General features: G+C 41.2%; 3 protein-coding genes and 1 pseudogene across 3 annotated transcripts; all 4 read left to right on the top strand.

Moving 5' to 3' along the window:
- The first annotated feature begins 18,221 nt into the window (after positions 1-18,221).
- On the top strand, positions 18,222-18,779 carry LOC145976347 (uncharacterized). Its single transcript, XM_083107410.1, has one exon. It carries the CDS (start codon positions 18,222-18,224, stop codon positions 18,777-18,779), a length of 558 nt encoding a protein of 185 aa, XP_082963536.1.
- Positions 18,780-18,802: 23 nt separating this feature from the next.
- LOC145976346 (uncharacterized) lies at positions 18,803-23,310 on the top strand (annotated as a pseudogene).
- A 33,107-nt stretch (positions 23,311-56,417) lies between these two features.
- On the top strand, positions 56,418-60,913 carry LOC145976345 (uncharacterized). The gene is made up of 2 exons (XM_083107409.1): positions 56,418-58,324; positions 60,442-60,913. Exons 1-2 carry the CDS (start codon positions 56,418-56,420, stop codon positions 60,911-60,913), a joined length of 2,379 nt encoding a protein of 792 aa, XP_082963535.1.
- A 2,870-nt stretch (positions 60,914-63,783) lies between these two features.
- Positions 63,784-65,043, top strand: LOC145976344 (uncharacterized). Its single transcript, XM_083107408.1, has one exon. It carries the CDS (start codon positions 63,784-63,786, stop codon positions 65,041-65,043), a length of 1,260 nt encoding a protein of 419 aa, XP_082963534.1.
- Positions 65,044-67,275: the final 2,232 nt, after the last annotated feature.

Genomic DNA, 67,275 nt, shown 5'->3' with positions numbered 1-67,275 from the left:
GGCACCACGCAATATCAACAATTAGAAGCAAAAAGAGATAGTCGATCTTTTATTAAATATATTGGACAATAACAATAATCATAGTAATTGTTTTTATATTGATGGTCCGGGTGGATCAAGTAAAACATTTATATACACAACTATTTATCATTTAGCTAGAATTAGAAATAAACGCGTGTGCACAATGGCTTTTACGGGTATTGCAGCGACATTATTACCTACTGGAAAAACAGTTCATAAGACATTTAGATTACCGGTACCATTATTTGCTGATTCATCATCTACTATTAAAATACAAACTAAAGAAGCTCAATATTTGAAAGAAACTGATATTTATATTTGGGATGAAGCACCAATGGCACCACGATATGCTTTAGAGATTATGGATAGAACGTTGCGTGATATTATGAATAATGATTTTCCTTTTGGCGGAAAAAATTATTTTATTATGGTGATTTTAGACAGCTTTTGCCTATTAAAGTACATGCTACTCGAAGTGAAATTGTGAATCTTTCTATTAAATTTAGTTCTATTTGGAAACATTTCATAAAAATTTCTTTAACACAAAATATGCGAGTTCTACCAGATGAAATTGAATTTGCAAAGTTTTTATTAGATATGGGAGATGGTATATTAAACGATTTTAATGATAACATGCAGATTCCTGAATGTTGTGTGGCACCTATTAATGCTGATATTGTGGAAGATATATATGGTGAGTTAATACGAAAAAAGGAGTTTGCTAATGTGCAATACTTTCTGCAAGAAATGTAGACGAAATCAATAAGAAAGTTGTTGAATTATTAGATAAACCTAATGAACGAATTTATACAAGTGATAGCGCTGTAAATAATGACAATGGTGATATTAGTGAAGCTTTGTTAGAATATTTAAATAGTTTATCTCCATCATCTCTTCCTCCGTATGAATTATGTTTAAGACCAAATTGTATCATTATGTTGATTCGAAATCTTAGTATCAATGAAGGTCTTTGTAATGGTACTAGATTAATGGTTATAGAACTTGCAAATCATTTTTAAAGTGCAAAGTTTTAACAGGTGATAAAGCAGGAGATATAATTTTTTTAAATCGAATAACATTATATTGTGAAAATGTATATCCTTTTACTTTTTCCAGAAGACAATTTCCAATAAAATTAGCTTTTGCTATGACAATTAACAAATCACAAGGACAAACATTTGATAGAATTGGTTTAGATCTTCATAAACATGTTCTTAATCATGGTCATCTTTATGTTGCTTTTTCGCGAGTTCGTTCTTGGCAATCATTAAAAGTTTATCTTGGTAATCAACGAAATAACAGATACGTAAAAAATTATGTATATAAAGAAATATACATTTAACTTTTGTGTTTTTTGTATCTAATGATAAAAAAATGATTTACATTAAAATAATAATAACAATAAAAATAATAATTTAAATTGGGCTCTAAATGATTTTTAAATATATATGCCACTAAGAAACAATTCTAGATCACAATAAATCTAAATCCTACAACTTTAATTTGAAATATTTTTCTCTAGAAACAATATGTTTGGAAATAAAAATTCATAATGTATTTTGTCCAACTTTTGTGTATATAAGTATACATAAAATAAATGGCGCGCGCGTAGCGCGCGCTTTGTAATGATCTGGTAAATTTAAAACATTTATAATTATTATGTTTAATTTCAGAGTTTGCGAGAGTATATGAATGGCCGACGAGAGGATAAACAGATATGCGAATCCAAACTTGCGTAAAATTATAAATTGAGCGTATTGCTCAATATAAAGATGAGCCATGGATAATATTGTAAGTATCTTTCAATTTGTAATATATCAAAAAGTATCTTAAAATAAATTATTAAATAATTTAAAAATAATGAAATGTATTTCTGTTCCAGGAACGGCCTCTCCCTTATAGCCCAACGCACCGTCCGCATCGACACCTATATATTTTTAAAATTTTTATGATGTAACGATGCACCCCCGAATGCATCGTTTCCCGGCGAACACCGGCCGGAAGCTGCCGCCCGACGAACATCGGTCGGGCAATGGCAGAGGCGCAGTGCGCCCATTTTTTAACGTTTAGAGAACAACCGGGCAGGGACTCTCAACTATTGAGAGACTACCGTTGGGAGCCGTTACCGGCGGCTGAGAACCCACGTTCGGCACCCCGAACTCCCCCGGGCGGACCCAAACCGCTCCGATTTTTACCGCCGCTCGGTGGGGGTAATTACCGAATACGCCGGCGCGGGTAATTAGCCGAGTATAAAACGGGCTCTCGACGGCACAACCAGACAGATCCTTGCGATCCTCTCAAGCGCCAAGCTAGTCAGAAGGCAAGCAAAGCAGCTCAGAGAAATCCTTGCGAGAATAACAAGGCCAGAAGGTAGTGAGAACGCTGCCTCCGCCGATCGATATCGGCGCCTGTGAAATCGCCTCCGAACCAAGATCCTTATCAGGCATCGCGCCTTCACGAGGTGGAACGAGAGCTCGCTAGCGTCGCGACGCCTTCCAAAAACCCGCAATCCATCTGGGAATTATTAAGAGACGATCCGAATATCAAATAAGATTAAAGCCGACCGAATTAAAGCCGAACAGCTGAGCGCTACGAACCGTGCATAAAAACCGCGACAAAAACACGCCCGACGAGTCGCAAGAAAGCGATAACGCGCCGATACTGGGAAACGGGCGAGTGCATCGCGCCCGGAAATAATTGATACATTTATACACACACACACTCGACACATCTGTACATATACATTTATACACGCACATATATACGCGCATACACAACACATTTGTACATTCACACAGGAAACAATAAAGACTTATTGCACACACATTTCCGCGTTACCGAATTATTGATTCCGCCACCTGGATCCGACGGCTATCCATATAATTGCGTTTCCGCGGTACACAAAAAACCGCCCGTTACATTGGCGCCCGAACAGGGACCGTTTAAATAGAAAACCGTGCAGGTGTGTGTGTGCGTAGGGAGACGCGTGAGAATGAAGGGGTGGATTTACGCCCTGCCGAAGGCCCAGCTGGCGGCCATGCTACGATCATACGACCTCGATGACTCCGGACTGCTGGACGAGCTCCGTCGCCGAATGAGTACGTTTGTCGATGATAATCCGGACGAGTTCGAATGGGGGAGGCAAGCGCGGGGCCGGCTCCGTGCATTACGGTGACCACTCCCAACCAACATGAGCATGCCATGGAAGCTCCGGCCACGGACGCGAAGATAATCAATCAGATCCGGAAGTGGAGTTGCCATTTCGATGGTCGAGACCCTGCCGCGTTCCTAGAGCGACTCCGCGAACTCAGGGACGGATATGGGATCTCGGGGCCCCAGATGCTAAAGGGGTTGCCCGAGGTGTTAAAGGGCGATACGCTGTTGTGGTACCGGAACCACCGCGAGGATTGGCGGACGTGGAACGACTTTGAGCGCGCATTTCATCTGCAATTTTTTCCACGGCGATACGCGGCCTCGTTGCGCCGAGAAATCATGGGTCGCCATCAGACGAGCGGCGAGGAATTTACACGCTACTCCACGGTGATGATGACACTGATGCGTCGGGTCGGAGGGTTTTCGCGCGAAGAGCAGCTCGAATTAATATACGAGAATATGCATCCCGATTACAAGACGTATGTTCGCGTGGACGATATCCGGAGTATCGCCGAGTTGCAGGCCCTGGCAAAAGAATTCGAAGACATAGAGCGGGAGAAACGAGAGATGAAGAAGCGCGAGAAACCGACCCCGACCGTCGCCGCCGCGTATAACAAGCGCGAATGCTGCTGGCGCTGCAAGCAGCGGGGGCACACGCGGGCCCAGTGCCGGCGCCCGGCTTTAAAGTTCTGCTCCCAGTGCGGCAAGGACGGCGTGTTGACCTCCGAATGTCATCCGCGTCCGGGAAACGCATCAGGGGCGGGGGATCTTACGGTCGCGACCCCCGCCCAAAATTCCGCGTAAGGTTTCTTCCCCGACCGCATATATACGTGACCATCAAGGGACGGCGGTTCGACGCCCTGATCGACTCCGGGTCGGAAGTCTCCCTAATAAACCGCCACACCGTGGACGTACTCCGACGGGAAGGAGTAACCGAACAAACAGGGGAAGGGGGACAAGTCCTGCTGGTGGACGGGACGCCGGCGGACGCCCCCGGGACCATTCCCCTTTGCGTACGAGGCAAGAAGGTCACGCACACCTTCACGATTCTGCCCAAGATGGAGAGTGATCTCCTCCTCGGGATCGACGCTCAGGCCAAATTAAGGCTGAGGGTTCCGACACCGCCCCTTTTTTTTTTTTTTTTGACGCAGGGGAAATCTCCAAGGAGATACCCAATGCCCGCGGGGACGAAACATTGGGTTATGTGGGTTTTAGGGGCGCTTAAGACACGCCCCCGACCCACTAAAACCCCTGCGGTGACCTGGCCCGGGCCTGTCTGGGGCCCTCCGGGAACGAGCACCTGCAATACTTCCGGAGGGCCCCTGCCTAGCCTTGCCCGAGAGCCGCCATCTTTTTATTGGACGGCGGCCCTTGTCCCTCTCCCTTGTATATTTGGGAGAGGGGGCCTTCCCTTTGTTGCGGCACAGGAGGGTCACACTCCCATGCCGCTCCTCCGGGGGAGCAAATTTCTTCTCCCCGGGGAAGGACGAGGGCTTGGGTCTCCCGCTCAAGCCCCCGTCCTGTTTCGCCTTCCCCCCCTCTTTGTGTAGGAGGGGAGGCGAGAACTACCTATATGTATAGGTAGGGTGATCTGTTTCAGTGATCACCCCACCCCCGTACCGGTGGTGTTATTAGGGGGGGGAAAGACTGTAGTGTTTTCCCCCCAGGTTTATCATCCCCCGTCCTGTCGGACAGGGGAGAGATCACTGCCTCCAATGAGGCGGCGACGGGGGGGGGGTCTCCGGCGTGTTCGCCTTCTTCCTGTTCTTCTACCTCTTCCCCCGTCGCTTTCCGTATCCTCTTCTTCGCTGCTGATTGCGGCAGCAGCCCTTTCTCTCTCGCGCTCCGCGGCTTCCTTCTGTGTCATCGTTCTGACACAGAAGGTTGCCACAGCCCTCCATGCTTCTTCGCTCCCGACCATTTCTTTAACAACGGCCGGGAGCGATAAATCCTCCCCTATAATTTCGGAAAGGACACGGCGCTCCTCTACCCATGCTGGGCAAATCTCGAGTGTATGTTGCGCCGTGTCCCTTTCCGCCTCACAGTGGTGGCATTGTGTCGTGCCTTCCTTCCCAATCTTATGCAGGTACTCGCCGAAACAGCCGTGTCCGGCGAGTACCTGCGTCAGGTGGTATGACATACTGCCGTGGGGCCTCTCTGTCCATTCGTCTAGGACAGGCCCCACGGCCCCGACGACTCTGCTCCCTGAATCTGTTGGGGGAATGGAGGTTAAGTACTCCCCCCACTCCTCCATCATCTGTTGTCGGGTTTGGAGTTTGACGACGTCCCGAATCCTAGCGGTGATCGGTACTTCCAACCCACGGAGCTCCTTCAACCTCTCGTAGGCGCGGGATTGTGCTCGCGCCACAAGCTCCATGGGCGGGAGACCCGCCAGGACCGAGGCCGCCGCGTGCGACACCGTCCGATATCCTCGAACGAGGCGGATGGCCACCCTGCGCTGTATCCTGCGCAGGGTGTCCCTTATATGTTTCCTGCCAACCGCCTCGTCCGCCCACGCTGGTGCCCCATATAGGGCCACCGAATTGACGGTGTGCGCTTAAATGCGGCGCACCCGATCGTCTGGCCCCCCAAGGTTTGGTAGCAGCCTACTGAGTGCTGCTACCACCTTATTTACCTTCCCAGCCAGACGATTGAAGTGGTCGTCAAAGCTCCATCTTCCGTCCAGCTGTAGGCCTAAATATTTTAAGTTTTTCCCCAGCTGGACAGGGGTGTCATCCACCTGGATATGGGCCCCGGGCGGCCTCCCACGGAGACCATTGTGAAAAAAGATGGCCTCCGTTTTCTGGGGGGCCACCCTCAGACCCATATCTTTAATTGCACGTACGACACATGCCACCGCGAGGTTCGCCGTCCTAATCGCCTCCCCCCAGTCTATACCCCCGGCCAGCAGCAGTGTGTCATCGGCATAACACACCACTCTGCAGCCGGGGGGGAGGGCAGTACGTAACACGCGGTCATATGCGATGTCTCAGAGTAGGGGTCCTAGAACTGACCCCTGTGGAACACCGCAATGCATCGCCCTTCGGCATTGAGTACCGCTTTTGTTGCGGTACTCTAGGTCCCTGCTCCTGAAGTACGACTTGGCCACCTCCACGAGATATTGAGGGATACCGTGATGCAACAAGGCATCCCTCACCTTGCCCCAGGGCAGGGAGTTGAATGCGTTCTTAATGTCTAACGAAACCGCAACAACTACCCTGCCCTCCATTGTGTCAGACTCCACGAGGGAACGGACTCGGATTATTGCATCCGTTGTTGAGCGTCCCTCGCGGAATCCGAACTGATCCTCGTGGAGGTCCGGACCGTCGCTCCTCAGGTGCCGGACGAGTCGGTTTGAAATGATGCGCTCCAGCAACTTACCAACTTCGTCCAGCAAACAAATGGGCCTGTATGCCGAAAGGCAGCCCGCTGCTCTGCCCTCCTTTGGGATGAGGACCAATTTGGCCCTCTCCCAGACTGGGGGGAAGTATCCCTCCCGGAGGCATGAGCTGAAAAGCCTAGCCACTGTGCCGGACAGGTGGGCCAAGGCGTGGACCCAGACCCGGCCGGGTACACCATCAGGACCCGGGGCTTTATTACCTCGGGCCCGTAATCTCTTGATGGCCCTGGCCATCTCGTCGTCGGATACCTCGAAACCCTCGTCCCACTCCACCGGTTCCCGCTGGTGGATTTCGGGAATTCTTCCCGCCACCGGGAAGAGGGTAGAGAGGGTGTCTTCGAGGACCTCGGGTTCCATCGACTCCGTTACAGGGGGCGCCCAATGTCTTAGCTTATTCATAACGAGCCTATATGGACGCCCCCATGGGTCCGAATCTAGCGTGAACAATTGTTCGTCCCACGTCTTTGCCTTGGCCTTTCTGATGGCCGCACTGAGGGATTTTCTAGCTCCTCTGTATCCCTCAAGTGCTTCTTCCATACTCTCGGAGGGACCGCGCCTCCTTTCTCTGATGAAGCGGCGTCTGGCATTGACCGAGGTTCTGCGTAGATTCGCTATTTCCTCGGTCCACCAGTACGCCGCTCTGCGCGGTCTCGGCCTGGCCCGGGGCATGGCAAAGTCGCATGCTCTCGTTATAATTGCCCCGAGCCATTCCACCTGGTCTTCTGTACCTAGTGGAATTTCCACACCAGGCCAGGTCTCCGAGAGTATAATGGCCGTCAACCTGTCCGTATCCAGTTTTTTAAGGGCCCACCTTTTGGGTGTTGGGTCCTCTCTATCTCGGCGGCGATTCAGCACCCCTCGGCGCGTGACGTCGACCCTCATCCGAATATATAGATGATCGGATAGGGTCTCTTGCGGCATCACGCGCCAGTTGTCGATTCTGTCAGCCGCAGAGGGAGACGCCCATGTCAGATCGACTATGGATTCCCCCCGCGGTCTGACTAGGGTGCTGCTCGACCCTTGGTTCATCAGGACCAGGCCGAGTACCGCCGCCCAGTCCTCCATGACTCTGCCTTTGCGGTTTGTTTGCCGAGAACCCCATAGCCTATTTTTGGCATTGAAGTCCCCGGCCACCACAATTGGTTCGGGGAGTCTTCTCTGAATGATGAGTGAGATCTCATCGAGGACGTCCCCGAACTGAGCAGGGTCTCTTATGCTGGGGGGGGATATAACACCCAACTACCCACAATGGACCCCATTCAACAGCCACATGGCACCTCCCTGCTCCAATTTTGGAGCATGGGGGGGAGCCTAGCTCCTGCCTCCAGGTGATTGCGACCGAGCCGTTGTCGTCTGCCGCCCAACAAGGGTGGTTGGGTGGGACTTTATATGGCTCGGCCGCAATCCCAATCCCACATTTTTCTTCAGCCAAGGCATGGGTGAATAAGTCCTGCGCCCTGGCACAATGATTCAAATTGGTCTGGAGGAGGCCTATCTTAACCATTAGCAGTTTAAGTTTAGACCTCCTCCATGATCACCTCCTCCAGCTGTATCAGATCAGCGACCGGCACCTCATTGGTGCCCTTTTCCTTCTTTCCCCGGGGAGCTTCCTTACTCCTTGGCTTCCTTTGGGGTTTAGGGAGTTCCCCTTCCTTCCTATCTGAGGCGGTATCCGACCTCGATTTCGAGGGTGGGCCGTCTACCTCCTCTTCTGCCGCTGCCACCTTTTGGGAAGGGTTTGTGGATTTTCCCCCATTTTTGGGTTTCCCTTTCCTTTTCGGGTGGCAGTCGGTTCCCCCTACCCTGTGATTGGCTGGGAGACCAGCTTCAGCACAGAGGGGGCATCTGGTTTTAGCGGTGCACTCATTCGCCTTATGACCTGGCGCACCGCAGTTATAACAGGATCCCTTCCTATCAATGGCGCTTGTGCATTTCTCGCGCACGTGCCCCCTCTCCAGGCATTTGTAGCACTGCAAGGGTCTTGGCTTTAAGGCCTCCACCCTTGCAGTAACCCAACCTACCGTGATCCTCCCTGCAGTAGCGACTTTACTTGCCGCCTGCAGGGGGCATCGCACCCACAATGTCCCCATCATCTTGGGTAGGGTGCGTATCTCGCCAGTCTTTATCTCTGAGGCATAACAGCCCCCGATTCTAGCGACCTCCGCCACCACTTCTTCCTTCGTGGCTGACTCGTCCAACCCTCGAACTCTCAGTTCGCCCTTTTTGGATGGTCGAGCCACACGCACTCCCTTCTTTTCTTTCAGGACCTCCATGAGTTTGTTGGCAAAGAGGTCCGCCTTCTCCTTCTTCCCTTCGCCAGGGATCTCGTAGACGAGGGCCCCCGTAGCGGCTTTCCTCGCCCTCACGTTTGTAATGCCCAGCTCCGACAGGTTTATCTTCTGCCGGGCTAGACTGATGGTCTCCGCATATTGCCCTTCTGGGCGTGTGATTGTTTCCGACACCGCCCCTGTCCATTATCGGGGAGGGAGGTCAATGCTGGGCCGTCAAGGGGCTGGCCAGCCAGACACCAGAGGAGCACCGAGCGCTCCAGAAATTTTTAGAGGGGGAACTCCGGAAGTTCGGAGAGATCGGCGGACCCACCGGGAGAATCCAGCATAGAATCCGCTTGAAAGACGCGACACCCATCAAGCAGCGGTACCGGCCGCGGAATCCGGCCATGCAGGCCATAATCGACCGCGAAATGGAAGAAATGCTGGAGCAAGGCGTTATTGAACCCTCCGATAGTCCGTGGAGTTCACCGATAGTGGTGGTCCGGAAGAAAGACGGCAAATCCCGTTTTTGTATCGACTTCCGCCGCGTAAACGAGGTGACCCACCGCGACGCGTACCCGCTACCCCAGGTGACCGCCACCTTAGATAAGTTAAGGGGGGCCCGCTATCTGTCGACTCTCGACCTTAAGAACGGGTATTGGCAGGTACCACTCACGCCGGAGAGCCGACCAATTACCGCCTTTACGGTGCCCGGAAAAGGGCTTTTCCACTTCCGGGTCATGCCGTTCGGGCTGCACTCGGCGCCCGCCACTTTTCAACGGCTATTAGATACCGTCCTCGGACCTGACCTCGAACCGCACGTCTTCGTGTACTTGGACGACATAATCGTCGTTAGCCGCACGTTCTCGGAACATCTCGAGCTGCTCGACGAAAGGTTTCGGGAAGCGCGTCTTCGACTGAACCCGGAAAAGTGTAAATTCTGCGTCGAACAATTAAAATATCTGGGGCACGTAGTGGGACGAGACGGGATCAGGACGGACCCGGAGAAAGTTAGTGCCGTGGCCGGTTGGCCAGAGCCAACAACGATAAAACAAATCCGCCAATTTCTCGGGATGGCGTCATGGTACCGACGGTTTATCGAGAACTTCTCAACCATAGTCGCTCCGCTGACACAACTAACGCGTAAAAACGCCCGATGGAAATGGGGGGACGAGGAGGCAAACGCGTTCCGCGCTCTCAAGGAGCGATTAATTTCCGCGCCCGTTCTCGCTTGCCCGGATTTCACGCGACGTTTTTGTTTGCAAACGGATGCCAGCAGTACCGGACTCGGGGCCGTATTGACGCAGCGCTACGAAGAAGGCGACCGATATATTATTGCCTACGCGAGTCGCACACTCAACGCGGCCGAGAGAAATTATAGCGCAACAGAACTTGAGTGTCTCGCCGTCGTATGGGGCATCCGCCGGATGCGCAACTATCTGGAAGGATACGACTTCACGGTCGTAACAGACCACCAGGCCCTGAAGTGGCTGCGAAAAATCGACTCGCCCACGGGACGTCTCGGGCGATGGGCATTGGGACTGCAGCAATATAACATGGAAATCCAATACCGCCGCGGGACTCTGAATCGCGTCGCGGACGCACTATCGCGCCAACTCGAGAGCTGTGCCGCCCGCACTACACGCTGTCGCTGGTATCAGCGTATCCTCCAGGAGGTAAAAGACGATCCCGCCGCAAGACCGGAATACAGAATCGAGCAAGGGAGGCTCTACAAACATGTGCTGCACAGCCTCGATTTCAAGGAGACACCGGAGGCACAGCAGTGGAAGGTCTGCGTTCCACAACCGCTCCGGAAAAGGGTGTTCGAGAAGGCCCATGATGCCCCGACCGCCGGGCACTTGGGAATCGCCAAGACCATAGCCAGACTGGCCGAACATTACTACTGGCCGGGAATGTTCCGCGAGGCGGCAAATTATGTCAAGGCTTGCCAAAATTGTCAGAAACACAAGGCGAACCAACACCGACCAGCGGGGAAAATGCACGCGACCAACATCACGCGACCATGGGAACAAGTGACAGTCGACCTGGTAGGACCATTACCACGGTCTCGCAGAGGGCATACGTGGCTATTGTCCATGCAGGACAGATTTTCGAAGTGGGCCGAGTTCGTGCCTCTTCGTCGTGCCACCGCCGATGCCGTAACACAGGCGATCACCAACCACGTCATCCTGAAACACGGCCGTCCAGGATCGATTCTCACGGATAATGGCACGCAACTCCGCTCAAAACAATTGGAGGAACGCTTGGCGGAGAGCGGGATCAAACATGTAACCACCCCGGCGTACGCACCACATTGCAACCCGGTAGAACGCACGAATCGAACGATAAAAACAATGATCAGCCAGTACGTGGACAAGGACCACCGCACCTGGGACGAACATCTGCCAGAATTACAATTCGCGTACAATACGGCCGTGCATGACGCAACCGGGTACACGCCTGCATATTTAAATCACGGGAGAGAGCTCGCCTCGCCGGCCGAAACCGAGGAGCAAAATACGACGCAAGAAACACCAGACGCGATGCACCAGAAATTACAAGAGGCGTACGAGCTCGTGCGCATCAACCTGGCCCAGGCATTTCAAAGACAGCGGAAATATTACGACCTGCGGCGTCGGGCCTGGAAACCGCAGCTAGGGGAGTGGGTGTTAAAAAAAGAGCACCCCCTGTCAAAGAAAGCCGACGCTTTCAATGCTAAACTAGCGCCGAAATACGGTGGACCATTCGAGGTGAAGAAATACGTGTCCCCCGTAATTGTCGACCTGAGGAGCAAGCGGGGAAAATGGGTTCGACACGTACATATTCAAGACCTCAAGGCAACGACTCAAAACAAAAATAATCCGGGAGAAGACGACCTCATCCCCACCGACAGCGATGACGAGGCCGAATAATCGCTAAACAACCGAGATCATGCTCACAAAGCAACGAAATGTCGAGCGAATCGGACGACATCGTAGCCGCAATCGACGCCTACTTGGCCGAGGAAGAAACCGTACCAACGAAACCAACGGGGCAGCCCGCGGAGAAGCCCCGGCCGCCACGGGTCGGGACCGTGATCCAGCGGTCCGACCGAGAGAATGCCAGGAAGGCCGCTATCCTGGCGACACCGCTTGCGCCGCCGCCGAGACACCGTCAACCGAGGCCCTACGAGCGCCGACCGCCGCCACCGGCCCGAGAGAATCGGCCGGCAGCAACACCAGCAGAACCAGAGCCAGAGCTGCTGATGCCGATGGGCCCGATTCCCGCACCGCCGATTCGCGTCCAGATCGAACCGGGCCTGGTGTTCGAGGTCCCGCACTTCGCGGTCCACGTATCGCGTCGATACCGCCCACGCACCGCAGACGGGCAGTGGATCCTGCGGTTTAGCCGCGACGGCAAACTGCGCTACCACCGGCGCATTAGATAGGCCCCAAGATCCGGCTACGCCTCAAATTCAGGCGTTATTTAGCGGGGGGGGGGTGATGTAACGATGCACCCCCGAATGCATCGTTTCCCGGCGAACACCGGCCGGAAGCTGCCGCCCGACGAACATCGGTCGGGCAATGGCAGAGGCGCAGTGCGCCCATTTTTTAACGTTTAGAGAACAACCGGGCAGGGACTCTCAACTATTGAGAGACTACCGTCGGGAGCCGTTACCGGCGGCTGAGAACCCGCGTTCGGCACCCCGAACTCCCCCGGGCGGACCCGAACCGCTCCGATTTTTACCGCCGCTCGGTGGGTGTAATTACCGAATACGCCGGCGCGGGTAATTAGCCGAGTATAAAACGGACTCTCGACGGCACAACCAGACAGATCCTTGCGATCCTCTCAAGCGCCAAGCTAGACAGAAGGCAAGCAAAGCAGCTCAGAGAAATCCTTGCGAGAATAACAAGGCCAGAAGGTAGTGAGAACGCTGCCTCCGCCGATCGATATCGGCGCCTGTGAAATCGCCTCCGAACCAAGATCCTTATCAGGCGTCGCGCCTTCACGAGGTGGAACGAGAGCCGCCTCCGACGCTCGCTAGCGTCGCGACGCCTTCCAAAAACCCGCAAACCATCTGGGAATTATTAAGAGACGATCCGAATATCAAATAAGATTAAAGCCGACCGAATTAAAGCCGAACAGCTGAGCGCTACGAACCGTGCATAAATACCGCGACAAAAACACGCCCGACGAGTCGCAAGAAAGCGATAACGCGCCGATACCGGGAAACGGGCGAGTGCATCGCGCCCGGAAATAATTGATACATTTATACACACACACACTCGACACATCTGTACATATACATTTATACACGCGCATACACATTCACACACACAACGCATCTGTACATATACATTTATACACGCACATATACACGCGCATACACAACACATTTGTACATTCACACAGGAAACAATAAAGACTTATTGCACACATATTTCCGCGTTACCGAATTATTGATTCTGCCACCTGGACCCGACGGCTATCCATATAATTGCGTTTCCGCGGTACACGAAAAACCGCCCGTTACAATATTTTATATTTTTATATTGACTTTTATATTTAAAAATTTTTTTAATTTTATATTTTATTATTATTAAGTATTTTATTATTATTTTATTAAACACACACACACACAAATGTGTTATAACACAGACACATTTTAATAAATTTTATGTATTTTAATTGAAAAAAGAAAAAATTGCAGTTATTTACACGCCTTTCCCTTGCGCTCCCATCTCTTGCGCTATCTCTCTCGCGCTAGTTATAAGTCTCGCGTTATCTTCGTTGCGCTCTCTCTCTCGCGTGTAACGATGCACCCCCTGCACGTTACTGTATTCCCGGCATGCGATCCGCCGGAAGCTGCCGCCCGGCAGAACACCCGCCGGGCAGAGGCAGGGGCGCGGTGCGCCCACATTTTTTAAACGTTCAACGTACCGCTTAAACGGCTTTAAGCCGTTCGGCTAAATTAGCCGTAAACGACCGAGCGTCACCGATGCGGCCCGAACCGCCGACCGGCGAAAGCCCGCGTTCGGCGAACTCCCGAACCCCTCCGAACGGGCCCGACCGTACCGTTTTTCCGAAACCCGTTCGGAAGGGGTAATACCGCCGCGCGCCGACGCGGGTAATTAGCCGGTATAAAAAGGCCGCATTCGGCAAATTAGCGACTTTAGCTATTTTTCCTATCCGCTCACGCAAGTGAAACGATCCGAAACCTAGACCGCTCCAAAGAATTAGCCAGCTATCAAGATCAGGAGGTAGAGAGCACTCTTCCTCCATCGAGCACTCTCGATTCTTGACACAGGCTCCTTCCATCTGAGCATTATCCGACCGAGCGAAACCGAATCAGAGTGCACTCCGGTTCGATCGAGAGATCTCGATATCGGTCTACCATCCGACCGCCTAAACGCCGGTGCATACACCTCGAGGTAGAGAGGAGAGCTACCTCGGACGAGGCATTCTCGTCGGCACGGCGCTCCCGGAATTTCCGAACTCCGTCAAGGAAATACTCGCGAATTTCCAAGAACCGTACGCTTATCACCGGCGTAAAAACGGGGCTAGACCGAAAGCTCAGACGCGCGACAAAAACGCGAGCCACCCTACGTCAAACGGTCGTTGACCTCGTCGTTTGTAAACACACGCGGTATACGCGCATTCCAGCGTATGAACCCGCGAAAGATAATAACGCACGGGTTACTTGTGCATCGCGACCGCATACCCGCTGCATCGTACCGTCGTACCGTACACACTCAACGTGAATAAAGTATCGCTTTTATTTCTGACGAAAATTCCGAGCGTAATCTTTAAGCTTGCCTAACCGACAACCGAATCCTGATCCCGGCTGCGGTTATCCACCGGCACGCGCGGAGATCGTCCGTGACATTGGCTCCCGAACAGAATTATTAGAGGCAAGACAGGGATTAGCGGAAATGAAAGCGTGGGTATATAAGTTAAGCAAGGAGCAACTTGTTGCAATGGCAAGGTCATTTCAATTAGACGACACGGGGTCGTTGGAGGAATTACGAAAGCGAATGAACCGATTCTCGGAAGACCATCCCGATGAGTTCGAAGCACGTACGGAACAGACAAACGCGGCACTGTATTTAACCGTCCCGTCACCCGGAAACACGGGATTCCACACGCCCACGGCACCCGGATTAAGTACTAACGAGGACAAAGCGATTAACCAGATTCGCAAGTGGGGGTGTCACTTCGATGGACGAGACCCCGCCGCATTTTTAGAGAGGGTGGGGGAACTACGGGAGGCGTATGGATTTACGCGGGGGCAACTGTTGCAAGGGCTCCCGGAATTGCTGAAAGGGGATACTCTCTTATGGTATAGGAATTACCGCGACTCGTGGGGATCGTGGGAGGAATTCGAGGCGGATTTCCGGCGGCAATATCTGCCGCGCCGATACGCGGCTACTCTTCGCCGAGAAATCATGGGCCGGCACCAAAAGTCAACGGAAAAATTTGCGCAATACGTCACGGTAATGATGACATTGATGCGCCGGGCCGGAGGGTACTCACGGGAAGAGCAACTCGACCTCATTTATGAGAATATGAATCCCGCGTACAAACACTACATCCGGATAGATGACATTAGAAATATTAGCGAATTACAGACACGAGCCGCGGAATACGAAGTCATAGAGCAGGAACAGAAAGAAGCGCTGAAAAGAGAAAAGACCGTCACGCCCGCCGTGGCGTCCGTATATAACAAAAGAGAGTGCTGCTGGCGCTGTAAACAGAGGGGGCACACGCGAGCACAATGCCGAAGACCGGCAAAGACATTCTGCTCGCAGTGTGGCCGCGATGGGGTGCTAACGAAGGACTGCCATCCGCGACAGGGAAACGCTTCCGGGGTCGAGGTAAACGCGGCCGCGAACAACACCTCGACCCCTGCGTAAGATTTACGCCGCGACCGCATATATTGATCCAGATTCATAACCAGAGATACGAGGCTTTATTAGACGGCGGATCGGAAGTATCACTCATAAATAGGGGCACGGCACAAAAACTGATCGAGGAAGGATTTAGAATCTACGAAAAAGGGGGGCAGGTGCAGCTAGCCGATGAGTCACAAGGGGAGACTTTAGGAGCAATGAGGTTGCCAGTACGCTTGCACGGTCAAACCATATCACATAACTTCATCATCCTCCCACACATGGAGGATGAAGTGATACTGGGCATAGATCTGCAGGCGAGACTGCAGTTAGGAATCCCGCCGCCACCACGACATATCATGCGAGGAGGGCCTAGATGCAGCGCGACCAAAGGACTAGCCGTTCAAACCCCGGGCGAAAAGCAAAAGCTGGGAGAGTTCCTACAAACAGAACTGCGTCAATTCGAAGACGTCCACAGACAAAACTCAGCATGAGATCCGTTTACGGGTGGCAACGCCAATAAAACAAAGGTACCGGCCTCGAAACCCGGCTATGCAGGCTATCATTAACGAGGAGGTGGAAAAAATGTTGGCAGACGACGTGATCGAGCCGTCTCACAGCCCGTGGAGCTCCCCGATTGTGTTGGTAAAGAAGAAGGACGGGAAGCATCGATTTTGTATCGATTTCCGGCGGGTCAACGAAGCGGCACACAAAGACGCATATCCGCTGCCTCAGATCACCGCAACACTAGATAAACTAAGGGGGGCACGATACTTGTCCACACTAGACTTAAAAAACGGGTATTAGCAAGTCCCGTTGACACCAGAAAGCAGGCCGATAACGGCGTTTACAGTTCCCGGGAAAGGCCTATTTCATTTCAAAGTGATGCCATTCGGGCTGCACTCGGCACCGGCCACATTCCAGCGGTTGCTGGATACTGTTCTCGGGGCGGATTTAGAGCCTCATGTCTTCGTGTATCTGGATAATATTATCGTTATTAGTAGAACCTTTAACCAACACCTCGAGTTGCTCACCGAAACCTTCCGCCGCCTTCGAAATGCGCACCTCCGACTGAACCCAGACAAGTGCAGATTTTGCGTCGACCAGTTACGGTATCTGGGGCATATTATCGACCGCGAAGGAATAAGAACCGACCCGGAAAAAATTAGCGCCGTAGCCGATTGGCCGGAACCGCGAACGGTCAAACAAATACGCCAATTCATCGGGATGGCTTCGTGGTACAGACGGTTCATCGCGAATTTCTCCACGATCACCGCCCCGCTCACGAACCTGACAAGAAAAAATGCGCGGTGGGTCTGGGGCCCCGATCAGAACGAAGCGTTCCTTACGATTAAGGAAAAATTGACTTCCGCACCGGTCTTGGCATGCCCGGATTTTGCGCGGCGATTCTACCTGCAGACCGATGCCAGCACGTCGGGACTCGGCGCAGTGCTGACTCAGCAGTACGACGACGGCGAGCGAGTCGTGGCTTATGCAAGCCGTACGCTGAATTCAGCCGAGAAAAACTATAGCGCGACGGAGCTCGAATGCCTGGCAGTCGTTTGGGGAATTCGGAGAATGAAGAATTACCTGGAGGGGTACGCGTTCACAGTGGTTACGGACCACCAAGCCTTGAAATGGCTACAAAAACTAGAGTCACCGACCGGACGACTGGGGCGCTGGGTGTTCGAGCTCCAGCAATACGACTTTGATATCAAGTACCGCCGGGGGGTTCTAAACAAGGTAGCCGATGCGCTCTCGCGCTGCCCGGAAGTCAGCGCCGCGAAAAAGATAAAGCGCTGCCGATGGTACGATCGCGTCCGGAAAGAAACACAGCGAGAACCAGAAAAACGACCGGAGTTCCGAATCAAGGAGGGGCGACTTTATAAGCACATACTTCACTCCCTGGACTTCAAGGAAAGGAGCAGCGAGGAGCAGTGGAAGTTGTGCGTCCCCGCACCGCTGCGCCAGCAGGTGATAAAAAGCTACCACGACGAGCCAACAGCAGGGCACTTAGGAATCGCGAAGACAATCGCACGAATAGCCGAAGGTTATTACTGGCCAGGCATGTTCCGGGACATTGCGAGATACGTACGGAACTGCGGGAACTGCCAAAGTTATAAGGCAGCACAACAGAGACCGGCAGGGAAGCTGCACGCCACAGATGTCAAACGTCCCTGGGAGCAAGTCAGCATTGACCTGATCGGGCCATTACCACGATCAAAAAAGGGCCACACTTGGCTACTGGTAATGCTGGACCGATTTTCGAAGTGGGTAGAGCTGGTGCCGCTACGAAAGGCAACCGCCGACGCGGTCACACAAGCAATGACAAACAACGTCATCCTCATGCACGGAAAGCCAGACAGTCTACTTTCCGATAACGGCACCCAGCTGAGATCAAAACAGCTGGAACAGAGATTAAGAGAGTGCGGAATAAAACACATGACGACACCGGCATACGCTCCGCATTGTAATCCGGTAGAGTGAGCAAACAGGACGATAAAAACAATGATCGCCCAATTCACCGGCAGGGATCAGAAGACATGGGACGAGAAACTAACATCTCTGCAATTCGCGTACAACACCGCAGCACATGACGCTACCGGATATACACCGGCCTATCTTAATTGCGGCCGCGAGCTTGTATCTCCGATGTCCGAGGGGCCATCAGACGAAGGAACACCTGCACCAGAAATCGTTAGAAAACAGCTTGAAGAAGCGTACGAGTTAGTCCGCATCCACCTCGCCAGAGCCTTCGGAAAGCAGAAGCTTTATTACGATCTAAGAAGACGAGCGTGGAAACCAAAAATCGGTGAATGGGTATGGAGGAAAGAACATCTCCTGTCGAAAAAGGCAGAAAGCTTTAACGCGAAATTGGCGCCAAAATACAGCGGGCCGTACGAGGTCCGTCGGCTAATTTCGCCGGTAATCGTGGATCTCCGAAATAACCGAGGAAAGTGGTTGCGACAGATACACATACAGGATTTAAAACCGGCGAAAACCGACAGTGAGGACGAGGACAAAAACAATAACAACGATGACGATAACGAAGATGAAAGCGAGTGACTCGAGCGTCACTTGGAATCAAGATGTCAAGCGAACAAGACATACTGAGAGCAATCGAGGAATACCTCGGCGAACCCGCCGACACAGAGGCGCAATCCGCGCCTCCGGCTCCGACACCTGAGCCGCAGCAGCCGCCGCAGGCGCGGCCGCCACGGGTCGGAACAATGATTCAACGTTCCGACCAGCAGAACGCCAGGAAGCGGGAGATCTTCCTGGCACAACCGCCGCCACCACCAGCCAGGCGGCCAACGAGGCCTTACGAGAGGCCACCGCCATCACCAGCGAAGGCGACAACCGGGCCGAGGGAGGAAATTCTACGACCTATGGGGACCTTAACAGCTCCTTCCGTTAAGGTCGAAATCGAGCCCGGCCTAATTGTTGAGGTACCGCACTTCGCGGTACACGTCAGCCGGCGGTACAAACCACGAACGCCGCAGGGACGGTGGATCCTCCGCTTCTCCTGGGACGGAAAACTCCGATACAAGCGGAAAATAAACTGAGATTCCGGCCGTCCTCTTGTCCGTCCGTCCGTCCACGGATCCATTCGTCCGACCGACCGACCGACCATCCGGTCACTCCGACCGCCGCTCCGAACATCGAGCCGATAGGTGTGCCTCAAATTCAGGCACATGATAAGGGGGGGGTGATGTAACGATGCACCCCCTGCACGTTACTGTATTCCCGGCATGTGATCCGTCGGAAGCTGCCGCCCGGCAGAACACCCGCCGGGCAGAGGCAGGGGCGCGGTGCGCCCACATTTTTTAAACGTTCAACGTACCGCTTAAACGGCTTTAAGCCGTTCGGCTAAATTAGCCGTAAACGACCGAGCGTCACCGATGCGGCCCGAACCGCCGACCGGCGAAAGCCCGCGTTCGGCGAACTCCCGAACCCCTCCGCACGGGCCCGACCGTACCGTTTTTCCGAAACCCGTTCGGAAGGGGTAATACCGCCGCGCGCCGACGCGGGTAATTAGCCGGTATAAAAAGGCCGCATTCGGCAAATTAGCGACCTATTTTTCCTATCCGCTCACGCAAGTGAAACGATCCGAAACCTAGACCGCTCCAAAGAATTAGCCAGCTATCAAGATCAGGAGGTAGAGAGCACTCTTCCTCCATCGAGCACTCTCGATTCTTGACACAGGCTCCTTCCATCTGAGCATTATCCGACCGAGCGAAACCGAATCAGAGTGCATTCCGGTTCGATCGAGAGATCTCGATATCGGTCTACCATCCGACCGCCTAAACGCCGGTGCATACACCTCGAGGTAGAGAGGAGAGCTACCTCGGACGAGGCATTCTCGTCGGCACGGCGCTCCCGGAATTTCCGAACTCCGTCAAGGAAATACTCGCGAATTTCCAAGAACCGTACGCTTATCACCGGCGTAAAAACGGGGCTAGTCCGAAAGCTCAGACGCGCGACAAAAACGCGAGCCACGCTACGTCAAACGGTCGTTGACCTCGTCGTTTGTAAACACACGCGGTATACGCGCATTCCAGCGTACGAACCCGCGAAAGATAATAACGCACGGGTTACTTGTGCATCGCGACCGCATACCCGCTGCATCGTACCGTCGTACCGTACACACTCAACGTGAATAAAGTATCGCTTTTATTTCTGACGAAAATTCCGAGCGTAATCTTTAAGCTTGCCTAACCGACAACCGAATCCTGATCCCGGCTGCGATTATCCACCGGCACGCACAGAGATCGTCCGTGACACGCGTATTAATTATAAGTCTCTCTATCTTCGGCACGCGTCACCTAGAAATTTTATAAAGACATACGGTGCACATAGTGCAAAAATTAAACATGAGACGCCAAATACAAAATAAATAAAATTGTTCTTTCGCGCTATCTCTTTCTCTCGCGTTAAGTATCGCGTATCAACATATGTAATTGTCCTCTCGCGCTTAAGAATAAGTATAGTAATCTCTCTCGCACACACAAATGTATAATACACTTTAATAAATTTTATATTTTTAATTGTAAAAAATTTCAGTTATTTACACGCCTTTCCCTTGCGCTCCCATCCTTTGCGCTATCTCTCGCGCTAGTTATAAGTCTTTATCATTGTCTCTCTCTCACACTCGTCATTATTCTCGCGATATTATCGTTCTCTCTCTCGCACGCGTTGTCTTGCGCTATTATCGTTCTCTCTCGCGCGCGTTGTTCTCGCGATATTATCGTTCTCTCGCGCACGCGTTGTCTCGCGCTATTATCGTTCTCTCTTTCGTACGCGGTACCTTCGCGCTATCGTTTTCTCTCTCGCACGCGTTATCTTGCGCTATCATTCTCTCTCGCACGCGCTATTATCATTCTCTCTTTCATATGCTCGTCGCTATCACTCACTCACTTAAGCTACAATTTCACGATGTCGTTTGTCGCAGCGATAAGTGGTCACGTGACCGAATTCTACCTCATTTTGTCCGTTTTCTTGTCGCCAGCGACACTGTGAAAAAGTTGGATTGAACCCAACATTTAGCGACGTCGCTCTTGTGCAATAAATGCGAAAAATAAATTTAAATATGGAACAAGATGTAAGTACAATAAATAAATTAATACAGGTTTCTTATATTTATTAGATTAAAATATCTGGATTAAAAAATCAAATAAATGATTAGTCGAATGGTCCAACTTCTCTAATTTTGAGGTTAACTGTGATCATGTACAGCAGAATAAAAATTGTTAAAATTGCGGTAATTTTATGAAATTTTCAGATAGCTGTTGTATATACTTGTGGAATATGTGAAATAATTATTGATGTAAAGAGTATTCCGACTCATGATTGTGTGGAAGCATGTAATCGATGTTTTATTGATAAAAATTATTACTTCTATCCTGTAACAGGTAATATACACATATATATATATTTTTTTTTGTTTTATTATTGAAAAGAATAGTATTCTACTGAAATTTATACTATTATTTGTAGACGATAATCGTATTATTCAACGAAGCCTTGTTAACAATGAAGAAATCGTCTTGCCGGTTCATGAAAATATTCTAGGTAAATAGTAGTCTGCATCTTCGAAGGTCTGTTCTTTTTAGATGAATTGGCTGAGGTTACCTTTTTTACTTCACATTGAAAGAAAAAAGGTAAACTGCAGCCAGTTCAGCTAAAAAGAACAAATCTTTAATATAATACATAAATTAATTTTAAAATGAAAATGCTTTCGGCATTCAACAAAGAAGCATCATCGGGGGAAAATGCAAGTAGATCTCTCAATAAAAGAGAAAAACGAAGAGCCATGAAATCTATTTTAAATTAGGACGATGAAGAACTCTTAATTTTAGCCGTTCAAGAAAGAAGAGCCCTCTGGGATTTTACGATTCCATTAGAGTAGCGATGTCAACGGTTAACGAAAAAACTGTGGGATAAAGTGTCTGAAACATTGGATGGTAAAAAAAGAACATTAAAAACATTTGTAGCTGAAATACTTAAAGGAAAATTTCACTTACAGGTAAACTTAGCGGGGAAGAAGCAAAAAAGAAATTCAAAAATTTACATGACGCTTATCGACGAATAATTCATTCAGAAAATCAGCCTAGTGGATCGGCTAGATCTACCCCTACAAAAAAATAGCACCATTATGATTCCATGGAGTTTCTGCGCGACCTGTGTCTTGTAAAAAAGTAAAAATTAAATTTTATTATGGGCGTTTTCCAGCAAGCGATATAAGTCGACACTGTAACACAAAGTATCATTCTATCTTCTTTCGATACCAGTGAACAACGAAAATCGATTGATACTTTGTGTTACACAGTGTCGGCTTGTGTCGCTTGCTAGAAAACGTCCTATGTACACTTTCGAACTGTTCTGTTTCTGACTTGTAATTTTTATTTTTCTTAGGACAAAAGCTTCTAATATTGACCTTGATGGTGATTCTTTTAATAATAATAGTGATACAATTGGCGATGACAACGATCAATCAGAATTAGAAACATCAGGTATTTGACTTATATTAATATCTGTCTTAAATGTTTGCCAAAGTAATCTCCGCAGAAACCAGGATTGCTTTCGCCACAGACTCAAAATGATCCGTGCATGTGATCAATTAAATCTGAAATTTTATTATGTATTTATTAATGAAATTTCATATTTGATCAATCACATGCGCGGATTATTTTAATCTGAATCATTTGATTCTGTCGCGAAAGCAGCTGAGAAATATAGGAGTAATATATGTTACCTTTAAGGAATAAGAAAAGCTCTTGACTATTATCATTCGATCAATAATCCAAATATAATAACAATTAAAAAAATAATAATAATAAGCAATAAATTGCAGGTACGCCAATTAAAAGAAAGAAGGGACAGCAATCCAAGGAAAGTGCATTGGAAAGAATAGCCGATTCGCTCCGTCAACCGCCAACTTCATTAGTAATACCGGTTCCACCCAAAACCTGATGAAATTGATTCGACTTTAGCAGTTGTTGGATGCAGACTGAGACAAATGAATCGAAAGAATCAGTTAGATATTATTCAGCACATAATGAATTTTACTTATGATATACTTAAAGGAGAAGATTAAGCTTTATTGATCATTCTATTTTTCCAGTCAAGTATGTTTTGTTTGTTCTATTGTTAAAATATATACAGGGCGATCCTGAAAAACGTTATGTCTTTAAAATGACGTATTCCTGACACCATTCTAAGACAATTTTTCCTTTACCAAAATTTGATTTGAAGCGTAGTTTTTGAATTATGAGCAAAAATAGTTAGTAAATCACGCGTCGGGTACAGAAGGCAGGCAGGAGCGGCGCGGCGTGCCGCGAGCGCGGGCGCAGCTGACCGCCCGACGGGTGATTATCACCGCATGAGTCGCTAACTATTTTATCTTATAACATAAAATTATGCTTTAAATAAAATTTTGGTAAAGAAGAAAATGTCTTAGAATTACGTCAGAAATACGTGTTCCTTAAAATAACGTTATTTTAATAATGAAAAGTTGTTCCGGATCGCCGGCCGTCCGACGTTGCAATCAGCTGATTGCTACACGCGATGTGTGTATGGCGGAGTGTGTGCGTAAGAGAGAGAGAGAAAGAGAGAGAGAGGGAGGGTAGGAGGGACAGACATTCATACACACGCACGCACTTTTTTTCTCGCTCTCTTTCTCTCTTTTACGCAACACTCATACACTCTCTCATTCAGTCTCTCACTCACACTCTCTCGGTCACTCACTCACTCACTCACCTGCTTACTCACTTGCTCACTCACCTTGTAGCAGCGTAGCGAATCTTCATGCTATGTATTGTTGTTATCTGCTGCACGGTTATGATTGCTAGAGATGCGCGACACATCGAAATTTTTACGATTATTAGTCTCACACTCGATTGACACAATACAGATTACACGATAACGAGTTTACTGTTTATTCACTCACTATTGATTTATCGATACCAAAAATTACTTTCAAAGAAACGCGAATGCAAACAGCACATGACTCGACGCGAAGCGACGGACCGCGGAGACTGCGCGACCACAAGAGTTATGTTGCCAGAAACGCGACACGCGACATCTAACAAACGACTTGCGCGTGGCGCGTGATTGACGCGAGATAAGACGAACGATCGGCTAAAACCTTCGCATTGCGAATGCGGTAGAAAACATGACATGTATAATGACATACTTAAAAAATTAATTATTTATTATAAATAATAACTATTTCTAATTATAATAAATAATTATTATTTTAAAAAGCATGTGTTGTACGTTATTACGTTTTCGAAATTATTGGATTCACGATGCGAAGATTTAAGTCAATCGCAAGAATTAAAATTACATTATACGTGTCATGTTTTCTACCGCATTCGCAATGCGAAGGTTTTAGCCGATCGTTCGTCTTATCTCGCGTCAATCACGCGCCACGCGCAAGTCGTTTGTTAGATGTCGCGTGTCGCGTTTCTGGCAACATAACTCTTGTGGTCGCGCAGTCTCCGCGGTCCGTCGCTTCGCGTCGAGTCATGTGCTGTTTGCATTCGCGTTTCTTTGAAAGTAATTTTTGGTATCGATAAATCAATAGTGAGTGAATAAACAGTAAACTCGTTATCGTGTAATCTGTATTGTGTCAATCGAGTGTGAGACTAATAATCGAAAAAATTTCGATGTGTCGCGCATCTCTAGCAATCATAACCGTGCAGCAGATAACAACAATACATAGCATGAAGATTCGCTATGCTGCTACAAGGTGAGTGAGCAAGTGAGTAAGCAGGTGAGTGAGTGAGTGAGTGACCGAGAGAGTGTGAGTGAGAGACTGAATGAGAGAGTGTATGAGTGTTGCGTAAAAGAGAGAAAGAGAGCGAGAAAAAAAGTGCGTGCGTGTGTATGAATGTCTGTCCCTCCTACCCTCCCTCTCTCTCTCTTTCTCTCTCTCTCTTACGCACACACTCCGCCATACACACATCGCGTGTAGCAATCAGCTGATTGCAACGTCGGACGGCCGGCGATCCGGAACAACTTTTCATTATTAAAATAACGTTATTTTAAGGAACACGTATTTCTGACGTAATTCTAAGACATTTTCTTCTTTACCAAAATTTTATTTAAAGCATAATTTTATATTATAAGATAAAATAGCGACTCATGCGGTGATAATCACCCGTCGGGCGGTCAGCTGCGCCCGCGCTCGCGGCACGCCGCGCCGCTCCTGCCTGCCTTCTGTACCCGACGCGTGATTTACTAACTATTTTTGCTCATAATTCAAAAACTACGCTTCAAATCAAATTTTGGTAAAGGAAAAATTGTCTTAGAATGGTGTCAGGAATACGTCATTTTAAAGACATAACGTTTTTCAGGATCGCCCTGTATATATATATATATATATATATATATATATATATATATATATGTCAATCGGCTATTTTGAAGACAATTTTTAGCACGCATTGGCTACTTTGACGACTTCTGGCTACTTTGACGACTGTCGTCAAAATTTTAGCGGTCAATTGTATAGTTTGACGACGTCGTCAAATTATTTATAATGGTGAAATGGATATTTTTACGACAGTGTATAGATTGACGACATATAGTACAGATTGGCCAGTTTGATGACATTAAACAATTTTATTAATAATTACACAATATCTGCTCGTCCTTAAGTATATCATGGTGAAATCTTACTTAAAAATCGTGAGACTTTACTTGAAAGAGAAGATTTATAGAAACAAGAGAAGATTTATAGAATAGATTGTACCAGAATTATTAATTGTTTACAGACGGCATATCATATATGTAAAATCAAAAGTATTAAAAAAATATTAAATATAAAAATAATAAAAATATTAAATATAAATATTAAAATAATAAAAATATTTAAAAATAATAAATATTAAATATCAAATATTAAATATAATAAAAATATTTAACAAAGCGTTTATCTATAACTTTAAGGGCACATTTTGGCAGAAAAACAGAAAGCAGAAAAGCGAAAAGCCAATCAAAATTCACGCTAATAATAAGTAGTATGTAAGCAATATGTACATCAAAAGCAAAAAGTAGAATTTGTGATAACCACCAAGATGTGAATGCACCCTAAGTTTTTCTAACATTTATCTGCTGCACATATGACATATATTCTAACCTCGCGTATCTTTATCTCATCCATCTTTTTATCTCATTAACATATTTGTAATGTTAAACATATATTTGTCAGATTTCCAAATTTTCAGTTTTTATGAAGGACATTGAATGAGAATTCGTTAAGTGAAAGTGTTTGAGTACTTTAACAATGTGGAGTAAATCCTTGGCTATATGTAATAAGACATAAGTATTATGATCATAGAAGTGAGTATTTTTGTTACATTTTCATAATTTTTAATAAGTACGCGCATAAATTTAAAAAATTAATCAAAACAATTTAATAAGTCAATTTATTAATCATTCTTTTTTATTTAGAATAAGATTTTTACACAGGAGTTAATGCATTTTTGTGTCTGCGCAATTCATATTAGTGGTAAGGAAACTGTATAACAACATCATAATGTTGTATAATATTTCCTTAAAAATTGTGTTCTCTTTTTTATTCAATAAAAAAAGAGTGAATTGTGTGACAATTACATTATTGTATTGTCTTAGTGTCATGCTGTCTGTTAATATATCATATTTATTTTATTTTTTGCAGGGGACAGTAATGGGATACTAATTTGCAAACCGTCCAAAACATTCACCCGAAAGTTTGCATCTAATGTCAAGAAGGAATCCATTACAAAACATGAGAATCTTTTAAGCGAGAGTTCAATATTACAGTCTCCGCTAATAGACTCTTGTGATCTGTAATGGAGTAATCAACACTCATTTACTTAACTTGCAGTGATTGTGGAAGCAATAATGATTTTATATTATAGATGCGTTAAAAAATTGAGAATATTTATACTGTTATTCAGTTTTTCATCACAGAAGATAATACTTTAGGATGTTATATCTAATAAGTAAGTATACAGCATATTATATTATATATGTATATGTATTATATATATATATATTATGTATATATATGTGCTTAGGAAGAAAAATCTTATATTTTGTTTCTTAACCGATGTATCAACTTGACAATTTCATTGTACTGTATATATGAGAATACATTATTTTTGGATGAAATAATTATGCATCAACGTAAAATTTATATTTATGATAATTACACTTGACGACTTACATTTATACACTGTCTTACATAATACATATGTATATATATATTCAAATATAATGTTAGAACATATTTATAAATTTGTACATTTGTATATCAATGTTTTTCCTATGCTCTCATATAATGCATATACATATATTGAAATATGGTAATCAAATAAGTATATTATTCTTAATTATTCATAAACAACATATCGTACAAAAAACACCGATATACAAATATATAAATATATTTATTTTACTACCATATTTCAATATATGTATATGCATTATATGAGAGCATAGGAAAAACAAATGTACAAATTGATATACAAATGTACAAATTTATAAATATGTTCTAACATTATATTTGTATACATGTATACATATGCATTATGTAAGACAGTGTATAAATGTAAGTCGTCAAGTGTAATTATCATAAATATAAATTTTACGTTGATGCATAATTATTTCATCCAAAAATAATGTATTCTCATATATACAGTACAATGAAATTGTCAAGTTGATACATCGGTTAAAAAACAAAATATAAGATTTTTCTTCCTAAGCACATATATATACATAATATATACATATAATACATATACATGTATAATATAATATGCTGTATACTTACTTATTAGATATAACATCCTAAAGTATTATCTTCTGTGATGAAAAACTGAATAACAGTATAAATATTCTCAATTTTTTAACGCATCTATAATATAAAATCATTATTGCTTCCACAATCACTGCAAGTTAAGTAAATGAGTGTTGATTACTCCATTACAGATCACAAGAGTCTATTAGCGGAGACTGTAATATTGAACTCTCGCTTAAAAGATTCTCATGCTTTGTAATGGATTCCTTCTTGACATTAGATGCAAGCTTTCAGTTGAATGTTTTGGACGGTTTGCAAATTAGTATCCATTACTGTCCCCTACAAAAAATGAAATAAATATGATACATTAACAGGCAGCATGACAAAAATATATTAACAGACACTAAGATAATACAATAATATAATTGTTATCATCACAATTCACTCTTTTTTTATTGAATAAGTAAGAACACAATTTTTAAAAAAACATACAACATTATGCTATAGTTATAGTTTTCCTAGCACTAATATGAGTCGCGCAGACACAAAAATGTATTAATTCCTTTGTAAAAATCTTACTCTAAATAAAAAAGAATGATTAATAAATTGACTTATTAAATTGTTTTGATTAGTTTTTTAAATTTATGTTGTATATGCGCGTACTTATTATAAATTATGAAAATATAACAAAATTACTCACTTTTGTGATCATAATATGTCTTATTACATATAGCCAAGCATTTTCCCCACATTCTTAAAGTACTCAAGCACTTTCACTTAAAAAATTCTCACTCAATGTCCTTCGCAAAAATTGAAAATTTGGAAATTTGACAAATATATGTTTTTATATTACAAATATGTTAATAATAAAGATAAATGAGATAAAGGTATGCGAGATTAGGATGTCATATGTGCAGTAGATAATGCAGAAAACGCTTTCATATGTAAGATTGGCGAAAAAGTACAGTGATTATTCAAATTATTTATCGACAGTGATTATTAAAATTATTTATCGACAGTAATCATATGCCATTAACTGATATTTGAGTTGCAAGATTGATAGATTGAAGAAATAAGACATGATCGGAAATTAAAAATATAATTTTAATAAGAAACATATGGGAAAACGCATCTGGACGTGTGTGGACGCGTTTGGACACGTCTGGACACGTTCGCTCAATGTCGCGTAACAACGGATCAATATACATATTGTAATATTATATATCTATATTGTGAAACATATACAAAACAACAAGGTGTTTTTCTACATTATCTACTGCAAGCACAATAAATATCCCATATACAGGGTGGACCATTTTAACCTTTAATGGAGAATAACTCGACCGGTAAGCGAAATAATAAAAAAAGTTTTATACAAAAGTTGTTGGGCAAGGAGGGGGACATAAAACGGTGTCATTGGTTTGATCTTGGATGGCATCGTTAAAGTCAGGTCAAGGACACCTTTAATTTCTTAAATGGAACCACCTATTTTTTATTGCATATTCTTGTAGCTTATCTCGAGAGCTTTCCAAAACACTATAATTAAGTACCTTTTTGTTAAGTACTTCTTGAGTTATGAGGCTTGAAATAATTTCTTAATTTTACATAAACCGTAAAATATCTTGTAAAATATTCATTTTTCGATTATCTTATCTTAATACTTTTACGTACAAAATAATGAGAGGAATCAATTGGTGTAAAGAAAACACATAGTTGTTTCGAAGAAAAAATATGTAATTTGCAATTAACAATTCCATATTTTTTCTTCGAAACAACTATGTGTTTTCTTTACACCAATTGATTCCTCTCATTATTTTGTACGTAAAAGTATTAAGGTAAGATAATCGAAAAATGAATATTTTACAAGATATTTTACGGTTTATGTAAAATTAAGAAATTATTTCAAGCCTCATAATTCAAAAAGTACTTAACGAAAAGGTACTTAATTATAGTGTTTTGGAAAGCTCTCGAGATAAGCTACAAGAATATGCAATAAAAAATAGGTGGTTCCATTTAAGAAATTAAAGGTGTCCTTGACCTGACCTTAACGATGCCATCCAAGGTCAAACCAATGACACCATCTTATGTCCCCCTCCTTGCCCAACAACTTTTGTATAAAACTTTTTTTATTATTTCGCTTACCGGTCGAGTTATTCTCCATTAAAGGTTAAAATGGTCCACCCTGTATATAGTACTCCTATATTGCTAGTTCTGTAGGAGGAATGAACGAAAACATTACGGTGCAGACGATAGCTTTCTCTCACACGGTTATCTGACGGTAGCACCTGGTAGCACTTTTGCACATGCGTCAAATATATATATGGCATATATATATATTTAACGCATGCGCAAAAGTGCTACCAGGTGCTACCGTCGGATAACCATGCGAGAGAGAAGCTATCGTCTGCACCGTAATGTTTTCGCTCATTCCTCCTACAGAACTGGCAATATAGGAGTACTATATATATGAAATATCCTAATTTTGCGTCTCTGACTCTGTGGTAAAATTTATGACATATATGAAGTTCAGTCTACAATGAGTTGTTAATCAGATGTCGTAATGAGTTGAAAGCAAGTTGTAAGTGTGTTGTAAAGCAATCGCAAGTTTGTAATCGGCGATCGTAGAGGGTCGTCTACAATGGCCGTAGCATAAGATTGTAAGATGTAAGACTCAAGAAATTGACCAATCACAGTTGAGTATTCTCTTAATACTTGACTGTAATTTGTTAATTTCTTGAGTTTTAAGTCCCTGGCACACGAAAAAACGTAAGCAGTGATACGTAGTCAGTAAGCAAATTGACCAATTACGATTGAACAGTAAGACAGCCATATTAAAACGTAAGAAAACGTAAGAATTCTGATTGGTCGATTTCCTTACTGATTACATTTCACTATTTACGTTTTTTCGTGTGCCAGGGCCCTTAAGGCTTTCGCACATGAATTGCCATAACCATAAACGTAAAACGTAAACATAAGCTGAAGAACCAATCAGAATATTGCTTTAGCTTTATGTATCCTAGAAATGATGATAAAGTTGGCCGTAAGCAGAAGTAACTAAGATTTCAACCAGTTAAAATCATAGTTACTTCTGCTTACGGCCAACTTTATCATCATTTCTATCGTTTTCTATCGTCTTCTAGGATACATAAAGCTAAAGCAATATTCTGATTGGTTCTTCAGCTTACATTTACGTTTTACGTTTATGGTTATGGCAATTCATGTGCGAAAGCCTTTACGCCTTATAACCTTATGCTACGGCTATTGTAAACATATATATAGTACTCCTATATTGCCAGTTCAGTAGGAGGAATGAGCGAAAACATTACGGTGCAGACGATACCTTTTCTCTCGCACAGTTAGTCTGTTTTAGCACTTTTGCGCATGCGTCAAATATATATATGCCATATATATGCCATAAAGTGCTAAAACAGACTAACTGTGCGAGAGAGAAGGTATCGTCTGTACCGTAATGTTTTCGCTCATTCCTCCTACTGAACTGGCAATATATATAGGAGTACTATATATATGATTGTAGACGACCCTTGACAGATGTAAGCGCTTACGTCTCGTTCTCAGCCTTAAAGGCCCTGGCACACAAAAATACGTAAGCAGTGAAACGTAGTCAGTAAGGAAATCGACCAATCGGAATTCTTACGTTTTCTTACGTTTTAATATGGCTGTCTTACTGTTCAATCGTGATTGGTCAATTTGCTTACTGACTACGTTTCACTGCTTACGTTTTTTCGTGTGCCAGGGCCCTAAAGGCTTTTGCACATGAATTGCCATAACCATAAACGTAAAACGTAAACGTAAGCTGAAAAACCAATCAGAATCCTAAGAAGTAACTAGGATTTCAACCAGTTAAAATCCTAGTTACTTCTACTTACGGCCAACTTTATCATCATTTCTATCGTCTTCTAGGATACATAAAGCTAAAGCAATATTCTGATTGGTTCTTCAGCTTAGCGTTTACGTTTTACGTTTATGGTTATGGCAATTCATGTGCGAAAGCCTTAAGGTGAAATCACATAAAATTGCATAGGCGCATAACCATAAGCATAAGGAAATTGATTGGTCCACAAATATATGCATAAGAAAATGAACCAATCAATTTTCTTATGCTTATGGTTATGTGTTCCTGCAATTTTATGTGCTTCCACCTTTAAAGGCTATAAAGCTTTCGCACATGAATTGCCATAACCATAAACGTAAAACGTAAACGTAAGCTGAAAAACCAATCAGAATATTGCTTTAGCTTTATGTATCCTAGAAGACGATAGAAATGATAAAGTTGGCCGTAAGCAGAAGTAACTAGGATTTCAATCAGTTAAAATCCTAGTTACTTCTGCTTACGGCCAACTTTATCATCATTTCTATCGTCTTTTAGGATACATAAAGCTAAAGCAATATTTTGATTGGTTCTTCAGCTTAGCGTTTATGTTTTACGTTTATGGGTATGGCAATTCATGTGTGAAAGCCTATAGCACACGGATATCTAAAAATTTCAACCGGTTGAAATTTTTCTTATGCTTAAGTTTTTAGTAATTTTCTGTTTCCTTAGCATATAAAATCTAAAACGACTATCCGATTGGTTCTTGAGCTTATGTTTTGTATTATGGCTATGTTTTATAGATATCCGTGTGCTATAGCCTTAAGCAGGGAGCACAGACTTTTGCATAAGCGGATAACCATAAGCATAAGAAAATTGGTTCATTTTCTTATACATATACTTGGGGACCAATCAATTTCCTTATGCTTATAGTTATGCGCTTATGCAAAAGCCTGTGCTCCCAGCTTTATGGCCATCACACATAAAGCGTCGTCTACAATGAGATTTTAAGGAGACTTAAGGCGTAAAACTTAAAAAATTAACCAATCACAGTCAAGTATTAAGAGAATATTCGATCGTGATTGGTCAATTTCTTAAGTCTTACGCCTTAAAGGTGCAGTCCCATGGAGCAGCGTATGGCGTATCGGCGTACGGCGTAAAAGAGCTTGGCCAATCACAGCCTCTACGCTCGTTTCCGTTACGCCAGCACAAATTTTACGCAGATTTGTGCAGCGTTCCGGCGTTTACAAAGTTTGGTCCACCTAACCCTAATCAAATAAAAATGAAAAAGATGCTAGCCCCTTGTGCTAATCGTCTTTCGAGATTGAAAATTGGTCTCACCCAAAATCTTAGACGATTACGTTTAATTCGGGACTTCTTTTTTCTCTTCAGCTTTCATTTATAAATTATATATATTTGACCTAACTTTCATCGAATTGCTTCTTTGCATAGTGTATTTTTTAGACATTTGTAAATTTTCAAGTATTTTATTAAATTAATTAATGCAAATTCGGAGCCTGACATTCTAACAAAGTTATGCACACTTAAAAAAATTTTAACTTATTTGCTTTAATATATAAATATATGTTAAAATGTTGCGCTAAAAACTTTTATCGGCTGTCCCATGGAGCGTATTTACGCTAGCGTAATGATCAATAAACCAATCACAAGACCCTTTAAATGTCTATTTTAAAAATAAACTTTGTAAAAGACACTGTGATTGGTTTATTCATCATTACGCCAGCGTAAATATGCTCCATGGGACATCCGATGTTTTTGCTGGCGTAACGAAAACGAGCGTAAAGCCTGTGATTGGCCAAGCTCTTTTACGCCGTACGCTGCTCCATGGGACTGCACCTTAAGTCTCCTTAAAATCTCATTGTAAACGCCGCTTAAAGCGTCGTCTACAATGAGATTTTAAGGAGACTTAAGGCGTAAGACTTAAGAAATTGACCAATCACAGTCAAGTATTAAGAGAATATTCGATTGTGATTGGTCAATTTCTTAATGCGGCGTCTACAATGAGATTTTAAGGAGACTTAAGGCGTAATATTTAAGAAATTGACCAATCACAGTCGAGTATTCTCTTAATACTTGACTGTGATTGGTCAATTTCTTAAGTCTTACACTTTAAGTCTCCTTAAAATCTCATTGTAGACACCGCGTAAGTCTTACGCCTTAAAATCTCATTGTACAAGCCGCATTATGCGGCGTCTAGAATGAGATTTTAAGGAGACTTAAGGCGTAAGACTTAAGAAATTGACCAATCACAGTCAAGTATTAAGAGAATATTTGATTGTGATTAGTCAATTTCTTAAATCTTACGCCTTAAGTCTCCTTAAAATCTCATTGTAGACGCCGCATTAGATAAAACAACTTTGCAACTTTTGTAAAATTCGTGAATCTGATTGACGCATGCTCTTAATTTTAACTAACTCTAAAGGCCATTCTACAATGGCCGTAGCATAAGGTTGTAAGACGTAAGACTCAAGAAATTGACCAATCACAGTATTCTCGAGACAACAGAATACTCTCAATCGAGTATTCTCTTAATACTTAACTGTGATTGGTCAATTTCTTGAGTTTTACGCCTTACAACCTTATGCTACGGCCATTGTAGACCTGGCATAAGCGTCGTCTACAATGGCCATAGCATAAGGTTGTAAGGCCGTAGTCGTAAGAAATTGACCAATCCCAGTTGAAGTTCAGGAGAATAATCAACTGTGATTGGTCAATTTCTTACGACTACGGCCTTACAACCTTATGCTACGGCCATTGTAGACGACGCTTAAAAGTTCATGCTAATCAAATTCATACTGTACAATAATTGCAAAGCAGCTTTTTCTGCTGAACGCAGTCAATAAGATTTTAGCAATAGATACGAATAACATAAGTCTCAATGACGTATATAATTAGACCAAACATTCTCTCAAGGAAATCGAAAATTGAAGGAGAAGTTTAAAATAAAGTGAGAACATTAAACAATCTCTATGCTTTATCTTTCTATTTCATAGACTATCGAGAGCAAGCTGTCATATTGACAGCTCTAAGCTGATATTTTATGGGTAGTGGAATGTAGCAGCAGCGAGCAACTGTTTAATTTTGATTTCCGCGTTATTTACTATAATGTAATATACTATACGAGCCAATCAAAACTAACTGCTGCTGCATTTCACTTCCCATGAAATATCGGCCTCAAGACGGCTATTTCCTTCATGTATGTACGATAGAAAGAGAAAGCAAAATCCGTTCAACATTTTCACTCTGCGCTAAACTGCTAATTTAATTGTCGGCTTCACTCTTCTCTATACGCTATACGTCTATATGCTATATAATTATTTTTTATATAGATATATACCATGAACATATAGTATAAATAGACTCCGAATGCGCTTTGATTTGCCATCTAATTAAGTAAAGTCAACATCTAGAAAGAGAACAAGAATAGAGGGGCATAGACATAGTAAATATAGGCCGAGTATCCATTGTATATAAGCGTTAAGCATACGAAAAGAAAGACAAAAGATGTAAGATGAGTTTCTTTCTCTTTTCAATGCCGGAGAAGTGGGGAGCACTTCTTCTCATCTCCTCGCCCCTCCATGACGAACCGGCGCGAGGAGATGAGGAGAAGTGCTCCCTACTTCTCCGGCATTGAAAAGAGAAAGAAACGCATCTTACATCTTTTGTCTTTCTTTTCGTATGCTTAAAGGCCATCACACACAAAATTGCATAGCTGCATATGCATAGCATAAGACCATATGGACCAATGAGCATCGAGTATTAAGTCGCCATATTGACTTACATAACATAATATTCGATGCTCATTGGTCCATATAATCTTATGCTATGCATATGCAGCTATGCAATTTTATGTGTGATGGCCTTAACGCTTATACAATGGATGCTCGGTCTATACTTACTAGCGGGGCTTTTTCCTCTCTCTCTTTCTTTTGTTTTTTTACAATTCGTCTGCGTAGAGAGAAAGAGACAAAGAACAGAGTAGCTAGATTATCTGTCTCTTTCTATATGTTGGCTTCACTTTTTTTACCATATGCTGAATCCATGTATATATATTACGTATGATATATACATACATTATTTAATTTTTTATAACGATGTTCACCTTTTTACATGACGATGATTTCACCGCATATGCAGTGAAATATCTCAAATGAGCTTTACATTACATTATTAAATTACTTTATTCTTCCGATTGCTTCAATAATAATATATGTAATATATGCCCTTGTAAAATTTGTCGATCATGTTTCTCCTTTATTTGTAACTAAATCCCGCCGTATAAAAGTAAACTACAACAATGGATTTAGACATTCCGCATCTATTATAGCAAACAATGAGAAAAACAATGAGAAATTTGATGCACTAAAATATTTTATTTTTTCATTAAGCGTTACATGTAAACCCAAATAGCACAGAGAATTTAAAAAGAATTTACTTTTATGTCACAAGATCTGAGTTCACTTTCAGATGCAAAAAGAATTCTTTCTAAATTCTCTGTGCTATCTGAGAATCTTTATGTCCTTATTTCAATGCACACAAAATTGAATAAAACTGATTCTTTTTAGCAAAGTATATTTTACCTATATGCACAAAATATCACACACACACACACACACACACACGCACGCACGCACGCACGCACGCACGCACGCACGCACGCACGCGCGCGCACACACACACACACACACACACACACACACACATCCTTTTCTTAATTCAAATTATATTCATACTGAAATAACTTTCTAATAAGTACATACTTTTTAATTAAAAAAATAGTTAACACACAAACACAAATTCAAACATATGTTACGTTAAAACAACAACCATAAATATAAACACGGTCTCAATTTTATTTTAATTTATTTTGTGTTTTTTTAGGCGATAAAAATCTTTTAAAAACAATAGTTTTATATTTAAAAGTCTGAAAATATATTGTAACAATATATGTAACAATAAATTCTAGAAATAAGTTTAAAGCTGATATTAAGACTGAAGTTTATAAAATCTTTGAATCATATTGAAAAATCGTTGAATCTATACTATGTGATGAATATACTTACTTCTGAACACTTAAATATGAATTCCTACAAATTTCATGTAATTCTTATATATACACATGTAATTACATATAATGTATTATACTACTATAAGTTATATATCTAATTCTTTATTACAATTTGCTTAGCACATAGTAACAAATCGATTAGATACGGTTGGAAATAATGAGTCTAATGACTACAGAAAATATATTAACATTTGTATTTTATGATAAGTATATATGCATTTACTACAATTTATTGCAATGTTTATATAACTATCAATTATTATAGCCTTAAACATGAACAGCAATCTCTTGTATAATAATAGCAGCCTTCTATATTTTTAGATAATTCTGCTCATAACCTATAATAATATGAGTGCAACTAACAACGCGATTATTATTTCCATTGAAAGCCATGGTAATGAGAAAAGTATTGATAAGTCTTCATCTGTGATACAATTATATTTATTTATGCATTACATCCTGTTTTTATATATAATTTATATATATGTATGTAACAAATAAATATATAAATTTATTAAACATATACATACATAAATTTCATACTATTTTTATATTTTCAATATATATGAACAAAAACGAACGATAAACTTGGATGAATAAAAATTAAAAATTGTTATATTAGTGTGCTACAAATCTGTATCTCATTTTAGCAATCAATCTCTGAGGACTCGACATTAGTTTTAATGTTTGTGGCACTTTTTTCATCCTTTTTTCATGCTTTTGCAGAAAATAAAAAATATCTATTTGTATATTTATAACATAAAAATGAATTATGAAGAGTTAATTTTAGATTATTGCGACATAATCAACACACAATCTTATACATTATAATTTTCGCTGTTTCTTTTGTTGATTATGTAACCATGTTTTAATTTGCGGTGAAGAGCGTCGAGCAAGAGAATTATATTTTTTTTTTACTTCTTGAATTTCTTTCAGAGACGGTAATGTCTGATTTTCTACATGTTGCGCAAACGCTTTAAGTACTGCTTGCTTCTCGTTTTCTGTCCATCTTACTCTTTTTGTATTTCCATACGGAGACGCTAAAAAAGAATAAGAATAAAATATTATAAACAACATATAAAACATAATACAATTTGTACCATGTTTATGCGTGAAAAGTCCGAATAAAAGAAGTCACAGAAGATGAACTTCAAAATAAAGAAAATAAAATCTCGTCTGATTCTGTTTCACTATTGTGTAATATTCTTTCAAATTATTATTCTGGTTCATTATTTTTTAAGTAATCAGCGAACTATTACAATGTTTTACCTTACATCCGAAAGAAAAAAATGCAATACTAAAAGAAAACTAGAGAAGTCATTCCCCTCCGAGCACGAGTCAATGATGGACAGTAAAGTACATAAATATTTTTATATAATTAATATATATATATTTTATATAATTAATATATATATATATACATATATATAAATATTAGTACCTATATGTAAATATAATATAAAGTATGTATATAAAATTTATATATGTATATAAGGAATTTTTTGTTTTCCTGATCTGAGAGTTACACATTGTCGTGTATATTTTTATCGATAGTAGATTGTTGAAATTATACTTTGATGTATTACTTTCTTAAAAATCTTAATTCACTATCTACACTAAATATATATATGTCACAAAAATATTTATGTACTTTACTGTTCATCATTAACTCGTGCTCGGAGGGGAATGACTTCTCCAGTTTTCTTTTAGTATTGCATTTTTTTCTTTCGGATGTAAGGTAAAACATTGTAATAGTTCGCTGATTACTTAAAAAATAATAAAGCAGAATAACTGAAGGAATATTACACAATGGTGGAACAGAATCAGACGAGATTTCATTTTTTTCATTTTGAAGTTCATCTTCTGTGACTTCTTTTACTCGGGCTTTTCACGCATGATTCAATAACGCGCAATGTGCTAAGTGAAAAAAAAGAAACGAATAATATAGGAGAATTATATGCATATTTATCATAAAGAAAATATTTTACTAAAAAGTAATAGTTTTTTTAAAAATGATAGTCGAAAATGTTTAACGTAGAATAAAAGGAGAGAACATTTATAATATTTATAAATATCTTATACGGATATAACATTTATAAATATCTTATACGGATTAAAAATAAATAAAAAATTACTCACTGCTACGTTTCCGTTTGCTAGCTTGTTTTTCCATTTGCTTGTCACATCTTTCTAAATCACTTGAAATATTATTCTGTGCCTCTATAATAAATAATATGTACCATAAATAAAACAAATGAATAGTGAACAAATGAATAGTGATATATGTCGTATATACAACGAGCTTAATATTAAGTAACATTACCTATTTCATCAGTAATATTAAGAATATCTGAAGTATTTTCTGTCTCTAAGTCGCTATCTGCTTCATTCTCCGAATCTTGTTCGTTGCCTTGTACAGCTTCTAAATATCGAGAAATTTGAAGTATATCTCTACTTGCTTGTGGTTGTCTGTAGTGTTCCTTATGTATTTTATCTGCATGACCCATAAATGTCGCAAGATCTGAAACTTCGGTATCATTCAGATTGAACTGAATGCAATGTGTTGCTATGTGTTTCCTCAATGTTGTACCACGCAAAGTTGTTGATTCACTTGCGTTACATTCACGTGCAAATTTACGCATTAAAATACAAGCTCTCAGATATCGATATCTGTTTTTGTCAAAACCAGGTAATCCAAAAATAAAAGGATTGTTTTTCGGTACATTTGCTTTTGTACGATATTTTAAAAGTAATGTAATGCAGTCAAACATGTCGTTTGACAATAAAACGGGTACTGTTCGTCCTAATTTTCCTCTGATGCAAAATCGCACATATTTCTCAGCAATTTTTCTATCTTCTACAGATAAAGATTTATAAATGTCACCGAACATATTTTTATTAACTTTTACATAATGTTCAAAATCTTTTATCTCTGCTCGTTCCATTTCTCCTGCTCGACGCCTATTAAAAACATGTATCGAAGTTAATGTGACCTCAGCTAATGCAAGCCATTTGTCAGATGAAAAAGACTCTTTTAGTGCTGCATATATTGTAGTTCTTTGATTGTCCAAATATGTATATAACTTTTTAATATCACTTAGTGATGGAAGATTTATCTTTTTATGTCTTTTATGAGCAGATTGCGTTTCTATAACAGTTTTATTGACACTTGTTCCAATATCCACAACGAGTAGTTTTATAAAATCTTTGGCTAATTTTTTTTTATCTTCATCTTCTCTTTTGATACATTCAGTAATTAAAATATTTCCTACATATTTAAGGAGAGTTGACAAGGTAGATGCTACTGCAGGAGTTTTATAAAGTTGTGTAGTATTATCATATCCTGCAATCGTATTAATTGCTGAAATACAGTCGTCATATAGTCGAGGATGGTACAGCGACTGAAAATCTTGTACATTTTTATTTATATCCTTTAATGCTAGAAGAAATCGACCAAGAAGACGTAATCTTGATCGAATCATGTCATGTTGATGTTGTGCTTTGTATTTTACACACATTTTATTAGCATATGTAATCAATAATTCATCGTATCTCACGATACGTGTTACATCATCTTCTCGCATAACGGGAAAAACAGTTTTTCTGAAGATTTCACTTGCTATTGGATGAAGTCTTCCGGTAATTTTTCTGCCCATAATCATAATATTTCTATTTTTTCGAAAATTTTTATTGAAACAAACTCGAGAATGGTGCCGTATTGTGCTTTTTGCAAAAAATCCTTTACATTTGGCACAGGCTATAAAATCAGTAGCAGTTTTATTATAGTTTTTATTTGGACGTCTACTTACAATTAATTGTCCTGTATTAAATTCGGCTTGTGTATTAAATTGAAAGTTTCCATTCTTCCGAATAACTTCTATTATCTTTAATCTTTCTGGATGTTTTTTAGGTAACATGGCAAATTTCTTGACTTCTGATTCGTCACGGTGAACTGTTTCCAAATGACGTGCAAGTTGGGATTGCAACTTTTTACAAAAAATGCAATAGTTTTGTTTCGTTGATTTTGTATTAGATGTGTCAACGTACATGAGCTCATCGTTAATTATTGTTGCGCCAACAATGTTCGTATTTGAAATGTCTAAATCTGAAGTTGAAGATGTAGTCTTGTTTATACTTTGCACATGGTCTTGTATAGATTCATTATTTGAAGAATTTTGTTCTGAAGGTACATATTCCTCATCCGCATCGGTATCATTAGCTAGTGAAATAGAAATAAATGAATTAAATAAGTAATGTAAATAATAATAAAATATGTAAATAAAATATGTAAATAAAATATGTAAATAAAATATGTAAATAAAATATGTAAATAAAAGAATACTAAACATAATTGTTACTATAATGTATGTGTGAAATATGCATAGGATAATACTTATTTGTATATCAACTAAATAATTATATACATATAATTAAATACATAACAATAACACAAGAGAAATACGCCATAAAGAAATAATGAAATTTATTTCTCCTATTTTAACAAATATATTATCAGATGAATAGAAAAAACAACAAAAATACGAGGTAGATTAGACCTATATATATTAGATTTAGTAAATATTAGTTTTCTAACATTTTACAACAAGGTAACGTTGGTATGGTAACTATTACACATTGTCATAGAATATATCACTTTCTCTTTAAATTGTATTTCAATTAAAAAAACGCACTTGAAAAATTATTTAGAAGAACATGTGTGAAAATCATTCGTACCATGGGATAATGAAGCATCTATAGTAGTCTGTGAATTATCTTGTTGATTAGTACAGAGTGCGTTTTCTTCATCTGCTGACACTTCTTCTAAATAAAATTAAACTTTATTATACAATATACAGGACAACAACAGTAAGACAAATATAAATTAATATTATAAATTAATATTATAAATGAAATTTGAAAAATATGAAAAAAGCAAGAGTCGGTTGTTTGTAAAGAAAAAATAAAAGAAAGAATTAAAAAATATTTTATACTAATAGACAAATTAATATTTTATATCAAGGAAATAGTATTTTATTTTATATTAAGAAAAATTTATATTAGAAAATATAAATATTTTATGCTAATTAAAAATATTAAAAGTACTCGAGAATGAAATACTCAATTTTATGTTTTACATCATATTTTGAAATAAACTATGTAAAAAGGTATAATTGAAACACATTATTTTGATACAATTATAATATATATAATATATATTATATATTATATGCAGGGTGAGCCATTTTAATTAACGCACGCAATTATTTCGGAAACAAAGCATTTTAGAGAAAAATGTTTCAGACAAAAGTTTTATGGTTTCGAGGGGGCCATAAGATGGTATCATTGGTTTGACACTGAAGAGTCATTTGAAGGTCACGTGAAGGTCACTTCAATTTTTTTAAATGGAACATCCAATATATTTTTGGACACTCTTGTAGCTTATCTCTAGTGCTTTCCAAAACACTATAATTAAGTACCTTTTCGTTAAGTACTTTCTGAGTTATAAAGCTTGAAATAATTTCTTAATTTTACATAAACCGTAAAATATCTTGTAAAATATTCATTTTTCGATTATTTTACCTTAATACTTTTACGTACAAAATAATGAGAGGAATCAATTGGTGTAAAGAAAACACATAGTTGTTTTTAAGAAAAAATATGGAATTGTTAATTGCAAATTACATATTTTTTCTTCAATTGATTCCTCTCATTATTTTGTACGTAAAAGTATTAAGGTAAGATAATCGAAAAATGAATATTTTACAAGATATTTTACGGTTTATGTAAAATTAAGAAATTATTTCAAGCCTCATAACTCAAAAAGTGCTTAACGAAAAGGTACTTAATTATAGTGTTTTGGAAAGCTCTCGAGATAAGCTACAAGAGTGTGCAAAAATATATAGGGTATTCCATTTAAAAAAATTGAAGTGACCTTCACGTGACCTTCAAATGACTCTTCAGTGTCAAACTAATGATACCATCTTATGGCCCCCTCGAAACCATAAAACTTTTGTCTGAAACATTTTTCTCTAAAATGCTTTGTTTCCGAAATAATTGCGTGCGTTAATTAAAATGGCTCACCCTGTATATTATTATAATAAGAATGTGATAAATAAGAGTATATGAATTTAATTATATCTCTATTTGTTAAAATTTGTATGAAATGAAAAAAAGAAAAGTCAGTTTTAGTAAAAGTAAACAATGACATTTTTAATATTATAATATATATAATATATAATATTATATTATATAATATATATTATATATAATATATTATATATATTATAATATTAAAAATGTCATTGTTTACTTTTACTAAAACTGACTTTTCTTTTTTTCACATTTCATACAAATTTTAACAAATAGAGATATAATTAAATTCATATACTCTTATTTATCACATTCTTTATATATACATACCAGTAGTCGTGTTAAATGTCAATCGCTTAACACATTTCTCCATATTACTAAACTCACACCCATTATATACTATAGCTATAAAAATACAAAAAAAATATATGCACCAGAAACCCACATTTAAAGAAAAAAAGTATATGTTGTTTTATTTATTAGTTTTATTTATTAGGAAAATCACACATATTTTCAAGTAAAAGCATATAATGGACTCCATTACTTTATAGAATATTGACTAATTTATTTCCCTCTAGCATGCAAAGAAATGTAAGAAAGTGGTACATGATATATAAATATATATATATATACCATACATATATAGAATGTCTAGTAATAATCTAAGATTGTATCAAATTAAAAAGTCTTTTATCATTTTACGAGTTTCATAAGTAAGGATTTGCGAATAAGAATACGCCTGCATGAAGACAACATTTCGCATGCTTACAATTGTTAGACACAGGAATGAAGTTTGATTTTTAATCAAAATAAATAATTAACCAATAATTAATTTTTTAAGTTTAATTTTCAATAAAGTAATTAAGATAATTAAGCAAAATAATAAGATAATTAAGCAAAAGTGTATATTTTAAAATAAAAATTATTAATATTCATTATAGTTCATTGAGCATTTTTCCCATACTGTCTAATAATTGTAAGCGAAAATGGCTCTTTCTTCAAGCGAATATTTATTCGCGGATCTTTATAAATTAATAATTCATTAATTATTGCCGCAAATTCGCAAAATGATAAAGAACTATTCGATCAATAAACTCGCTCTATCTATTCACGAGAGATGATACGGTTATTACTTGACACCATATATAAACATATATATAATACATACATTACATGAAAAGTTTAAAACAACATAACTGCATTCCAATATTCACTGCCAATACTAAAAATCTATAGTGACTCTAAATTTGTAATACTGTCAGTGAATATTAATATATATCGATAAAAATTGAATATACTTACAAGTAGATGAAAGTTTCATGTGTTTATCTTCTGTATTAATATTTTCTTTAGTTTTATTATTTGTATTAATATTTTCTTGAGTTTTATCATTTGTATTATATAAGTTTGTCACTGTATTCAAATCTAAGGCAAAAAAGATATAGTTACATTTTAACAGAAAGATACAATTAAATTTTTATGAACTATTCTTATGGTAGATAATATTTACTGAAGTACTTATCATTATATACTTACCACATGGTACTGAAGTATCATAATAGTCAAGCAAATTGCAATCTTCAATATAAACAAAAGTTTCATTGTTTTCGCTTTCTTCATTGAAATGTATCGTATTAATATCTATTATACATAAAAAAAAAAGAAAATCAACATATAATATTTATAACAGTTATTAGAATTTTTAAGACTATACTTCTAAATAATACTATATAATAATACTCACTATCACAAGCAAATGTAGTAATTTTTAATGAATTCTGATTATAATCGTAGCTATTTGTCTCATTGGTAGTCTCATTTTTATCACCATAGTATATCATTGTGTTATTTGCTAAAAATATTAAAATAGATTACTATTATAACATTCATTAAATTTAATTGAGAAGTTTGGTAAATAAATATACTCTTACTAGTAGATGGAAGAACAAGCATTTTATTTTGGCAATCAATCTCTGAGGACTCGATATTAGTTTCAATGTTTGTAGCGCTTTCTTTATCCGAGATTATTGTTTTGTTCATATATACTGAAAAGATAAACAAATAGCATGAAATATGTACATTAAAAATGTATCCTGTTATATATACGTATATATTGAAATGCATATAACAAATATAGCCGTAAAAGATGAAGATTTTCACTCATAATCATAGCTTTCATTGTAAATAGCAGTCGTACTGTTAGTTGCAATTGTATCATCACAAGTTATCGTTGCATGAATATTATTTCAAAATATAATAAAAGATTGCTGGTTAGATTATAATAATTTACAATTATAGACATATTTGTAATAAATGCATACTTACTATAAGGTTCAGCTATATCAATATGTTCCTCAGAGTTATATTGTCCCTTATTATAATTCTTATTACAATTCTCAGTCTCTTCATTAGCACTTGCATCACAGTTATCACAGTTATTCGTTTCACTATTATTTCCTGAAAAATATAGTAAATTTTATTATAATATTTATTAAATTTTACAATTAGGAAGTTTTTTTGTAAATAAATATGTTCTTACTAGTAGTTTCAATGTTTGTTTCAATCGTATCATCATAAGTCATCGTTGCGTGAGTATTATTTAAAAATATAACAAGAGATTGCTGGATTCATGTTTATATTATAATATCTAGTTAGAGAATATATAAATACTTACCACAAGATACCGCTATATCAATATGTTTCTCAGAATTATATTGTTCCTTATTGTTATAATTTTCAGTCTCTTTATTAGCACTTATATTATCACAGTTATTCGTTTCACTATTATTTCCTGAAAAATATAGTAAATTTTATTATAATATTTATTAAATTTTACAATTAGGAAGTTTTTTTGTAAATAAATATGTTCTTACTAGTAGTTTCAATGTTTGTTTCAATCGTATCATCATAAGTCATCGTTGCGTGAGTATTATCTAAAAATATAACAAGAGATTGCTGGATTCATGTTTATATTATAATATATAGTTAGAGAATATATAAATACTTACCACAAGATACCGCTATATCAATATGTTTCTCAGAATTATATTGTTCCTTATTGTTATAATTTTCAGTCTCTTTATTAGCACTTATATTATCACAGTTATTCGTTTCACTATTATTTCCTGAAAAATATAGTAAATTTTATTATAATATTTATTAAATTTTACAATTAGGAAGTTTTTTTGTAAATAAATATGTTCTTACTAGTAGTTTCAATGTTTGTTTCAATCGTATCATCATAAGTCATCGTTGCGTGAGTATTATCTAAAAATATAACAAGAGATTGCTGGATTCATGTTTATATTATAATATATAGTTAGAGAATATATAAATACTTACCACAAGATACCGCTATATCAATATGTTTCTCAGAATTATATTGTTCCTTATTGTTATAATTTTCAGTCTCTTTATTAGCACTTATATTATCACAGTTATTCGTTTCACTATTATTTCCTGAAAAATATAGTAAATTTTATTATAACATTTATTAAATTTTACAATTAGGAAGTTTTTTTATAAATAAATATGTTCTCACTAGTAGATGTAACAACAAGCATTTCATTTTGGCAATCAATCTCTGAGGACTCGACATTAGATTCAATGTTTGTATGTTCTCTTCTTTCATCTGAGTTTGTTTTGTTTATATGTACTAAAAAATGAACAAATACCATAATAACATAATATTATAAATAACATTAAATATGTATATTTAATTGTTACATACATATATATTGGAATGCGTATCATAAATGTACCCTTACCACAAGATAAAAATTTATCAACGTTTCTTGTATGGTCATGGCTTTCAGTGGAGATAGTAGTCGTATTGTTAGTTATAAGCATATCATCACAGGTTATCGTCGCATTAGTATTACCTGAAAATATAATAAAACATTGCTATTCATATATGTATGTAAATTATAATAATTAATTTATAATAATTTAGATGTAGAAATATTTGTAATAAATGTATTCCCACCATAAGATGTAACTATATTAACATTCTTGGAGTTAATAATCCCATTAGCTAGGTGATTCAAATATTTTGTAGTGTCTCCAATCTTGATATCATTCTTATATTTCTTTCCAGTATTTATTCTTACATAAGGTTTATTAGTATCAATATTTGTAGCTATTGTTTGTAATAGATTTTTATCATCTAGAAAATAAAAGAACTTTAAAATAAAATTATAACTATGTTTATATTTTGTGATCGTTATTTTAACATAATATATGAGTGTGTGTTAAATGTTTTGACCTTGAATTGAAAAATATGTATTGTTATGATAGGTTATTTCAATAAGAATATAATTTGTATTAGAAAAAAAAAATATGTAACATGTTGTTGCATATAGCTTGAATATAATTTGCTAAGGAATTTTTCCTCCTTACTGTATGCATTAATATAATATATATAACATATAATATATTTATATATAACGAGTAAGAGAAACGAAAATATTTTAGTAAATAAAATATTTTTCTTACCGTTTTTTGCTATGATAGTTGCGGAATATCTAAATCCATCGCTGTACTTTACTTTTATACCGCGAGTTTTGGTAATATAAATAGAATTTGAGGAGCACACATAATGTATGTTATCGATAAATTTTACAAGGGCGTAAATATTATATTATTATGACGGCAACCAGAAGAAAGCAATTTAATAACGTAACGTAACGGTCACTTCAAATACTTTATTGCGCATGCAAGATAAAAAACTATCGGCATATAAAAAGGCTGAACATCGTTAGGCCAGGAACACAGGTTTTTACATAAGCGCATAACCATAAGCATAAAGAAATTGATTGATCCATAACTTTTGCATAAACGCATAATCATATGTATAAGAAAATAGATCAATCAAATTTTTTATGCATATGATTATGCGTTTAGCAAGTTTCTTCTTCTTCTTCCTTAAATTTTTATGGCCACTTCTGATTAGGTGCATATGTATAACATAAGACCATATGGACCAATGAGCATCGAGTATTAAATCGCCATATTGCCTTACATAACATAATACTCGATGCTCATTAGTCCATATGGTCTTATGTTATGCATATGCACCTATGCAAGTTTGTCTGGATAGGCCCTAAAGGCCATCACACACAAAATTGCATAGCTGCATATGCATAACATAAGATCATATGGACCAATGAGTATCGAGTATTATGTCATATAAGTCAATATGGCGATTTAATACTAGATGCTCATTGGTCCATATAATCTTATGCTATGCATATGCAGCTATGCAATTTTGTGTGTGAGGGTGCCGTCACATGCGGCATAACTTGCGTAAGCGTAACTTGCGTAAGCGTAACTTGCGTATTCTAGTAATTTTTAATTGAAGTTACGTCAATTTGAAAGTCGACTTTCACATGGGGCATATTGTGCGGAATGCGTAACAAATACAACCAATTGTAGATTAGATTTTCCGTTGTACACTCTAATGGAAATGCTAAGAAGATTTGTGATTGATCTTCGTAACCTACGCGTCTCGAAAAGTACGCATCATGGGAAACCGATGCTCTGCATACAAGTATGTGTCAAATGGAATGTATGTAATATTTATAAAGTTAAAAAAATTGAAGTATATATTTACTTCAATCTTTTTAACTTTAAAACAGTACATGTATTCTTGAGACCACGTTAAGGACGATCGGTGATACCAGTAGGATCACTATTCAAAAAAATATTAATTAAATTTATTATTAATTTAGTATTAATTCTAATTATGTTATAATAATTTAGTTAAAATTAAAATTTAAAGTTAAAATTTGAAGATTAATATTTACATATTTAGAAAGTAATTCAGAGATTTTAATCCACAGAATAGTATAATAATAATGGATCCTAACTTAATATTAATAATTATTTGGAAACGATGGCAAAAGTGGAAGAAGATTCGATCGTTATTCATATTTTATTAAAACTTTTTGACAATGCCTCTTCAAACCTACACTATCCTATGTCTTGAACAATACTAAACGACACGCTTACTAATACACATACATCAGCGTTTCTTCCGCCAAAAATTTGATTCGGCGTAACGATAATAGCGTAAAGAGCGTAAAATAACTAGGCGGAAGCTGATACTTAAATGAAACGATGTGATTGGTCGGCGCAAGTTACGCTTACGCAAGTTAAGCCGCATGTGACGGCACCCTGATGGCCTTAAGGGTCTATCCAGACAAACTTGCTAAACGCATAACCATATGCATAAGAAATTTGATTGGTCCATAAGTAAATGCATAAGGGCCTCCGCACAAGGTGTTCCGTATCGCATTACGTTACGTTAAGTATAGATCGTAAATTTAACTCCGTACGTAAACTTAAACTTCAGTCAACGCACAGAAAAAATCGTACCGTAAAGATATGTCTTTACGTTACGATTTTTTCTGTGCATTGACTGGGGTGGCACCCGATTGACCACGTCGCCAATTGGCCAATTCAAAATAGGACTCTCTGATTGGTTAATCGTTGCTAGTTACCCTAGGCACAGCTCGATATGATTGGCTGTGGTCAATCGCAACGTGGTCAAACGGGACGCTTCTATTGACTGAAGTTTAAGTTTATGTACGGAGTTAAATTTACGATCTATACTTAACGTAACGTAATGCGATACGGAACACCTTGTGCGGAGGCCTTAAAGCCGGATCTAAAATAGGTAATTTAAGCCTTAAGCCTTAAAAGATTGACCAATCACAGTAAAATATGAAGAGAATACTCTACTTAAAGGTCATTCTATAATGGTCGTAGCATAAGGTTGTAAGGCGTAAAACTCAAGAAATTGTCCAATCACAGTCAAGTATTAAGAGAATACTCGACTGTGATTGGTCAATTTTTTGAGTCTTACGCCTTAAACCTTATTGTAGAATGGCCTTAAGGCTATAGCACACACTTTCCATAAGACATAACAGTAAGGTTTTGACCAATCGCGTTGCTCAATTTGGTTACGGACGGCCAAATTGAGCAACGCGATTGGTCGAAACCTTACTGTTATGTCTTATGGAAAGTGTGTGCTATAGCCTTCAAGCATACCTATGGCCTTGTTTACACCGACATACTTTGATACGCGTACTAAATACTACTGGCCAATCGTAGCTATTCCATTCTTTAGAAGACTGGTCATGATTGGCTAGTATAGTACTTAGTACGCGTATCAAGTGCTCGGTGTAAACCAGGTCTATGTCGCTATACTTCATCCCATAGACTTATATAATAGACTGGGCCCTACCGTAAGAGGCAGCGTTGAAAGATCTAAAGGACAGAGAGATGATTCCGGGTATCTCTGTCCTTCTCTTTTGTCTCGTGGTGGGGACACTGATGGGATGAGTGAAAACGAAGCGAGCATGCACATTGCTTTCCCCTCAACTCCTACAGTGTCCCCACCACGAGACAAAAGAGAAGGACAGAGATACCCGGAATCATCTCTCTGTCCTTTAGATCTTTCAACGCTGCCTCTTACGGTAGGGGCCAGTCTATTATACAGGGTGTCAGTGAAATTTTAGCCCATACGAAGTAAGGAGGTAGATTGGCTCAAATTAAGAAGGAAGGACTTGTACTGTTTTGTGATATTCGTAATAATTAACGAAAAATTAAATAAAGAATATCGGCCAATCTGCGTGAGTAGAAGCGCGCGGCGACGAGAGTCGTCCCATTGTAATCTTATACTAGGCGCGCGGCGAAGCGATGAGCGGATCGCTCTCCGAGACATGATGGTGGCGTGCGATATATCGCAATACCGCGCCGAAAAATGACCCGTCCTTTTAGTGGCGAGAAAATGATGCGCTATCATTTCCACACCACCTTGCGGTAGATAGCATGGTGCGCTTTTTTTATAGTGGTTTCCCCCATAGGCCTATTCCACTCTCAATTTAAATATTTGTGAAAATTTGTTCAAAATGCCGTTACTGTACGCTGAATGTATCGTAAATGTAAAAAATTGATTATGACAGTACCTTCACAAAAATTGATCCGTGGTTGAAAATCCCTCGATAAAATGTATTGCACACGTTGATAATGATACGGGCGTAATGCGTTACACGTAAAGCGTGATGTACCGCGTATCGCGAAAAACCAAATTCATGTGCCACAGGACGCACGCTAGTTCCAGGATTTTCATAAAATGCTTCGAGAATCCTTTCTTCATCTCGTACACGAACACACACTGCTGGACCGGTTATCCCGATATTATGCACGATACCCAGTTTCACATAATTATTGCACAACACGTAAAACTGTACGTCCACTTGGTTTTCGTGCACGCCCGGAAAATCATTCCACGTAAATTACGGCCGCGCGATAAGTATTTTCTCCCGCTAGCCCGTATGCCACAATCATATCCGTATATTCCTGCAGAGTACACTTCATTTTCACTGTTAATTTACTGCGCGAACACAAGATTTTTATTAAAAGCGTCTTAGCTCTCGCAGGCTGTTGCCAGAGTGCATTCGCTAGCAGCACGCAACTACAGCTGAGCGGACATGTGAGTATAATCATAATGCGCAGGCGCCGAGCTCACACGTACGCTTACACTCTGCAGGAATATACGGATATGATTGTGGCATACGGGCTAGCGGGAGAAAATACTTATCGCGCGGCCGTAATTTACGTGGAATGATTTTCCGGGCGTGCACGAAAACCAAGTGGACGTACAGTTTTACGTGTTGTGCAATAATTATGTGAAACTGGGTATCGTGCATAATATCGGGATAACCGGTCCAGCAGTGTGTGTTCGTGTACGAGATGAAGAAAGGATTCTCGAAGCATTTTATGAAAATCCTGGAACTAGCGTGCGTCCTGTGGCACATGAATTTGGTTTTTCGCGATACGCGGTACATCACGCTTTACGTGTAACGCATTACGCCCGTATCATTACCAACGTGTGCAATACATTTTATCGAGGGATTTTCAACCACGGATCAATTTTTGTGAAGGTACTGTCATAATCAATTTTTTACATTTACGATACATTCAGCGTACAGTAACGGCATTTTGAACAAATTTTCACAAATATTTAAATTGAGAGTGGAATAGGCCTATGGGGGAAACCACTATAAAAAAAGCGCACCATGCTATCTACCGCAAGGTGGTGTGGAAATGATAGCGCATCATTTTCTCGCCACTAAAAGAACGGGTCATTTTTCGGCGCGGTATTGCGATATATCGCACGCCACCATCATGTCTCGGAGAGCGATCCGCCCATCGCTTCGCCGCGCGCCTAGTATAAGATTACAGTGGGACGACTCTCGTCGCCGCGCGCTTCTACTCACGCAGATTGGCCGATATTCTCTATTTAATTTTTCGTTAATTATTACGAATATCACAAAACAGTACAAGTCCTTCCTTCTTAATTTGAGCCAATCTACCTCCTTACTTCGTATGGGCTAAAATTTCACTGACACCCTGTATAAAGCCTACGGCACACGGTACAATTTTTCGTACTGGATTTGATAAGATTTAGTAAAATATTAGAAATGCTGCATTCTGATTGGTGCATTTTTAGTATTTTACTAAATCTTATCAAATCCAGTACGAAAAATCGTACCGTGTGCCGTCGGCTTAAGTCTATGATAATAATGAATATCATATACACCATGTCAACTCAAAAATCTGATCTCGCTACATACATTTTTACACTGTAACATAATATGAAAAAATGTTATGATAATACATGCATTTCTAAGTATACTATTAGTCCCACGAAGTGATCAAACACTTAATTATTCAATAAAACAAACATTTATATGTATTGATAATCATACTTGGGTAATTGTTCACTATCACTATCTCACCTTGAAAATCGATGAACCTAGGCTCATTCGACGCGTTTTTACTCGAAATAAAATAATCTGGCAGATAAAATCGTCGCTCTGCCCCGCGAAGTGAGATATTCATCGTTAAATTTAACGAATTTTGAGGTTAGAATATCTGTCATACGGACGAAGCATAGACTTATATAACTTCGTCCGTATGACAGATATTCTAACCTCAAAAATCGTTAAATTTAACGATGAATATCTCACTTCGCGGGGCAGAGCGACGATTTTATCTGCCAGATCATTTTATTTCGAGTAAAAACGCGTCGAATGAGCCTAGTTTCATCGATTTTCAAGGTGAGATAGTGATACTGAACAATTACCCAAGTATGATTATCAATACATATAAATGTTTGTTTTATTGAATAATTAAGTGTTTGATCACTTAGTGGGACTAATAGTATACTTAGAAATGCATGTATTATCATAACATTTTTTCATATTATGTTACAGTGTAGAAATGTATGTAGCGAGATCAGATTTTTGAGTTGACATGGTGTATATGATATTCATTATTATTGTTAATTGTATGATTATGTGTATAAATCTTGTTAAATTTAGTTGAGAGAAATGTCAATTAGTGGGCAATTATTATTTAAAATTAATTATAACGTCTGATTTAAGCTTTTATAAGTATGTGTGTATGTCAGATTTTGGATGCATAAATGTATAAATGTGGTATTAACTGTTATAGTTGACTGAATATTTATATATTATGTAAATTATTAATATTTTTGTTTTGTTATAGGTAATATTCTGGCTGAAATGCTTGTTTAATGTCTACCTGTCAGATTTTAATTATTATAACAACTAGCTGTTGCTTCGACTCAGGTGTCAGATTTGTGAGACTCGATACGTTCTTACTAATGGGACTGACAGTGATTAGATGAATATATGACCATGATGAAGAAAAAACCTTAGTTGAAGGACAGTGACAGGTATTAAACGGAGTTAAATGTGACAATATTGTTATTATAAACGACATATGTTTTATGGAAATCTACCGATACTGCAAGAAAGATACATTTATAATATAAGATGGTACTGAATTTTATTATTTCCTCTTTTTTTAAATTAAATAGGATATTTTTATACTGGATTCTAATATTTATAAACCAAAATTACTTTGTGTATGAAACTTATTATGTATTATTATTTATTAAAATTACCAGTTCTATTTCAGATTAAAAAATGCTGACAGCAACAGCCTGTATATCGACAATAATGTGGAGAGCCAGACTGTCATCATCGGAAGAGTATCCACTAATAAGGCACGGAAGATTCTTTTAAGCAAGAGTTTATTATTAATATCTCTGCTATTAGAATCCTGTGAAATATTATGGAAATATCAACGTTTATCCATTTATCTTTTGGACATTAATATAATGTAGGTTAAAAGTTGTTTAAAATTCAATCGACCATACTAGCCAAGTTAAAGATATTTATTTCTCTTTATAAATAAATATCTTTAACTTGGCTATTATGGTCGATTGAATTTTAAACAACCTTTAACCTTTGTTTATTTCACTAGCGATTGTAATAACTTTATCTATTATTCATATAATGTATATAATGTAATGACTTAATATAATGTTCTAGTTTATATAAAATGATTATTTTAACAAAATTTATATATGTATCTTCTTAATTAATAATGTTCAAGATATGTTATTTTAATATGTTTTATATACGTATATATACTTGCGTGTACTTTAGTACTGTGGAACATATAAATTTGCAAACTATTTTAAGATGTTCCATATCTCGATTTAAGAAACTTTCAGGAAAAACTACTTAATAGACTACACTCACATTTCGCCATTTAAAAAGAGTCTTAAAACTTCTTAAAACAATTTTAAGTTTAAAATAATTTTGAGATGTTTCACATTGTATGGGCCTATTGATCATAATAATGTTCCTACACAAAATTTTTATTTTATTTTAATATTACGAGAAGGTTTAATGTATTCAATATTACATAGCATAAGATCTCTACAGAACATGTGTTCTAATTTGAATGAAATGATCTCATTTTGACTTCGAATCTAGATTAAAAAATTATCTATAAGATTATTTAAAGATGTATAAGAATACTTTTTTCGAGAATTGTACTCCCCATATCATATATCCTTCACTTTTTCTCATACTTTTATGCGTTTTCCTTCTTTCTAATATACAAAAATTTCGACAATGTGTATATTATTTAGCACCTACAAGAAATATTAAAAGCTACAGTACATATATATATACATATATATCTATATTGCTTGTAAATTTTTCATATATTTCTTATTATGTATATATATTTTAGATCATATTTTGTATATTATACGATAATAAAAATACATATATACAAATGTCGTCAAAATAATCGTTTTATATAAAATGACCATGTCGCCATAGTATACAATTTACATATATTATTGTACATAACTTTATACTGTCGTCAAAATAGTCCATCTATAATTAATTATTTATACATATTTATTAACATGTAAAATCTAAAAAATAATGGTAATGTATACGTCAAACAGTCAATGTACTTTAATGTATGCAATAATATATATGATTTTTATGATATTACGCGGTGTCGTTAAAATAGCCGATCCATAATTAATTGCCTATACATATTTATTAGCATGTCAAATCTAAAATATAATGGTAATGTATATGTCATACAGTCAATGTACTCTAATGTATGCAATAATATATGGTAATTTTCGATGTCGTCAAAATAGCCGATTGACATATATATATATGTATATATGTATATATTAATAAAATAATAAATATGTAATAATAAATATATATATACATATAATAAAATATATATGTGTTCGAAACGCATCGAACATTAAAAAAAATTAATTATGACTCTCGTAATTGTGCTCGACTAAAAAGGAAAGTCGAGGGTCCGACCGTTCGTTCAGCGTCCCTGGCAGCCGATAGCGAGATATCTCTTTGTCCGCGCAAATCCAAAAACAGCGCTCGTCCTTCTCGAAAGATCTAATAACAACAAAGCATGTTAGATCGATTTAAATTTTAAACGTTATCTCAGTAACCGTCGAGTGCTTGAAAAATCTGGATCTTTCGAGAAGGGCTTGAGTATAAATTGACGCGATCAGAGAGCGCTGCGCCTTTTGTCGAAAAGTCTCCGACGCGCTCATTTCGTTCTCGAATATTAAAAACGCTCTTTCCGTTGCTCGCGGAATATAGTGATTCTCGCCGTTGCTTGCAGACTCTATAAAATTCAGCTTGACTTTTACGTATTGAAATTATACTTTTCTTTAGTCGATCGTTATTCTCTTGTCCGCTAATTAAAAGAATGTGAATGTATTAAGACTTTATATTTGTGTGAAAATAGAATAAACTCTGTACATAGATATATACATATATATCGGGACTTATCCTTCTCTTTCTTTCGCGCCCACTCCCCGGTCTATTCTCGCGCTCTCGCAGACATTTGCTGGTCCTTCGAGCCGGATCGCTTGTCCGGTGCCGTGCAGTGGAGTGAGTGACCGTGCCTTTCCAATGACCTTCTGTGCTGCTTCTGATAGTGTCACCTGGAAGAAGAGCCATGCCTAAGGAAGGTGAAGGTCTTTTGCGTACTCAGTACGAACTTCACGGGCGAATAGCCCGAGCTTACGACAACCTGCGGAAGTCGGGCGCCGCTAACATGACCATCGGACTGGTGGAGGCGCGCTTACAAGCCCTCGAGACCAATTGGTCGAAATTCGAGGCCAATAATGAGAGGCTGATGATGGATTACTGGGCGGCCATCGAGAAGCACGAATATTTCCGAGAGGACTTCTTAGCAACCGTGGAGGAGACTTACCTCGACCAGAAGGGGGTATTCTTGGAGGAGTTGCGCAAGGCCAAAGCGGCCGTTCCCGAGGTCGCTCCTGCTGCCGCTCCCTTGGATGCGTCTCTGTCATCGTTCACCCACCGAACGACGTTGCCGCGGATACAATTACCTCCGTTTTTCGGGCTCTATCAGGACTGGCCTTCCTTCCGGGACCTCTTCAGCTCCATCATCGGCCAGGACACCGCTATCTCCCAGGTAGACAAGCTGCACTACCTGAGGACGTGCCTGAAGGGAGAAGCAGCTTTATTGGTAGAAGATCTACCAGTCACCGGCGAGAACTTCACCCGAGCCTGGACAGAGCTAACTCGTCATTACGAGAATAAACGCCTCCTGGTTCGTTCGTATCTCTCTCGCTTCTCGTCGCTTCCGGTACTGAAGGGTGAGTCCGCTTCTGAATTGCGCAAATTATTGCACGGCGTTATCAATACGGTCAGCTCACTCGAGAGCATTGGTCGACCGATTACAAGCAGCGAGGACTATTTCGTCTACTCGGTAACTGAAAAACTCGATCCCCGATCGCGGCGTGAATGGGAGCATTCGGTCAAAGGTACGACGGAGCCGCCGTCATACTCCACGTTGAGATCGTTTCTTGAAGAAAGATTGCAAACTCTCGAGGACCTTCAGTCCTCGAAGGCTACGCCGGAGCCCGCTTCTTCCAAATCGAGCGCTTGTTCCAATCGATCCGCGCGCGTACAACACGCGCGAAAATCAGAATATAAGCGTGGTCGTTGTTCCGCCTGCCAGCAAGATCACTACATAATGTTCTGCGACGGGTATAGGTCGAAAACCGCGGCCGAGAAGAAACAGCTGGTGGAAACTGCCAACTTGTGCTTGAACTGTCTTGGCAAGCACAAAGTCAGCGAATGTGCATCGAAGAAGGCTTGCTCAGCTTGTGGCGAAAGGCACCACACCACACTGCACGACGCGTGCACCGCATCCGCGATCTTAAAGACATCGCACACTACGCGTAATCCGCCGAACGTTCCCGTCGCCGTCTTGCTTGCGACCGCACGCGTTCGCGTAACGGATCGGTACGGAGTTACGCACGTCGCTCGCGCACTAGTGGACCAGAGCTCAGAGTCCTCGCTCATCTCCGAGGCATTGGTGCAGCGCCTGAGACTCGCGCAAACACCCACATCCGTCGCAGCGTTCGGAGTAGGCGGAAAGCAAACGGGGTGTGCCCGCGGCCGAGTAGCCCTCAATCTATCGTCTTTAGGAGATGGACCAACGGTGAGGGTCTCGGCATTAGTATTTCCTCGGCTAACAGTGTATGACGGTGGGATCAAGGCCGACTCAAATGCTTGGAAATATCTTGACGGACTGGACTTGGCGGATCCAAACTTCCTAACGGCAGATCCGGTGGACATTCTGTTGGGCGCGGACGTTTATGCAGCCATTCTTCAGGAAGGCGTTCGCAAGGATGAACCTCATCAACCTGTGGCGCAGGAAACCTCATTGGGATGGATTCTCTCCGGCTGCGTCAGCTCTCCGACGGCATCGCGCCGCGCTATCGCTAACGCGTGCACCACCGAGGAAGATCTGTCGGCTCTCGTCCATCAGTTCTGGCAGCAGGAGGAGCTTCCCGTCCAGGATTCGTCTCATAGCCTTGAGGATCGAAAGTGCGAAGAATTCTTTCGCCGAACATACAGGGCGATCCTGAAAAACGATCCGTCTATAAAATGACGTATTCCTGACACCATTCTAAGACAATTTTTCCTTTACCAAAATTTGATTTGAAGCGTAGTTTTTGAATTATTAAAGGAAGTTAACGTATGACGGGTCGAATACAAGAGGCAGGCAAGGGTGGCGCGATTCACCGTCAGACGCGGGTGCTTACGCGGGGCGCCTGCTGCGATCAGCTGGTCGCTATATACATACAGACACACATGCGAACACATACATTCTCTCTCTGTCTGTCTGTCTGTCTGTCTCTCTCTCTCTCTCTCTCTCTCATTCGCTCACTCACCTGTAATTTTTTTTTCAATGATTTTCGATCATTGATAATAAATAGTTAAAAATAAATAGGTGAAATAGATAAATAAATAAATAAATAAATAAATAGATAAAATAGTTAAATAAATATTTAATATTAATATTTTATATGATAATAGTAAAAGTAATAAATATTTTAAAAACACTTATTTAATCTAATTAATTTTTAAATAGATATCATACGATGTATGGATATCACACATTCATGATAATAATAATATTAATATGTTAAATGTTTATTATGTTTACCGCATTCTTCAATCACACATGATCGCGTTCATAGCGCCAGTAGTACATTAACCTACCGCAACCTACCATGACAAAAAACTGCTTGCAGTCGCCAAATAATTATCGTCGCATTGTCGCGTCGTCGCGTCGTGTAGTAACGTGTCCGCGCGTGTTTCTTTCATCGAGTGATTTTTAATCGCCAACAGTTATTATTCGACAGTGATTAATAGTGATTAGTGATAGAGTCATTAGTAAATTTCTCGTCTCATCGAGTGAGTAAATAAATGTGATTACGTTAAAGTTTATAAAAGAATACAGTTCATGAAAGAAGAAAAACTTTCAGTTAATAATTTAGTGTGGATTTCTTGTCTTTTGCAACGTGATATCTACGTTAAATTTGAGAACGTACGATCTATCGGAAAATTCATTTCTCCTTGAAGCAATTACAGCAATACATCAAAAGTCATCGAACAAGGTAATGATAACTATTTTTTGACGTTATGTGAAAACAGATCTCGGGAAGTCAGAGGGACAGTGTGTCAAAGGAAATTCGTGAAAAGAGAGGGGTTTTTAGTGGGTAGGGAGTACCGAGTTGGTAATTCGATTTGGTACTCGAGTCCCACATAACTCACTGGATCGACCGGTGGGTATGCATAAAATGCATTTTCCCCTCTCTCGTTAAAAAAAAAAAAATTACAGGTGAGTGAGCGAATGAGAGAGAGAGAGAGAGAGAGAGAGAGAGAGAGAGAGAGAGAGAGAGAGAGAGACAGACAGACAGACAGACAGACAGACAGACAGACAGACAGAGAGAGAATGTATGTGTTCGCATACTGCTCCTCCGTGGTGTGCCACCTTGCGTGGTGGAGGAGCTCCCCTTATCGTTGGGGGAGGAGTCTAAGAGCGCACCATTGCACGTGTGAGTCGGTGTGAGCATGTGTGTGCGTATGGGACGCGGTCGGCCCCGGTGGATATTCCCGGCAGACTAATCAAGGGAGAGTAGTAGCCCCCCGACCGCGGTGGAGAGGTGACGTCGGTACCTGACCTCTGGTCTGGAAGACGTCGGAACGTAAGTCCCGGACTTGTCCAGGCAAAGTCGGCCTGAAGGGCTATGTTTAACGTGGAAAGACCGCTCCCTCTCCGCTGGCGGAGCCTATGCCGGGGTTGAAGTTGGGTAACTGGGCGTGTGTGTGGAGGATTACCTGGCCAGTATTTCCTCATACCCGAGCCGGGCGGGGTAAGTCCCGGCACCGTCTAGCCCGAGGTATAAGTTACTCGTGGCTCGGAGCCACGGGGCTCACTCGATAGGGGTGACGTTAAACCTATAGCATCATTTTGTGGACCTGGCCCTCTCCAGGAACCTTTTTCCAGTAGAGTCACTGTGGGCGACTAGGGTTGGCCACCCGAAAGCCGCTTCTCGGTTGTTGCTCACTTCCATTAGGGTTATTAACTCGGCAGAGAAGTAGCCCTACTGCGGTAGGCCTCCCATGATGGGCGAACTGTCGTTATCTTTTTGTAGGTATAATATGGAAGACTATTGCATCATCTTTGGATTGGGGAAGGAGGTGGTGGCATCGCCACCGATCAAGGGAGCGCCTGACGGGAGGCTTCGTGACCCGAGGGCCACCACGTACGTGGATACTCCGTGTATGGGGAGGTCGTCGGCGACGGAGAACATCCCACAGGCGGTGGTGACCGAGGTCGTGGAGGCAGTACGCGGTGGGGTGGAGGAGGACCCTTTCAGGAGGAGCAGCAAGGTAATGCGCTCCCCCCCTAACACCGGATCTGGAACTGCCGGGAGGGAGGGCCCGGAAGTGTCGCCGAACATCCTCAACGCCGGTGATCTTCCGAATATTGGAGGATTGCTGCCGGTGATGAACATCGAGAGGATGGAAGCGGCGACTCTGGATAGGACAGGGCGGGCGTCCACGCCATATGAAGGTATGCCTCTGGGGCGGGTTCTATTATTTTTGTTGATGAGCCCACCTTGACCGGGGAGGGGGGTGAGATGGATGAGGCTTCCTCGTCCGCCTTGGCCCCCTCCAAGGCGGTCAAGAGGAGCAGAGGCCCCGAATCGTCCGGGTCGGAGCGCTCGACCTCAATGACTGAGGACGAGGGCTCCACCACGAGTGCCGGCTCGAGACAGAGGAGGAAGAAAGGGAGACCACGCACCACCAATATAATAGACGTGGTTAGAGCGAAAGAGAGAGAGAGAGGGAGGAGGAGAGGAAGAGAGAGAGGGAAGAGTGGGAAGAAAGAAGGATGGCGGACCCGAACCTTGTCATCCCGCCGGCCGCCAACCTGCCCGGCTTGGAGGACGTGATGGGGGAGCTGGAGAATCAACCGACTCGCGACGTCACATCCGAGCTGATGCAGGTGGTGCGGACGATCGAGAAGGTGGCTACGACTTCGAAAAACTTGACAGGGAAATACGTCAGGTTGTTGAGGATGGCTGCCCTTAAGATCCATGCGGGTCTTAACATACTCGCATACAGAATACAGCAGGAGCGAGATGGAGAGGGGGAGGAGGTGGCTAGCCTTAGGAAGAAAATCAGGGGGCTACAGCTGGAGAAGTGTAGGATGGAGAAGGAGGTGGAGCAGGCCTCACACCACAGGAAGGAGGCGGAAAAGATAGTGAGAGAGAATGAGGAGCTGAAGCGGAAGATGGGAAGAATGGAGGAGGAGCTCAGGGACGTGAAGGAGAGGCTCGTCGATGGGATGGATGGGGGTGGTTGGCGGGCGGAGGTGGGTGACAGGATGTCGCGGCCCGGAGGATGCGTCGAGGGAGGAGAAGGCGACCCGTGCCTGGGCCCCAGGCCCCAGCGCGGGACTGATTGAGTGGGGGGGGCTATTGGGGGCCCGCTCTCCCCTCACTGCAGGCTAGGTGGACAGATGGGGGGCTAGAGGGAGGTTCTGGGACCTGATGGCCTACCTGGTGCTCCCCCCTCCCTCCCCCCATCCGGCATAAGAAGAGGCCCCGTTCAGGGGCCGCGGCGAGGGGGGCCCCGGTGTGGAGCGGGGAGATCTCCCACCGGGACAGAACCCCATTGGACGGAGCCGGGAGGCGGACGAGTGTCCTCCCTCCCGGCTACAACGAGGGATTGCGGTGGGGGAGTCGCGGAAGAATGCCTGTGGCGTACCCGTGGATCTCCCGTGACACCGCGGTGGAGGACACCCGCAGGGGTTTTAGCCGGTAGGAGTCCGGCATAACCCTCTCTCCCTCCCCGGGGAGGGGGGGTATCCAGGAGGATTTCCCCTGCGTATCAAAAAAAAGAAAAAATGTATGTGTTCGCATGTGTGTCTGTATGTGTATAGCGACCAGCTGATCGCAGCAGGCGCCCCGCGTAAGCACCCGCGTCTGACGGTGAATCGCGCCACCCTTGCCTGCCTCTTGTATTCGACCCGTCATACGTTAACTACTTCCTTTAATAATTCAAAAACTACGCTTCAAATCAAATTTTGGTAAAGGAAAAATTGTCTTAGAATGGTTTCAGGAATACGTCATTTTATAGACGGATCGTTTTTCGGGATCGCCCTGTATACTCGTACTCCGGAAGGTCGATACATGGTTCGCCTTCCGGTACTCGAGCCACTGCCGGATCTCGCAGCCACGCGCCAATCCGCTCAGCGAGTCTTGGCGAGCATGGAAAAGAGGTTCGTTCGAGAGCCTCATCTGCAAGACTTGTACAAAGATTTCATGAAGCAGTACGAGGATTTCGGACACATGAGCCCGGCTGACCCTCCGACGTCAAATCGAATCGGCTACTTGCCGCATCACGGCGTCATGCGCGAAGCTAGCTCCACAACCAAGCTGCGCGTCGTATTTAATGGCTCCTCAACCGTATCGTCCGGAACTTCTTTAAATCAACCTCCTGATGGGGCCAAACTTGCTGCCGCAGCTCGCCGACATTCTAGCAAAGCGGCGACGTCATCGCTACGTCTTGGCAACGGATGTGGAAAAAATGTATCGTCAGATACTAATCCACCCTGAAGACCGCGACCTGCAAAGGATTCTATGGCGTTACAAGGAGGTCGACAAAGTTCGTGAGTATCAACTTAATACAGTTACTTACGGACTCCCGTGTGCTCTATTTTTGCCATGCGCACTCTCCGCCAACTCGCGGCTGATCAAGAGGAACGATATCCCCGCGGCGCCGCTATCATCCGCCATGACGTCTACATAGACGACGTTCTCACGGGCGCAGACACCAAGGAAGAAGCGTTGGCATTGCAACGGCAGCTAATTGATCTCTGCATGGCGGGCGGTTTCCCGCTACGGAAATGGTCAACGAACGATCCCACGCTCTTGGCTGACATCTCCATCGAACATCGCATGAGGCAAGAAATTCGCGCGTGGCGGCCACATGAAACCCACGCGACGCTCGGACTCCAGTGGCATCCAGCCACTGATTGCTTCTCGTTTGCGACGAGGCACATATCCGTGACGTGGATAACGAAGCGCTCCGCTCTCTCTCTAACGTCACGCCTCTTCGACCCGCTCGGATGGCTGGCTCCTGCGGTCGTGAGAGCAAAAATTGCTCTTCAACAGATCTGGCTCCAGGACCTTGGATGGGACAACCCTCTCGACGACATCTTGGCCAGGACGTGGCACAACTATCAGACGGAACTCCCGCTGTTAGAGCAAATACGAATTCCCCGGTGGATGGGTTATCACACGGCGAACACCGAGATCGAGGTGCATGGATTTGCTGACGCCTTCTAGAGCACCTACGTCGCTGCAGTCTACCTACGAATAAAGAGCGAGAAGTCTTGGGATACGGCCTTGCTCGCTGCAAAAACAAAGGTTGCCCCAGTCAAACAGGTATCATTACCTCGCCTCGAGCTCTGTGCAGCGGCACTCATGGTCAGGCTAGTCTCTCGCCTGCGAACTGTGCTCGAACTTCCACAGGCCCCCGTGCATCTCTGGTCGGATTCCACAGTGGCTCTTGGATGGATAAGGGGCCATCCTGCTAGATGGAAGACATACGTAGCCAACAGGGTAGCCGAAATCCAGATTACTTGTCCAAACGCGCGATGGCACCATGTTCCCGGCCGGGAGAATCCTGCGGACTGCGCTTCCCGCGGTCTGTCACCAAGTCACTTTGTCGACCACCAGCTCTGGTGGCAAGGCCCTTCGTGGCTCAAGGCGGATGCTCACTCTTGGCCAAAGGCCGCCGTTACGAATACCGAGGAGGCTCTACCAGAAGCACGAGTCAAGGTCCACGCAAGCGAAGTAACTGAGCCGCCCGTGAAAAAACCTGAGGAACTGCTGCGATTCTTCTCTCTTAACAGGCTGCTGCGCGTGACAGCCTGGTGTCGACGTTGGCTTCCCCGACGTAAAATCGAGAGCCAGTCAGCCGCCGATCTTAATGGTGCCTATGGAGCAGCTCTATCCAGGACCGAGCTCGATGCAACTCGACTGTTATGGATCCGGTTGGCGCAAGCCGGAAAATTTAAGCTGGAATTAACAGCTCTACGACAGAGTCGAAGCCTGCCAAAATCCAGTCCACTTATTCGCTTTACTCCTTTTGTAGATTCTGAAGGTCTACTCCGTGTGGGTGGACGCCTGAAGCATGCGCTGCTAGCCTATGACGAGCGACACCCCATCATCCTGCTTAGCGACTCTCACCTTACACGACTCGTCATCGACGCTTGCCATCTCCGCTCACTTCACGGTGGAGTTCAGTTGACCTTGGGTCTGTTGCGGCAACGTTATTGGATTCTTCGAGGCCGCGCCATCGTCAAACAGCGAATCCACCAGTGCGTGACGTGCACGCGATGGCGGGCGGCGACTCCCCAACAGATCATGGGCAACTTTCCTCGAGAGCGGGTAACACCGGCGAGACCATTTTTTCATGCCGGGGTAGATTATGCCGGACCCATTCTTTTGCGGACAACCAAGGGGCGAGGTCATAGGACTAACAAGGCCTTTATCACCATCTATGTCTGTCTGGCTACGAGAGCCGTGCATCTGGAGGCCGTCTCAGACTACACCGCGGACGTCTTCCTAGCAGCGCTACGCCGATTCATCTCCCAGCGTGGCGTGTGCAGCACCATCCGCAGCGACTGCGGCACAAACTTCGTCGGGGCCGACGCTCAGAGCCCTCTTCACGGCGAGTAATCCGGAGCGACGTGCAATTGAGCAGCGGCTTGCGGCAGAGAGCATCCAGTGGAAGTTCAATCCACCATCAACACCCCACTTTGGCGGCATATGGAAAGCCGCCGTCAAATCGGTCAAACACCATCTGCGCCGGGTGTTGGGGGACGCGAAGCTAACATACGAGGAGATGAGTACTCTCCTCGCTCAGATTGAAGCATGTCTTAATTCCCGGCCATTACAGGCTCTCTCAGATGATCCCGACGACCTCGCAGCCTTAACGCCAGGGCACTTCTTGTGGGATCGGCGCTGACAGCTATCCCGGAGCCGTCTCTGGTGGATCAATCTTTCAATCGGCTAACCCGCTGGCGTCTCCTTCAGCAGATGCGAGACCATTTCTGGGATCAATGGGCAAAGGAATATCTGCATGGACTTATCCATCGTCCTAAGTGGTGGAAAAGGAGCGAGGACTACAAAATCGGACGACTGTGTCTCATCCGCAATGAGATTACTCCGCCGACGCGGTGGCCTTTGGCGCGCATCGTGCGAGTCCACCCAGGCGAGAATGGACAAACTCGCGTCGTAACCGTCGCTACCTCGGAGCTCACTCGACCGATTGCGAAGCTAGTCCTACTACCTCAACGCGACAACGACCTTGTAGAAGGGTCGTCGTCTCAATAGCGACCACATCATTCTTAATTTTTTTCTTTTTTTTCTCTTCTCTTTCTTTTGTTAATTTTTTTGTTAATCACTGTAAACAATCATCTGTCCTTGTCTGGCTTCGATTTATTAGCAACCGTCACCATAACTAACGGCATACGTCTCCGCCTCGATTCTCGACCGCCAGCAGGAGCATACCGCGCATCCATCGCTCAAGTCGCCTAATTTCACCAAACGCTTTCGGCGAGGTGGGCGGGATGTTCGAAACGCATCGAACATTTAAAAAAATTAATTAAGACTCTCGTGATTGTGCTCGACTAAAAAGGAGAGTCGAGGGCCCGACCGTTCGTTCGGCGCCACTGGCAGCCGATAGCGAGATATCTCTTTGTCCGCGCAAATTCAAAAACAGCGCTCGTCCTTCTCGAAAGATCTAATAACAACAAAGCATGTTAGATCGTTAAATTTTAAACGTTATCTCAGCAACCGTCGAATGCTTGAAAAATCTGGATCTTTCGAGAAGGGCTTGAGTATAAATTGACGCGATCAGAGAGCGCTGCGCCTTTTGTCGAAAAGTCTCCGACGCGCTCATTTCGTTCTCGAATATTAAAAACGCTCTTTCCGTTGCTTGCGGAATATAGTGATTCTCGCCGTTGCTTGCGGACTCTATAAAATTCAACTTGATTTTTACGTATTGAAATTATACTTTTCTTTAGTCGATCGTTATTCTCTTGTCCGCTAATTAAAAGACTGTGAATGTATTAAGACTTTATATTTGTGTGAAAATAGAATAAACTCTGTACATAGATATATACATATATATCGGGACTTATCCTTCTCTTTCTTTCGCGCCGCGCTCACTCCCCGGTCTATTCTCGCGCTCTCGCAGACAATATGTTATATATATATTATATATATATATATATATATATGAGCTAATTTAAACTTTATTTATTATATAAACATATATAAGCTTTATACAGGGTGTCCTAGACCACCCGTACACCCCTTTTCTTTCAAAAACTAAGCATTTTAGAGAAAAACGTTTTCGACAAAAATTGTATGGTTTTGAGGGGAACATAAGATGATATCATTGGTTTGACCTTGGATGGCATCGTTAAGGTGAGGTCAAGGATACCTTTAATTTCTTAAATGGAACCACCTATTTTTTATTGCATATTCTTATAGCTTATGTCGACAGCTTTCCAAACCACTATAATAAAGTATTTTTTCATCAAGTACTTTTCGAGTTATAAGGCTTGAAATAATTTCTTAATTTTACATAAACCATAAAATATCTAGTAAAATTTTCATTTTTCAATTATCTTACCTTAATACTTTTATGTACAAAATAATGAGAGGAATCGATTGGTGTAAAGAAAACACATAATTGTTTCGAAAAAAAAATGTAATTGTTAATTGCAAATTACATTTTTTTTTTGGTGACTTTTATTGAATTGCTGGAGCGATAATAAACAGATATCACCCTCCCATCCATATGGAAGGGGCCAATGCGCAACTAGCGAGAGAAATGTTAGAGAAATCCCAAACTGTTAATATTGTGCAAGCGCGAGTAGAAGCGGACAATCTTCGTAATAG

This window comes from Camponotus vicinus, unplaced genomic scaffold (genome assembly GCF_025532165.1).
Source record: "Camponotus vicinus isolate PSW18456_S1 unplaced genomic scaffold, iyCamVici1.0 SCAF_8, whole genome shotgun sequence".
Classification (NCBI taxonomy): Eukaryota; Metazoa; Arthropoda; class Insecta; order Hymenoptera; family Formicidae; genus Camponotus; species Camponotus vicinus.
This window is presented reverse-complemented; position numbering and strand designations above follow the sequence as displayed.

Bases quoted from the DNA above. Each gene is read 5' to 3' on its own strand.
- LOC145976347 (XM_083107410.1), top strand. From the start codon at position 18,222: ATGATCGCCCAATTCACCGGCAGGGATCAGAAGACATGGGACGAGAAA.
- LOC145976345 (XM_083107409.1), top strand. From the start codon at position 56,418: ATGCCTAAGGAAGGTGAAGGTCTTTTGCGTACTCAGTACGAACTTCAC. The intron at 58,325-60,441 runs GTGCGAAGAATT...ATCTTTTTGTAG, and splicing joins CATAGCCTTGAGGATCGAAA to GTATAATATGGAAGACTATT.
- LOC145976344 (XM_083107408.1), top strand. From the start codon at position 63,784: ATGGTCAGGCTAGTCTCTCGCCTGCGAACTGTGCTCGAACTTCCACAG.